Source organism: Clinocottus analis, unplaced genomic scaffold (assembly GCF_023055335.1).
Source record: "Clinocottus analis isolate CAN_PGR_092001 unplaced genomic scaffold, fCliAna1.0.p SCAF_5, whole genome shotgun sequence".
In the NCBI taxonomy this organism is placed as follows: Eukaryota; Metazoa; Chordata; class Actinopteri; order Perciformes; family Cottidae; genus Clinocottus; species Clinocottus analis.
The window spans coordinates 18,694,295-18,764,233 of record NW_027176207.1 but is presented as its reverse complement, the minus strand read 5'-3'; the positions used below and the strand labels follow the sequence as shown (position 1 = coordinate 18,764,233).

Here is a 69,939-nt window from a genome sequence, read left to right as displayed (position 1 = left end):
ATCTCAAACACCCTCAGTGCTTTTCCCTCAGTGACATCGCATTCATCGCGACATTCGCTCGTCTTGTTCCTGGATGGAAAGACCATTAGAATACAGGTGCCGTGTTTACGTTGTTTACAAAATTAGCTGCTTGCCAAGTGCCTCCGCGAGGGAGCATTAAATCACAGCGGCATTCATCACTAATGCGTGGCTGAGCCGGTTGAGATGCCCAGAATCAATCACCGAAATGGGAGCGTGAAGGCATCGAGTGTGCTATTAAATGAGTTGTATCGGCGCGGCTCGCCGCTCACCTCGAGGTGCAATCAGCGCTCGCCGACGGAAAAAAGGGTGAAGAAACTATTTACCGTACAACATTGGTTCAATCGGTAAAGCGGTTTTCAAGCTACGCGTTGAAAGTGATTCATCTCGCTTTTCTTTGCGCCGCTTACAGGGGATGGTGGTAAACGGATGAAGTAATAACACGGCCTTTATTCCTCTAACCCGTCAGAAGAGCAGCGCATTCAAAACATCAACGCCTCACGAGCTCTGGCTGGATTGCAGTCGCTGCTAGGACACCAAACGCACGACATGGATGTAGTTTATTTCATTTTCAAGCAGTTTGTTTTGCACATCGTGGCCACGCGGCTGACGGACACATCTTACTAGTTTACATGGGCGGGGCTTGGAGCTGAGGCATGCCAGTGAAGCCCTTTCTGGAAAGATTGTTATTTACAACTGTAAATCATAAGCGAATATATTGAGTAACAGAAATAAAACTGCTGTATTTGTATATGCATTGAACACGATAAGTAATAGACAAGTGAAATATATGGTTTGGTGCATGCAGATGTGTACAAATGGGCCCCAATGCAACATTTAGGAGTCCTCGCCTGAATGTTCTCTGTACTAAACCCTCACTAACTTTGTTCTGCTTCACTTTATCAAAGTCAACCTTTGCAGAGAGAACGATCACACATTGTGCTGTGATCTGGGTTAAAGTTGGACTTTACAGCTGCGTCATTTTTTATAGATTGCTTTCAAGCGACGTCGTCCTTTCATGTCCTTTCATGTCCTTTCATGTTCTATTGTGCAGTTATTTTATTCCCATGGTTTTGTTTGTATATTTCATATATTTGTTTGTTTTCTACTGTTCATTTTGGCTATTTGTTTGGTTTAGTTGCATTCAATGCCTCTATTCTCCTTTTTATTTATCGCTATTGAAGTTGTGTCTATGCTTTGTTTATCTGTGGAAGCTCTTTGTCAACTTTGTTTTTGAAGGTGCTACATAAAAATAAATAATCATCCTGAAAGTGTTTTTCTAGACGGACCTGAAACATTTTCATTTTTCCCTGTGTGTCATCTTCATTTACTCTTGACCAGTAACATGCAGACTGATATGAACACATCTGAACAAAATCTCACATGTGTACCTTTTATTATAACACCAAAATGATTCAAATAGCCTCAGTGGTTACAGAGATACACACTTTTTAGTTTGGGTCTGCAATTTTCAAGCACAAGTCTAAAAATGGGTTTGTTCCATAAAGGTTAAACAGTGTTTTTGGTCCCAAAGCAATGAGCCTAACATGCATCAACATGCATAAATAATCCTCTAAACTCCACGTGGTTCAATGCCGAGGACCAACGCAGATCCCATTAAAAGAAAACTTTTAAATAGGAAGTTACATTTAACTTCACCACTCTATAGTTTTATGTTCTCTTGTCATAAAGCCAAGTTTTATGCAACACGCTTCACTGCAGCCTGTAATTTACTCTCACTCCTTCCTCTCTGTCCGATGGAGGCAGACGCTGGTGGTGGGAGGTGTCTCTCACATAGGTGAGTGAAGGGTATTGGGAACGCGTGTGTGCGTGTGTGTGTGTGTGTGTGTGTGTGTGTGTGTGTGTGTGGAGGATCAATCACATGCAGTCAAGTAAAACAAAGTGTCCCCCTATTGCGCTGAGGCTGAAGTGATTGAATCTGACATGTTTTATTATCAAGACACAGCACTTTGCTCTGCACTTCGCCGCCAATTAGGGACGCTCACCTTTTCCGTCTTGACCTCTGCAGGACAAATTGTGTCTCTCCGTGCACATTGATGAGATCTGAATCCGACCCGAGCTGACCCCCCCCCCCCCACCCGCTCCGCACATCTGACGCATCAGATTCCTGATACATGTGAGTTGTTAGCTCGCCGCGTTGACCTCGGCCTCTCGTTTCATTGGCTGTCAGCCTCCGGGTCTTCGTTTCTTTAAACTGACAATCTTCCAGCAGCACACTACTGTAAACCAGTGGAAGAAATTAAGTTTTTTTCGGTCATATTCATGCTGTAACTCTGTTACATTGCTCATTCTGGTCACATGACATCTCTTGCTTCTGTCCATCCTGATGGAGGATCCTCCTCTGTTGCTCTCCTGCAGGTTTCTTCCCTTCTTTCCCTCTAAAAGGGTTTTAACATCTTTATTTGGGGAGTTGTTCCTGATCCGATGTGAGGTCCTGGAACAGGGATGACATGTGTACAGATTGTAAAAGCCCCCTGAGGCAAATCTTGTATTTGTGATTTTGGGCTATACAAAATAAACTGAATTGAATTGAAAGACAAAATATCAATACTCATTTATCAGGAAGAAAAACAACACCAGAACTTAGTAATGTGTGACGTAAGTGTCAAAAAGTTGTTCCCTCTATACATTATGGACATTTCTGGGACCCTATTGTGCATTGAATTGATCTTCAGAGAGCAATAACTGCTTGTTTCCATTTTTTAAATCTACCTCTATGCCCCTCAAATTACAGCGTTACCTTGAATACATATTTAGCGCGCTGAAGATGATCACTTTGTTTCCTCAAGTTATTTGTATCCTTGAATGAAAATGGTTCCTCCGGGTGGAGCGAGGCTTCGGGACTCACGGTAAGTGGTGAATTGACAAAAGTAATAATCATAATCATTACCCTCGATGATGGCACTGAAGACGTCGTTAATAAAACAGGACGAATGTAATAATGCAAGCTGTTCTTCAGGGTCAGATTAGGAAACAGGTGCTGCTGGAATCCAAAAAAATATATAAGAAAATAACATTTAAAAAATTGCCGTGTTGAACTGGGGGATGGAGCAGAACCTTGACAACCACTCCTCCCAGGTGCACCTGCCAGGACAAATTACCTGTCTGTGCGAACTTACTTGGCAATAAATGGTTCTGATTATGATTCTGACCTATGTCTGTCTCATAGAGCAAATTTTCTTTTTGAGAGCAAATTTTAGTTTTGAGAGCATTTTTTTTTAGAGCCATTTTTTTAGGGCACTTTTTTTTGAGAGCATTTTTTTTTTTTAAGCTTTTTTTTTTAGGCAATTTCTTTTGAGGGTGTATTTTATTTTCAGAGCTTTTTTTTTTTTTTTTTTTTTTAGAGCAATATTTTTTTTGAGAGCAAAATATTTTTTTAGAGCTTAGTTTAGTTTTGAGATCTTTTCTTTTTTCCCTGTGGACCTACTGGCGGCATCTCACCTGCTTGTGACACACGTGCAATGGAAACTGGAACGTTGCATGTCGCTCACGTGATGAGTAACCTCTCTCTTCCCAGAAGCCTTTTGTCCAACATTTTGTCCAACATACACCCATCTTGATATCTTGATATTGCTCCTCCTCATCACCTGGCCCTCTCCACAGCACACCTGTCACTCATTCCTTCCTCCAGCCCCAGTTTATAATTTCCAGCCACCATCCTACTCCCAGTTGCCCGATTGTGCGTGTATCTCATCAACCGTTGTGTTATGTCCTTTTTTTTTTGCTGATTTGTTTAGATCTGATTTTTAAAATAGTTTCAAACTAAAAGCAGCTTTTTAAAAAAAAAAAATTTCAGCCTTTCGATTCCTTTCTAGTTCATCCCTTTGTCTTTTCGGTTTTTGAAAAGCACTTCCCAAATAAAATGTTTTATTTATCCTGAATATTATTGAAGTACATCGGACAGAAAGTAACTCAACTGTTCACTGAAGCTGTCAACGCTTGTGATGTACTTGTTTTTCTCCTTTTATGAGAACAAAAATCTTTAATAATCTATATTAGATGTAGCCCTACTTAAAGGTTTCCTACCTTAACTTATTATGGATGTCAGATTGGTGCAGTCGCTATCCCTGCATCCCCAATCGTGTTAATCAATAGGCGGCCTTCACACTGCAGGTCCGACTTAACAAGCTCATCAAGTCCAGGTCAAATCCATCCGGCTCCTCAGATGGAGATCGGTTGCAGCGATAATTGTCTTTAGTCGCCAGAAGTCATATCCGCGGTTATTTTTACCCTCCACCAGCGTCTCTACTCCATCGAGGGCTGAATTCATATGCTGCCTACACCTCATTAAGAGAAACTCACAAAGGGGATCTCGTTGTCAAGGAATATCTCTGTATTTCTACCATCCAATCAGCAAAGATGATAAGAATGGGAAGTCAGACTCTGATTTCTATGTATGATAGGAGCAAAGATATGATGTTGTAAATGAGATTTTTAAAACGTATTTCTAACCGGCACCTAATACCAAACACATCCTGCTAGAAAAGTCTTATGCGCAAGAGTTATTAGTGACTTTTAAAGGATAGAAAACCAGAGAGGAGTCCTTCTAAATACAAGTCATCTCATACCTCAGCCAGAGTAATCTGGATTCAGCACAAATATAAAATCCAAATGGCCTTTTTTTTATTGAAATCAGACAAAAGTTTCGTAGTCGGGCTCATGCTTGCATCCAAAAGCCACATCGAGATGTTCATTCAGCTGCACAAAAGAAGCTCAGACATAATGTGGGTAAAAGTTACATAATCACCGAGACCTTGAAGGGTTTTCACCATCGCAGAATGAAGGAGAAACACATGTGCTGGAGCAAAAATAATCCCATTTTCTGACCGTCAAGGAGATGATTAAATGGACAGTGTTGTGAAATGTAGTGTTGTTGCTGTTGGTTGGAGCCTTGCCTTTACTTTAGCCTTCTAAGTAAAATAATATGATATAAACTGATGTTTTCTTTAGGGGGTTGAATTGTAATTGTTTAAATGGCATTACCCAGCAAATCTACTTAAAATGTTCCAAGGTTTAACGCGTTGTTATTCCTTTTTAACAGCAATGGAAAGATTTTCTATTCTGTCTTTGTTTTGCTTTTTATTCAAGCGTCCCGGGGACAAAACACAACGTATTTACAGACACTTTAATGTACAGGATAGAAATCATTTTAGTTTTTGACACCGCTTTTCTGATTCATTGCAAAAAATATTCCGATGGTCAAATAAAAGGTTTTATTTGGTATGTTAATGTGAATCTGCCTTTAACTTGCTGCAGAAAGAAAGCCTTTTCAGCCCAGATTCAATTCATTCACTTTTAGTTTTTCTACTAAAATAAGATGAAAAATGAAGCCTTGAATGGTTGGAATAAATTCCCTTTTTACCGAGCAAAGCAAGTGGGTAAATCTCTGTGTTCTCATTATGAGTGGAATAAAAAAACACAGTTTGCAAACTGCTTGACCCTGTGATTATTGGACAAATGTCCCAGGTGCCTCAGCTCTGTACGCAGTAAATTGATAAAGCGGTTCAGAACTTTATTTGCACTCGCACCCCCATCTGTTTATGTATTAGCTCAGCGCAGATTGGGGCTTAACATGCCGATCACACCAGACGCGACTTTACGCCGGGCGTTTACGAATACCTAGCCGCGAATTGTGTCTCGATGACGAGAGCTTTCAGTTGTACTTTTAGCTGAGCAGGCGTCAGTTTGAGCAGTGGAGTCGTGTTTCCAACTAGAATTGTCAAGTTCTTCGTAGTTAAATACCGCTAACATTAGCGCCTCATCGGAGGTCGCCATTTTCTTTTGAATTCCCCGCCGTTCACACCACACGAAAACAGGAAGGAACAAAGCCCCGCCTCTCGCTCGATCCGATTGGCTGCCTGGGCCCAGCGTGACGTTGATGAGCTGTGCTGTGAGAATATTTTTACTTTTAAGCGCGCGGAAAAAACGCTAGCCGTAGGAAAACAACGGCTTTGCTAGCGACGCGTCTGGTGTGATCGGCCCCGTACTCTGTAAATCTATAAATCTGCAAAAGCACTTTGTCCCTGAACTTCGAAAGAGCGGTACATGAATAAAACAATAGTTATTAATAATGATGCTCCACCCTGTGTCGCTCTATCGTCATCTTTCACATGCGCACCTTGTGCTTCACTTCTCTGAGTGACGCTGTGGCTCTGTGGGCACGTTGCAAAAGAATGGCATCCGTCATAAGACACTTTCAAGACTTCCTGTCTGACGTTCGGGAGCTGAGGCGCTTTAATGTTTAATTAATGACGAAAGGCATCGCTGTAAAAGGCACGGGTCTGAAGCTCCTGGAGAAACACAAAGAGCTAGGAGGGGGGGAGATGTGCAGCCTGGTTGTCATCTTCTACTCTGGAGTCTCTCTGCCTCTATTTTATACCCCCCCGCCCTCCCCACACACACACACACACACACACTCTATGCCATCCATCACTGCTCTTAGCTCCACGTGTTCATCTAGCTTTGTGGATCCCTCCTCTTGATTTGCGTTTTTAAAGATAAAAGCGTAACCATCCCCACCCCTCCCCTCTTCAAATGTCATAAAGCGAGTGAGCTCATGCATATGATTGTGTTTATGAGTGGGTGTGTGTATTTGTGCAAATGTGACTGTGTGCATCCACACATGCGTGTAAATATGAATGCTTAGAGCCGAATGCGCTTCACGGCCCATATGGCGCCGAAGTAAACACAAGCGAGCGGGCCATATGTCTTCCTGCAGGTGCTGCTCGGTGCTCAAGTGTCTGAAATCCCCCAGAGGCCTCCGCTGCGAAGCAACTTCCACAAACCCAGGATGTCTTTTTGTTGTATTTCCAACTATAATATAAGACAAATGTGCGGACGTTAAGACACCAAATCCAGGCTTAAAGCTTCGCAGGTGCAGCAGCCGAGTGCAGGAGGGGCATCCGGCCGCATATCACGTTATTCTAGAAGTGCTTTTTAATGATGTCGTCCTTTTGTGCCCTTTTTATGTGTGTGTCTTTCATTTATTTGTTTGTTTTCTGTTCCATTTGACTGCCTTTATGGTAGTCTCCTTTTTCCTTTACCGGTATTTAAATGCTTTGCTTCTCTGCAGAGCACTTTGTAAACTTTGTTTTTAAAGGGTGCTGTAAAAATAAAGTTATTGTTATCATTATATTATATCAAGGGACTGTATGAATGTGTAACATAATATGTTTAAAATATCACTACCCCAACTAGGGCACGATTAGATTGAACTATAATTACATTTGCGTATTCCATTTAATTATTATCGCCTGTGTGTGTCTGTGTGTGTGTGTGTGTGTGTGTGTGTGTACAACAATCAACTAAAAAAAACATACTCTCATTCAGTTTTAATTGTATAGTAGTGTAGTCGTTAAATATATCTGAGCTATGATGAAAAATAATTTGTGTTGGTGTTCATATATATATATTTAAGTTTAAGTCTGGGAGATACTTTACCTATGTTGGCGTGCTAAATTTAAAGACAACACACACACACACACACACACACACACACACACACTCTGTACTGTACTTGAGTGTGTTAAAAATGTCTGCCATGTGTTTTTTTCCCGTCTAGACACACGGTCTGTCCTCCAGCACAATCGGGTCCAGAGCTGGCTGTTCAGTGTTCAGTTCTCCTCTTGCTGCACCTGTTGCCGGCCGTTGTCCCGGTGAAACACCACCTCCCTCCCTCCGCCCTGTCCTGAGTGGCTTTATCTCTGCTGCAGCACTCCATTGCTGCGGGTCCAACCCCAACGGGGGCGATTGCTCAAGTGTCAAAGCGCGGGACAGGTGTCCAAACGCTGTGACCTCTCCACGGGGTGGAACCGCCAACATCGCTGCTTGGAAGCCCTTTTTCTTCTCAACATCAATCCCCGTTCATTGCTATGCTGATGATGCGCAGCTCTCTATCTTCAATCTGTCCCTCGCTGCCAGACAAACCTACCACCGCCTCGCCGCACATTTCATCCTCTTCCGTGTCGAAAGCGATATGATGAGACGCGAGCGTCAACTCAATCTGAGCGACACAGCATTAGTGTCCAGCTGAGCTTTTCCCTCCTTTTTTTTCTCTTCTTCTCACCAACAAAGTCTGCAAGAAATCTGGACGATGACTCGATCCCACTTCACACGTTGCATCTGTCGCTTTGTCGACGTCAGAAAGATCAGCTTGACTACTGTGATGCCCTTCTACCCTACAATTAGCCAAAGACAACACTTCATTTCACTTTTCACTAATCGTCTCCACGATGATGTCATTAGTGCTTCTCTCTACTTGAACTCCCATATCTCATGTGCTACGACCCACCAGACAACAACGCTCAGTCTTACGGCACTGCAAGGCAATCAAAGCGAATCCCTCTGTCTTAAAAAATCCCCTGAACACCTATCGACATTTTTCTAGGCTCTAACAAAGAGGCCTTCCAGCAGCAAGAAGTCAATCCATTACAATGTTCGGTAATGAATCGATATTCACCAGAAGTGCCACACATATTTGGCTGCTTTGGTGTGGTGATGAGAAGGTTACACACACATGTGATCAACGTAAGGGTCGTGGTGCATTGTAGCTATTTTCCCGATCACACCTTCATAAGAGGAACTACTCGAGGAAGACTTGTCCTGCCTTTTTTTTAAGGCGGTTGACCCTTCAGAGGGCCGTCAAAAAGGGGTTTTGCACGAGCAAATGTTTACCGTGTCCGTGTGCAAAAGAGTATTTATAACATCAAAAGATTCCGTCCTTGTTCGGAGCGTCGCTCTGCTCATCGCTGTCCGAATGCTGTTTAAATTAACACATCGGGTATGGACCACATGCTCCGATCAAAGGGGAACTCACGGCCCTTAAATAGGCCGAATCAGACAATAAGCCGGACCTGCAGTCCTTTCACCGACGGGTTGGTGACAATCTTTTGATGCGCAAGCTTTATCGGGGTCTTAAAGTTTATATATTTTGAAATTGACTCAACTCTATAGGGCACAGAACTTCTGAAAGGACACTTGTAGTAGTTTTGCCATCACAGTGTTAAAGGTAAAGGATCATTACATCCCATCGTAACAGTCAATAGATTCACTTTCATGAAGAAGCATGTCTCCAAAGAACAAAGACAGTTGCTCTCCACAGGCCTGTCATTGGTGGATTACACAAGTGTGTTACTTATGTACGTCTAAAAAGAAATAGGATGTTCTAGGACACATCCTGCCTTCAATGGTATTCAAGAGGTTGTATTTGTCACTGCTTCGTCGCTGTGGCCTTCTTGCCAGGGCCGACGCAGCGGTCTGAACTCGGCATCTGTTTATAAGAACATGTTATTGGATTGCTGAGAGGTTTTAAAGTGCTGTATTATATGAGAGCAGTTTTTAAGGGCTTCATCAAAGAGCGACGGTTTTATAAGAGATGTACCGTACTTTACCACGTAGCTGTTGCCATGTATGAAATCCTTTGCTGTGATGTTCTGATGACCGTCTTTTTGCATGTGTAAAAAGGTGAAAATCCACCTCGGTATTTGTTTTAAAAGCAGTCAAATTTCACTCAGCATGTACTTAGCTTCATTCGGTTTTTTAATGAATATTAAGCTCTAATATTTAAAGAGCCTCGACTGTGAGGACCATAGACCTAAGTGTATTCTTGTATTTCAACATAGATTGTCATAGTTCATGTTATAGTATAGGAAATGGAGAACTCTGTGATACGTTGCGTCTATGACCCTACAAATGAGAAAAACATTGGAAAAACAATAGGATTTTTTATACGATTTTTTAACACACTCACACCAATGTTATGTTAATCAGCAAACCTAATTTGTACAGTTCAAGTCTTCCAAAGCTTAGGAGCTACTGCGTCAAAAACTCAGACCTGAGGATTCGAGTTCTTTGATTTCTTTGTCTTACACAATGTTCAGATACATTTTCTACCATTTAAGTCACAAAAAGCAGCCAGGAAGTTATAATTTTGCATGTTAATTAGAGTGTAATTATTGTTTTTGGAGTGTTTAACTGTAACTCAACCACGGGAGAGTCACCAGATTGGACTGAGATCAATAAGTTACGCAGCTGGGACCTCCGAGGGGAAACGGCAAACTAGAAGGTGTTTTCTGGGACTGAAACGAGGAAGGCTAACGGTTCACACGGTCAAACAATCTGCCGCCGCTTTACGTTATTTGAAGTATCCACGGCTGCTTGTGAACCGGAACATTGAAGGAATGTTCATTTCCACCGGGAAATCTTTTCGGGAATAAAACAAATGCATATTTGGTGCATGTAAACCTAGCCAATGATTTATAGAAGCTATTTTGCTGGGATGGATCACACAAGGTCAGGTGTACCATAACCGAGCGCTGCGCTCAAGCTAGCAGCGAAAAGCAACAAAATACAGCTAATCGGATCCACGGCACAAGAAACGTCCCTCAAACCCAACAGACTAGGTCTTGCCGATGGGCTTTTTCTCTAACTGATCGGACTCTTGCCAGGTTGTGGACATGTGTAAAAAAAATTTTTTTAAAAAGCGCATAAGTGATAAAGAAACAAAAAAACATGACACCTGAACATCGCATCAGCATTCAGAGCACAAGCCTCCCTCAGGCCGCATCCATAAATATGTTATGAGCACGGCCTGCCGTCACTATCCAGTCTGGCGGTAATGGATATTCAGGGTGAAGGGGGCTCTTGTGGGAGCAGCATGTAAAGGATGACTGCGCTGGAGTTAGTAACGCACCATTAACTGACTCCTCAGGATGCTTCGCAGACAGGGCAGAGAAGGAAACCTGGCCAGTCAGGAAATCAATACAAAGCACATCAGTATGTGAGTCCGCGATGGAGGAGGGGAGGAGGATGTTTGCCGTATCAGGATCACTTTAAACACAATAAACACACAGGAATGTGCTCGCGGATGCTTGTGCTTAACAGGTTTGACTGCGCTCTGACACACAGCGCAGAGACGACAGCATCGTCCACGCCGGTCGACAGACACGCGAGAAGCTGCGTGCTTGATGTCTGCATTTCTGCCTGTGCGACGCACACCTTTCTCACGTCTTTTTAATCTGCAATTGAATTTAAAATCTCACGACAAACATTTCTGATTCATAAAACAAGTATATGACACAGTGAGACTGAGACTTAACAAAAGTGTGTGTACACTTTTGTTAAGTTTAGAATTATATTAGTTAATTCAAAGGCTAATATAGAGTCAAAAAGGATGACGCCAACATCATAATGAAGTATAATTTATAGACGTGTTCAAACGGAAAATTGCTTTTATAATTGCAAAGTATTGGAAGAGACGATCCAATGGTGAAAAGCTTAGATTGCCTTTGACTGAAGCAGACTAAAGTTCATGACTCCAACGACAGTTATGGACCACTACCAAAACGAGAAAAAGCTGCAAGTTTTCCGAAATCATCATAAAACGGCAGCGTGTTGGATTTAGTGCCATCTACTGGTGAGATTGTAGATTGAATCCAACTCAATTCCCCTTCGTTCTAGATCTAGGTAATGGAGAAATAGGAAAAGCCGGTGTTTGGTTTGTGCGCTCTGGGCACATGGCGGACTCTGTGAAACAATACACGACAACACAACTCTTAGTTTCAGATGATTATACTCGAATAATTAAATCATAGTTCTGATATTATATTCATTTTCTGCCAATAAATCCTCCTAAATCCTACAGATTTTTAATTTAAGAACACAGCTGTTTGCATGTGTGGTTCTTGCATGAGGCCCAGTGCACACATTTCTTTAAAAAAATACACAATACGGTTGGGGGTTTCTAATCCTCTTCAATTCTCCTCTTTCACCAGACGCACCTCCACAGTTTGAACCGGGGTCAGGCTCATGTTTCCTCAACGTCTATTGAATTCTATATGTTTCTAATCCCTCTCGGTACATGTTTAAATCTGGTTAAACCCTTTTGATACGACGACGTGCTATCCAACCGGAAACATTGCCTCATTGGCAGAGGCCCCCTGACTCGTCTCTCCATTAAAGACGCATGTTCAGACTCCTCTTTTCTTTTTTTTTTACGAATCTCAGCAGTCTGTTAACCTGTGGATCCTCAAGGTAATTTTCTCGATTTGACATAATTTCATAAATGTACCTTGTGAAAAGGCACTTGCATATGTGATACATACCCATGTGTTACATCTAACATTGCAGAACAATCTCAGCTCTCCACATAAGGCGGCGCCATTGTCATGAGGCAAAAGTGTAAAGAGAAAATATGACCTTCATGACTTCCCAAACCTGTAGTGTGAAGACATCAGAGAACGCCGAGCACATGAGTTATGAAGAAAAGTGCTGTTTTGTGATTAGTAGGGGGTGGAGGGTATAGAGGAAATGTGTGTGTGTGCGTGTGTGTGTGTGTATGAGGCTGTCTGCTGCTTACGGGTGGGTGGGTTTGCTTAAGATTTTGTTTACACAAGCTGTTGCTCCCATGCGGCGTTCCTCCTCGTGTGAGAGCTTTTTTTTCCCCCGAAAAACTCCACGTGTTAAAAGTGCCGCCAAATGAGCAATCGCACACTGACGGAGTTTGTCCGCGGCGGGCGTTGCAGCCGCGGGAGTCCAAACCATAAAAAAAAAAAAAAAAAGCCGTTAGCGGCGAATGATGGCGCGCGGTCGTGTCGTACTCACCTCGATCGATTTGAGGTTAGAGGGTTTTTTTCTTCTTCTTTCTCTCTCATTCAGTGGGTCACTGGAAATCCGAGGCACGTGAAAACCTTGAGTAAAAATAATGTCCTAAAGACTAGAGATCCAACACCTGAACGTGAATGGTTTTTTTTGGTTGTTTTCAATCTAGGTATTAGCCACGTGAATGCATTGACACTAACAAAGAGGGGCCTCCCAGGTGTTCAGTACCGTTTGACGTGAAATAAGACGTAACATAGAAAGTCAATGTCACACAAGAGCAGCCGCTCAGGGGAGCTTTAGCGAGAACATCAGAGAAGTGAAACCAAGGCTGTCGACGGCGGAGAAATGAAGCATTTAAAATGGTCGGACGTCTCACGGGGGCGGGGAGGAGAAGACAACTTTTTTTTTTTTTTTTCAAGCTCTCCGAGTAAAACAAGGACACTCCTTTAATCTTAAAACCCGAGCTTCAGATCCTTCTCATCTGCAGCCATCTTCCCTGTATGAGTCATCCCAAATAGACTTGCCATGCTGAAAAGGGCAGGCTGCGCATTTTCAAAGTTTTAGGATTTTCTTCAGATCAAACTTTAATCGAATTTGAAAGGGTTGAATTCTACGTTTCACGGGAGATGAGCTAGTGTTACTTTTTCATTTTGCATGTTTGACTCTGGACTACAGATCACCTACGTATAATTCATATACATAAATATAAATAAATGATTCCACCCCCCCAAAAAAAGATTTATATACATTTATTTATATATTTTTTAGAAAGTCTTGCTACTTTTTTCCATCGCCAGCCTCCACAACAGCTTCACAGCCTCTCAGATGTAGCTGTAACAAGTGTGTGAACTCTCCTGGAGGGATGGACACCAATTATTCCAAAGGATAGTCCCTCATTCGGTGTTTTTCTATGCTGGTGGAGAGTGATGTCGGACATGTTGGTTCAACATGTCTCACGAGTGCTGAGCTGAGCCGGATGGAGAGACGATAAGTGTGGAGATGATATCATGTGGTTAGTACTTAGCGTTAGCGTCTGCAAGCATTGAAGCCTTCGACTCGTTCATTCAGGTTTTCCTTTAGTTTGCCATGTCTTTTTCGCTCACCGGTGTATGCATCTTTTTTATTAGACCGCCTTTTTCCCTGCCTTTTGTTGCACGTGGCCTCGTGCAACAAGCAAAACGCTCATAAAAACCTGAGCAACAACAAGTCAAAGAAATCTGTGCTTGAGTTGCCTGACCCGTACCCTTTCCGTAACCTTGGATTAACTGCCATAACCACGATCCTCACAGCCATGCAAAGATATTACAGAGAGCAATGATCATAAAAGGGCAACTTCTCACTTTCTACTTTAATGTGAGACTTTTACATCCGCATCAGAGGAACGGAGAAGGAATTGTAGCTCTCTTTTATGAATGTTCATGTCCCCATTTTTATAGGACAGAAAAGGGACTGTGGAAATGGAAATGTACTGAAATAAAGTCGTCCTTTTTTAAACAGTTGGTGTCAGATCCTCTGCCGTCTGTGGCGGAGGAAGTCTCTGAGACATCGACAGACAGTCGCTGCATGTCCGGTCTGCGCTGCACATATCCACTTGTGTTTGTTTGCGCCATCAGTTGGATGCATTCAAGTCACGACACTGCTCATCCCATACGCCTGTGAATAACTTACAGAAAGCCATTTCACACTATAGCCGTTTGTTTAATGTTGAACCCAAATTGCCGCAATCAGGAGGCGGACCAACAAAAAAATCCATCACAGTTTTAAAACCTAACGAACTTCACTGCACGATCGGCTTCCCTGAAGCCTCCTTAAGTCCTGGAAGTGTAGATGCAAACAGCGATTGATATTTCTCTGATGCCAACACACACATTCACACCGAGCAAACGTGTTTGCAGTGTGTCATGTGCTTGAAGATTTTGCAGGGACTGTATAATTAACTTGCTAGTTGCCATGACCTAGATATGACAGAATGTTATTGCTATGAAGCTCGTATGGAGCCCATGTTGGCAAGTCCTAAAATAATGCTCCGTAACTTGGGACTCCATCTGACAGCTTGTCTAAGACTGATTTATGCAAATATCACCAGAGCTGAAGATTCCTCCTTTTGAATAGTGGCTTGAATGGTAACTTTGCAGTCATTACAGTAATGTCATCCAGTAACTTCCAGTCTTATTCCACAGAGGACCACATCCCACCTGTCTGTGGGAAAGATGGAGGAAGAAGCCGGTCAATAAATATTTCATGAGTTTCATTACTGCATATTTATAGTGTGTCTGCCACTCAGTAAATCTGTCGGAGTACATGGCGCGAAACAATTGTTTAACCCAACAGCCACAAATTTGAAGCCATGCAGCGCCGGGCGAGGCAGAGTCCTCTAATTTAACCGCCCAACCTGGCGACGCACGGAGTCGTTATACCGTCAGCCAAATGACAACAAGGGGGCACAGCCTTGTTAGTTGATCTACGGCGGTGAAGTTTGTCTTTGAGAGCATCGGGACGCAATATGTGCAACAGAAGAAGAAGAAGAAGAAAAAAAAAACACTGCTAATGAGAGGAATGAACTGAATTCCAATGGGTTTGGGTTTTTATCTGCGTTGCTGCTTTATGCAGCGAGCGTCTCATTGCGCAGCGGGAGAGCGAGAGACAAATGATAGAAGGCAATAGAAGTGTAGATTGAATGTTAGAGGAAAGGGCTTTGGTGAGCATTAAATGGCTGAGCAAATCTGTTTTTAGGCGAGGAAAATGTAATTTAATGTGCCTAAAATCCATTCCGCGCACATTATTAAGCATCACAAACGTCCGAGTCGAAAGACTTATTCGAAATAAAAGGAGTTCCAGACCAAACTAGGTATTGAAAGCATCAGTTTTTGATTTAGATGTCATGATATGAGGCAGATATGGCTCAGTTGGCAGCTCAGGAGTCTTGAGATAATCCTATTCCAGGGTGCATCCATGAATAGGATGGATGGATGGATGGCCAGCCATTAGCTGTAGGGGTACTTGTTAATTGGGGGTGACTGATCGGGGGGGAGAAGTAAATTGTTTAATCCATTCAAAGTAAATGGTTGTAAAGTGTCTTAAAAAATAATAAGTCTTTGACGAAGACCTTCAAGATCTCCAGTTTTTCTATCAAGTGTGTGCCTCTTGTCAATTAATGAAAGTCACAATGTCCAATTAAAGTCCTGTCATAACCAAATGACTTCACAGAAAACGCTTCATCTTGCCGTTTCTTGATGTTTAATGGCATGTTCCACATTTACTTTGTGTGTGGGAAAATGATGTTGCTAGAGCACCAAAATAAACTCTCGGCCTGAAGGCCCGCTAATTACGGCATTGTTGCGATGCAAAGTTTCACCTCCCTCGTGTTCTGTTCTTAGCACAAAGGGGTCATTGTTGGAGAATGCTGTAGGTCGCTCATACACACAGTGTTTTCTAACAAGCGAGCTGCTTGGTGACTTTCTATCATCGACACGCCACCAAAGTCCTGCGGTTAGTTCTCATCCAGTGGCTCTTTGCGGTGAAAGGACGGTGGTTGGATTAGCAAAGCTTGACTTTGACATGCAGAACATTCACTTCCTGGGTCCTACCAAGAGTCAGGTTTTCATGACCGTAATCTGCTCGCAACCTTAACCATAAATGTTTGACCAATATTATTCTGCCCTTGTTTCTATAAGTTAGCTTAGCAGATAGATAACGGCAGATCCATAAAATAAAGGCCCAGGAATCCGCAGTGAAGTTTAAGGTTTTTAGTTTGAATCTTGGTTTTGTAAAACTGTAAAAAAAATTAAAAAAAAAAAAAAACAGAACAAGAAATAAGCTTACAAACGGTATATATACATCGACGTGAGTATTAATCTCAGATTCAACATACGGCCATTATGCCAGAACAGTTCAAACTCCCTACTACGGTAAGAGAGGAGGGATAAACGAAGATGCAATTACATTCTGCATCATTTGGTGTCTCGAATGCAAGACATGAACATGTGGGGCAGAACACATAGCATTTAATCATGTGCTTGATTTTGTGACGGGTCATCAGGACAAGCTGTTTTTTAAAGGCGTCTTGCAATAAGACATGAAGGAAAAAATATTCTGCCAGCTCTAAACAACCTGAAAGCTTTAATTGGAAACAATTTCACCAAAGAAATAACCCCGGTAATACATTCAAATTTATATTCTTGTTTCTATTCAAACAAGCACATATGTAAAGTTAATAGAGACTGCTTATGTCAAATGAAGATGAATATGAAGTAGCGAGGCTAAGCAGGTTGTTGAGCCTGGAGGTTGTAATATAAAAAATGGAAAAAAAAGCAGTGGCCTCTTGATACAGAGAGCTGTTTCAACCTTGGCTGAATGATGAAAAAGAATTACCACATGTACAGTAACTCATTATAAACATTTTAAATTGCAGCCTCGGGCAGAGAATAAGCTTCACATGGATAAAAAAATGACGACTGCCTTTGTTGGTTTGAAGAATGGTAATGAAATTGAAGGGACCTCTCTGGCCCTTTCTGCAGAACCCAGAGCCTTAATGTGAGGCACTTAATCATGGCCTCATTCAGACTCACATAATGCAACAAATTATAACTCGCAACTGGCTCTGTTTGTTCCTTTGGGACTCAAATTGCTCAGTGCAGAGAACACACCTGGACTCCAGAGCGGAGGCAATTTCCTGCTTCGGTTTTGGTACCGAAAGGTTTTGAGTGTGACTTCACACAAACACGTTCAGGTGTGCTCAGAATCTAAATCTATCAATGCGTTGAAAATGTACTTCTTTGAGCCGTAATATTTCAAATTGAGAAAGAAATGACCTGGTTACTTCTTTAGTGGCAGGACATGTGGTGAGAGTCTGTTTTTCCAACTCGCAAAGGGAGAAACAGGATCATCCTCCATCAGGCCACTCCCCAAAATGGTTGTATACACATTACACAGAAGGCTTGTCATTTCTGTTTTTGTTTACACTGTAAGAAACATACTGTGAAATTCACAGTAAATAACTGCCAGCCATTGACAAGTAACTCTAGCAGCTAAATCACAGTAAATAACTATAGATTTTACAGCCATTTTTTTATAGTGTAGAATAAAAAAAAACACTTAAAATTAAACCCAAAAAAATAACAAAGTACGATATGCCGCATGCTGTAAATGTTTTGAAACACTTTGAGGAACTCTGGCTCATGATCAGTAGCTTAGTCATATTTTGTTTTTTTCTCTTCACTTTCTATCGCAGGAAGCATTTTTCTAAACGCTGGAAACTGTGGAGATCTGGTCTTCACATGGGAACATTTAAAAAAAAAAAAAAAGTTATGTTCATCAGTTAGTGAAAAATAGGAGCCACCTGCGAGCTGAATGCTGTTCTGCAGCTGAGGCAGGCGTGATGTTGGTGGCTGATATCCTTCAAAGTGTATTTGTCTCTCTGAATTAATCAATTCACTGTTTTGCAAAACTACTCCCAACGAATGCCGACGACCTGAACCCTTTATAGAGACTGTGCAACACTTACAGATAATTCATTACAATGAATTGCTCATGTGACCGAGTCTGTCAGCTGTATATAATAATAATACGAATAATTACTCAGGTTTTATAGAGTCAATAGCAAATTGCATCAAACTGCCTGACTCGTAAAAGAAAGCATTATCCAATGTTCCTTAACAACTCTCCTTGACCCCATGAGCATCCCTATCAAGAAGGAAGATGACCTTCCAGGGGGAAAGCTTTCAACGTGCACAGCGATGATGACTTTCCCAGCAAAACAATCTCATGCTGCAGTTTGCACCCCCCCGACCTCGAACCCTGGAGACTGATCTACGACTTCCCTCAAAGCTTCATGGACACACACTCAGCCCGCCTGACTTCCTCCCAGTCACAACCTTTCCATGCGACCTCATTTGCCCGATGTCATTGCTCGCCACGTTCCCTCCCCTCGAGATCTTTTCTCCCCGTGCAGTGTGTTATCTGTCCGAGGAGGCGAGGAGCCGTCGGAAGATGTGACCCCAATACCTTCACCCCCCCCGGTCCCCAGCGAGCCCGGCCCGCCGCTGTGATGCCATCGCGGCCATTATTTCCCATTAGTGCTCGACAGCGGGGCCCCTTTTGTAGCAGCGAGACCCTGCGGAGAATCAGGTCGGCCGCCGTGGCCCCCCCATCCCTTTGTGGGCACGTGTGCTGCTGGACCTCACGTGGAGCCGCTCGCGGGTCCACATGTTTGGTGGAGGTTATCTGAAAATAGGGACAAACAAGCTTGTAACCTAGATTTGCTGTGAACAGGTTGCTTTTAATGAATGCCAGCACATGCCGGCTGAATTTATAGCCCAAACAAAAAGTAAGAATGTAAACTTCCCTCGCTGAGCTGATGATGGCACTAGATCAACAGAGTCAGATGGTTTCCTCCGGTTCCAGGAACGTCCACAACCAACCGGTGAGCCCATCTGGGAGATTTCGAAATATTTCGGTGGATAAGATCGTTTGAGAAACTCAATTTCCTCTCATATGTGGGAGGTCAGTCTTGAAGATATGGAACTACGTGGACGCTCACGTCGACAGGGTTTGGGCTCTTCAGGTCAAACAAAGGGGAGATCTTTGGTGCGACAGCACGCAATGATATTTAAGTCAATAGTGTCAACAGATTGTGTTTGACCCTTTTCCCGTTTCAACACGGCTATGTCTACATCTGTTTGGTAAACGTAGCGTGTATCCGTCTACAAGGTTAAAGTTGTGCTTTTAAAGGAAAAAGATTTGGATGGGCAAATCCTGCCAACTAACAGTCTTTACATAGAGGGGGGAAAAGAAACAGGTTTGCAGTATTAGTTTGTCCTTCAGTGTACGAGACAATCCAGCTCAAAGCGAAGAGGGCAACACTGTGTTTGGGATCATGCTGGTGAATCATGAAAGTAAAACACACATACAAACGCACACAGCCGCACAGCAGAGCTAATTACAATCGCTGCTGCATCTGCGCCGAGTCCTCTCGTCTAATGAACAGATATGACGAGCACTTCTGTCATCGTGTCGTTCAATTTATTATCTACTGTTTTTTGCTTCTCTTTTTTTTCCTCTTCCCCTGTCTTGTTCCCTCAGGCTGATTGGAAATCAAATGCAATTAGCGACAGTTTTCTTCTCACCCAATTTTATGAGCAATTTAAATTCAAGAGGCCCAAATTTACTGCATGCACATGCTTCATTCATTTCTAAGTATGCATAATCAGATACACACGCTTGCGTCTACGAAAAGGCTTTTAATGCCTGTAGCAAGCTGGAATATTATTAAGAGCCGGGTCATGAAACAAGGCTATTCTAAAACGTCACATCAGAGATTGAAGGTCAGTCTGGGGTCAGCACGGTTGGAATATCAGCTGAGCATACATAGTACTGACAAACCACAGTTTAAGGCGAACCAATAAATAGACTGCAGAAGAGCCAAAGAAAAATGGCTACCCCAAATATTTAACGTAAAAGTCGGGTTACAAGCCGTTCCTGCCTTCGGTGGGTGTCCCCGCTGTAGCAGGCTAGCGCTGCTGCTAGCTCCCCGTTGCTGCTGCTGCTACTGCCCGAGTCGGGCGTCAAGCCGGGGCTGGTCCCGTTACCTTCGGTGGTTAACGGGGAGCTAGCAGAGAGCTAGCAGGAAACTAGTGGAGAGCTAGCAGCAGCACTAGAGGAGAGCAAGCAGCAGCACTAGCTAGCTACAGCGGTTAGCTAGCGGGGACACCCACCGAAGGAATAGCGGCTTATAACCCAACTTTTACGGTGATTTTATATTTTGCTATTTGGGAAAAAACTTCTCTACTGGCACGTAACACCATGGGAACTAAATATAAGTTTGAATAATCTATTCCTTTTTTGGGGGGCCAAAACCTTTTCAACTGAAAATAATACATTTGTTGTCAAAATGTTAATCACTGCATCTGTTAAATAGTAATTATTCAAGCAAAGAACAAAAACCTCATTGTAAGTTGTGACTCTAAACTTTTGACCGTCAATGTATGTTTGTGTACAAAGAGTATATATGTATTTATTTCCCTACACATGCAGTGTTTGTCCTTTTCAGCCTGAATGTGTTTAGTTTCCCTCGATGATGCTTTGGGTCAGCTAGAAATACCCACATCCTTAAATTCCCCCTTCCCTCTTCTCCTTAAATGTCTGCTTTGGCTCAGCGTGATGAATGATCGCTCGGACCAATCAATTCTATTTAGATAAGCGTGCCTCCAGAGAGGACGCGAAAGGGAAGAACGATGGCTTTCTTGTTGTTGAGTTATGCAACACAGAGGCCCAAGGTTATTGTTATTTGGGATGCTCTCCAATCTGCTATTTTTGTTCAGGTATAGGACAGACTGTAACACATTGATAGCTGTGTTTCTAAGATATTAACCTCTGGGAAACACTGAGTACATCAGCAGCGTGAAGCTTCAGTGCATCATACAATAACTGGATTATGTGTTGCCTGAGCGTTATTGCACATACATTAAAGAAAACGCTTGTTTAATTAGGTTCAAACATGTTCAATGATTTCTGACTAATGTTAACTTGAAATGTATTCGTTTGTATACATTTCTTTTCAGAATAACAACCTTTTTTATTTTGAATTATCAGACTTGTGTATATACATAAATGCTTAGATGTTTACTTTCAGATGCCTCAACGTCTTTCATTTATAATTATTTAAAAAATGTACTTTCACAATCGAAGATTTCTTGATTTAGCAACTTTTGGAGCTAATGCTGCTAGATACTTTCAGTGGAAAAGGTTGGCATCACTGGGCTGGGTTTTTTGGTTGGATGTTTTTTTTTTACATAACCAACTACAGCTTTAAAGTTATATATATATATATATATATATATATATATATATATATATATATATATATATATATATATATATATATATTAAATAATAATTTTCATATTTTTGGTTTATTTCTCTCAGAACAGAGTACTTTGGAAGAACTGTGTTGCGTTTAAAGTTGTAAATAAAGAGGAGAGTGATTCTGCACATTACATAACAGTTATAAATGTTAATATTCTAGCTTTACAGGTTACGTTTGTCTGAAGTTACTGAGAAAATGGTCCACAACGAGTACAACTACACATTTTCAAACTGTACTTTTCAAACTCGGTACTTCAACCGAGCAAGTCCCAGAACCCTGAGCCTAAAGTTCAGCGCTCACCTTCCTCTGTAACAGGATGTCAAGTGTCATCGGCAGCAGTTCAAATCCAGGAGTGGTTGAGTTGTGAAAGCGCCAACGTTATAGCTGATGTAGGAAAAGTGATGTTTTGCCCAACAGCGCCACCCAGTGGCTCATTAGCAATATTTTCTGAAACAGCAGAAACTAATAATGAATAATCTTTCTGAGACCAAGAGAAGCTGTATATCATGTTCCTCAACACTTTTTGGCATCGTATTTGTTTTGTAGGTTCTAAAAAACTTCTAATTGCCACAGACACAAGTACAATGGGATGTTGAGAAAGTGACTCTTTGGTCTTTTACATAAGCTTAAAAAGAAAAAAACACATCAATCAATATTTGTTTTAGATATTTTTATTGGAATGTTAAACATGTCTTTTTAAGCCTTGAGATCTCATTGAGAAACTGAAGCTGTTGTGATGGACACACTGACATTAGACACCTTCCCCTCATGGACGATCTATGTAAACGATGACACGCAGAATAAATTACAACCTTGCACCCAAATGCGTCGCTATTTCCTGCTCCAAGCTCACAAATGTCTTTAGAAATACAGAGAAAAAAACATTGCATCACCTGTATGAAAAGAAAATAAATCTGACTTTTTCAGCCACGCACACATAATATGATGAATTACACCTGCAGCTTTTTTCACACAATCTCAGACATTTTCCATCACAAAAGGACATTGGACCTATGATGTAAATATAAATCATGTTTATATTTGTTCCTCGGCTGCTTTTAAAGGGTGAAAAGAAGTCCTTAATATACATTTTTATCTTCTTTCACTCTGGAGGAAAAGCTAACCTGTAATTATCCGCCATTCTGACGAACAAAATGAAGCGACGTGGTGATATCAATTGCGTCTGAAGTGACATGTTTTGGAGGCATTACTTAAAGCCTCCCACTTCTCCCCGCGAGTGGCAGATGACTGACAGGAATCAGCGACATGAAAGCAGCCGACACAACGGGACGAGGCTGTTTCGCGACAACAATTTTGTTCAGTGGAAGCCGACTTGACAGCAGCAAGTGGTGTCGAGGAAAAATCAGCTCTTATAAAATCGTTTGCTCTGTCAACTGCGCGCCAGTGGAATGGAAAGTTGAAGAGATCCCTCGACCACACAGAAACACGAAAAAGTAATGATTAAATGGAGTGAAGGCAAGAAAAAAGTGAATTCTGAGCTCTGTTGACGGTCAGAATTTGTGTTCCTATATTACAGAAATTGGACGGAAAGCAAAATTGGATGGACGGCGTCACATGGGCATTGGAAGGAGAAGGAGGATGACTATTCAATTATTAATATTTTTGATCGTCACACCTGAAGCCATAATGTCCGAGATCACCCGGGAACAAGTCTAAGACATTCAGAAGCACAGCTGTACATGGCAAGATAGGCGTTTTCTTTTTCTTTTTTTTTTTATTGCTTTCGACAGGTTTTGGTTTCTTTTCTGACTCCAGATAACCAACCTCACATTTTGTATTTATTTTTTTCTCCTTAAGACACCAGAGGGCGTCTCTCTTCTGACGGGCTTCAGAATCAGACAGCCTATACGTTGCTTTCGTAGGACACACTTGTCCGTGAGCCCGGCACGTGGAGTCTCATCCAAGCGTCCGCATCTTCCTCGTTGTCCAGCTTCTCGGACACCGTGTGGATGGAGACTTTGACGTCGACGCCTTCATTGTTCCCTCCGCTCGACGGCGGCAGCGCCAGCAGCGCCTGCCTTCCTTCCTCCCCAGTTCTCTCCACGGAGGGAGGGCCGATAGCTTGTCTGCTCCTGGACGCCGATGGCCCGGCCTGCTCCGTCTCCGCGACCTCCTCAGTGGACGAGCGACAGTTCATGATGAGCGGCGGCAGCGGGACGCTCCGAGCCAGGTCCTCCATGTGCCGGGCGAACTCCATGGTCTTGAACTGCGTGACCTTGGCGAGCTCCAGCGTCTTGGCCGACGTGACGATGGGAATGCGCTTGGCGACCTCGAACGCCTTCTGCAGCTTCTCGGCGCCCTCGGTGCGGAAGAACTCGTTGATGGCCCGCTCGGTCTTCTTGAGGTGGCTGCTGACCATGCAGAGGCGCGCCACGTTCATGATCATGATGACGGTGAAGGTCACCAGGCAGACGACGACGAAGTACAGGCCCAGGCCGCCGTCGGTGTGGGCGACGCGCAGCGTCACGGAGTAGTTCTGGGCCCCGTCGGTCACGCAGGTGTAGCGGCCGCGGTCCCCGAAGGCGACCGTGGTGATGTTCAGGATGCCCTTCTCCTCAACGTTCCACTTCCCACCTGGAGTCAAAACGCACGAGATGACAAAGAGAGAACTGAGAAAGAGAAAATGCAAGTTGAGGATTGGGAAAACAGGAAAAAGTCTGAGGCTGGCCCAAAAAACATAGTAATATCAATTAAATAAGAATTTGAGAAGATAAAAGCAGTTTATGTATCAGATTCTTTTAAGAAATAGATTTGACATAAATAGTTATTTAAATAACATATAAAAGTAATTTTAGACGTGTTTTTAAATTTGAAATTCACCAAATCGAAGCTTCCTGGGTGTTCAGAAGTGTGTTGTTAACGTACGTAGGTTTTTTGGTTGTGTCCTTGTGTTTTAAATACACCCGTTTCAGAAATAGACACATTAATTTGTGTCTGTATCTACAAATATGAATAGTCTTCTCCTACTCGTGTCGTCGCCCAGCAGAAGTCCCTTAGAGTTGTACCACTTGATGTTCTCGTAGCCTCCGGTCACGTTGCACAGCATCAGGATGCTGGATCCCTCCTTCACCACAATGGAGGGGACGCTGGACGCCGCCTCCTCCGACCCATTCAGAGCTCCGTCCGCCGTCCAGCCGCCGAGCAGCAGGACCGAGAGAAGCAGGCGGGACAGGCGGCGTTTCTGGGACGGTGACATGACGAGAGGAGCTGCAGCCTCAGCTCACATTTAGACGGGACGAACCTGCAAAACAGGAAAAGTCAACGCTCGTGGAAACAGGATGAGGGACGCTTCAGGACAGACATGGTTCATGGATTACTTTGAAATTCAAACCACATTTTAATGGTGTTTTGCCAATTGTTATCTTTTTTTACCACTCTTTGATACCTTTGCCTTTTAACACCCGTGTATGTATTGTCCGAGTTGATATTTAATTTGCTGAAATATCGTTGGATTCGATCTTTTGACTTTCCAATGAAGAATAAAACCATCGGTCAGTCAGTTTTGTGCCTCAAAAATGAACCAACAATGACAGCCAACGAATTAGCCACGTAGAAGAACAAGGAATAAGTGTGATCATTTAATTCATTTACAAATTGTGAATAGATTTGGAAATATATAGTGATTCAATAGGACATTTTTAAATGGCATTATTAGAGCTGTAATTGTTAGGCTGTATACAGCTGACCTGCTTTAGTTATATGTGATTGGAACAGTTGAATTAATAAGCAATGCACGCAAAGCTGGTCCGTCAGCATATTGGTGAAGGCCCAACCAGCACGTTTCACTAAAAGGAAGAAGAAAGTCGACAAAACAGCAAATTCAACAACAAACCCCAAACAGACCTTGAGTCGTGGATTCTCACCTGCTCAGACAGCGACAAAACGAACAAAAACCGAGGCCAACACTTTATGTAACTTCACGGTTCGAAGATATTCCGTTTCGACTTTATTTTAGTATGTTATGCAGCCTCAGCTTGTGTGCCTCCGCTCGGCCCGCTCACTTCCTGGTGGGGCAGGAGCGCGTGAGTGGGCGTGGCTTCTTCTCAATTCACCCACACAGGTGCAGGTATTTAATTTCTGTGTGCCTAATCAGCGCTAAATTAAATATCGATAATGTAATACAAATATATGATGATACTGATAACATATGTTTTGACATACAAAGTTTTATATTTATGTATTTGTCTCCAGTTAAATGTATTGAAAATTCAAACAATGTCTATTTATTTCATTGCCCGTGCAGGACACATTTGGATTGATCACAATATACATTTAAATAAGGTTCATCCCTGTGTGAGATGAACAAGATTTAGAATTGTTTTATATTCATTTTTTTACATATATTTTTTGTAATAGTTCAAATGCCATTTTTTCTAGAATAAAGGAATTTATGGATTTCTCAACTTTTTAAACGTAAGTTTTGTTGTTGGTTTTTCCTTTATGTAAAGGAAGTTAAAATTATTTAATTTCTCTGTTCCGGAAATTGATTGGCAACGGGATTAATCAAGCTATATTGTGTGACGCAGAGTGAGTCCAATAGTATAACAAGGTCGTAATTTCAAAATAATATTGTAATGCCGCTCACACTTGAGAAAAGTCAAATAACAGTCAAATCTAAATTAAACAACACTCATTTCAGATATCCCTAACTGTTAAAATAATACATATAAGAATGAGCCTTGGTACATGTTGCAATACAACTTTTTTTTTTTTAACAATATATATATTTTGTAGATCGTCAACGTTCTGAAATAATACTTTTATTTCGAAGGTGTTTACCGGAACCAGTATTTCTCAATTGTGCTATCTATCGGACCAGGTTAGTGAAAACAAAATGTGACGTGGCTAATCTGTGGACAAAAAAGAACCAGACACCCTGAATCAATAAACTCTTTACTGGAAAACTAAAAAGGCCTTTCGGGTGTTTATAAGGTGAAATAAAGAAGATTAAACGGATATTGTTCTTGATTTTTGGAAGGAAACTGGCAGCTTAGCCGTCTCGACTCACGTTAACTGCTAGCGTCAAGACTTTAAGGAGAAGGTGAGTTTGTACACAACGTGTCGCGTCACGTCATGTTGTTTTGTTCCAGACTACATTCAATTGTGTGCTAATACTTTTTAGAGCAGCGTATGTTAATAAAATAACATCTAAACGCTCCTGCTAGCTATGTTGCTATGTTGTCATTGACGTTAGCTTACTTAAACTACAACAAAGTCACATCAACTCGTGCATAGCAATTAATTAAACTAATGTTACTGTGCAATGAGCAAAGTTGAATGTGATTTACAGATCTGAATGTATGATTTATGTGTCGTTATTCTCATTATATCAATTCCTGCTTGCATACACAGTATGTAATACTAGTTTGGATTTCAGAAAACCAAGACTGAACTTTAAACTGACTCTCCAACCAGCATAGATAAACAACAACTGAGTAGTTAACTGCTGTTTCCTGCGTTTTGAAATGCATTCTGGGAAATGTATGATACCACTAGTTTGAAGGAAAGTCAACACCTTGGATGAATGCGATGAATATCAGAGAGTGTTTCGCGCTAACAGTTGAGGAATAGTTTCAAATGTCTTCAGTTTAACTTCAATACAAACCAGCTCTGCATTAATATATATATATATATATATATATATATATATATATATATATATATATGTCTATATATGTCTATATATATATATATATATATATATATATATATATATATATATATATATATATATATATATTATTCCCAGCTCTGTTGGATCTTTATTATTAACATCTTCTGTCACATTTTTACATTTAAGGCATGCTCTAAGACGTTGAGATGTCAGACAGTGAAGCAACAGCCGCGGAGGCTCCAGAGGTGGCACCAGAGATTCAGGATGCCTCTCCTGCAGAGACTGCGCCCGATGTCGGCTCCTCAACGTCCGCCCCTGACAACTCGACTGACGTGGCGCCGACGAGGAAAACCAGGAGGAGGCCGGACGTGAAACCTGCGGCGGAACTTGAGGAGGTGCCAAAAGTAGAGGAGCAGTCGGCAAAGACAGTGGTGAGATAAGCGTTGTTTGTACGAGACAAAATTGCAAATTGTGTTTTGAAAAGGGTAAAAAACTTCTGTGGACAATTTGGATTTCATTGAATACAGCCTGGTATTGCAGCTCAGAGAGTTATGCAACCCAAAGTACAGGAAAAAAAGTATTGGAATTGTACAATTGTAGTACTTTTGTCCCCTTGGGCCCCTTTGATGTTCTTGACATTATTGGACAAACCTTTCTCTCCCCAAAAAACATCTAGTGACTTCCTGGCCATACACAAAATAATGTGCTCCAATGCATCACTATTCAGATGCTTCCAGTGCAATTTTATTCAAGCTGCTGTTTGAACTCACTTTCCCTGAGGTCACAAAAGCCATTTCTTTGCTTTCTATTATCTCACTCATTCATCACAACCTTTACGTTTCTTGCGCTCCCTCTTGTCTTGTCTTTCACCTCCTTCTCCCTCCGTCCTCTTAGACGCCGAGTGAGTCCACTGTGTCTCAAGGTGGTTGGGGATACTGGGGCAGCTGGGGCAAATCCATCCTGTCCACTGCAACAGCGACTGTGGCCACTGTGGGTGAGTATGGACCTCCTAAGTAACCCAGTCACAATGTGCAAGGTGCTAAAACGTTGCCTTTGCCTCGGTTCTGCATCTTCATTTGAAACAAAGTGTTGATCTCAAGCTTTAATAGTTCAGAATGCAGCCTTGGAGTTATGTGATGGTTAAAGATAATATCTGTTAAACCTAAATTTAGCATTTTCAAGGTAAATGTTCTGCTGGTTGATGTTGTCAAATTTACCAATCAATCAAAGAGAAGTCCGAGACATAATTTGAATGTATTTCTCATTCTCTCTTTTCCTTAAAATTTTCTGCCACCTGTTATATAATACACTGTCGCGCCTCACTGCAACAAAACATCCTCTGGACGCCGTATGTGCTTCTCTTTTCTCATCTCGCCGTCCAGGCCAAGGGCTCACTCAGGTGATTGAGAAGGCCGAGACGTCGCTGGGAATCCCGAGTCCGACCGAGGTCTCGGCGCAAGTTGAGGAAGAGCAGAAGGAGTCCGGTAAAGCACAGCCGCACGTTGCGGACGACCGGTCCAATCATCATGGATCGAGTCCGCTGTTACACAAAGAGAGATGTATCATTTTGTCCACATTGCGTTGACCTCGTATAAACGGTGTTCATTGTGTTTGCTTCCCCGTCCTCCAGTGGAATCCAGCGAGACGGACAATGTGGCAGTCGAGGGATCGGCGGCGCTGGGAAGCGCGATGGGAATGCTGTCGTCGCTCACCAGCGTCGTCCAGAGCACGGTAAGCAGGAATATCCTCCGTTTTAATTTCTGAGCCCAGCAAAGAGGAAGTAGGAACCAACTTGTGTGGAGAATTGATACTGAATTTACTTGTTACTCTCCACTGTTGTTTTATTATTGTTTGACGACAGTTCGCTATTGGTTAATCTCTTAAAAGCAGGAGAGTTCATATGAGCGCGACTTTGTGCTGTCATTTGAAAAAAAGCCATGAGGGCAGTTTTGATGATTTGCATCTTCTGGGAACATTTTCTTATGGGTTTGGGTAATTGCCAAAAAAATAAAAAACTGAGGCTGTATTTCCGAAGCTGACATTTTGGAAATACGTTTTTTTTTATTGATTTAATATCGATTTAATAAGTAATGACAAGATGTCGGGGCTTTTAGAATTTCTCACATACATCTTTAGTTCAGAAGGTTCAGCAACTCTTCATCCTCATGGAAAAAATAATGACTTTATATGTATATCAATATTTCTGTGTCTTTATTTGCCCAATTCGATGCAGGAAGTGAGCTTGCAACAGAGCCTTCTCATAGTTATTGTGATGTTGGCTTAGGCTTCGTAATAACTAGTTAATTCAGTCATTAAATAAGCTGTCATTTGCGGTAATTGTTCGCCAAGAGCAAGCGTTCCAAAGCACTTCATCGTTTTCCGTCCGCTCGCAGGGGAAGACGGTGATAACGGGCGGGCTGGACGCTCTGGAGTTCATCGGGAAGAAGACGATGGATGTGATCGCGGAAGGAGATCCCGGCTTTAAAAAGACTAAAGGAATGATGATCAGGAACTCCACTCTCTCTCAGGTGGGTGGACCGGGGGCGGGGGGGAATCTTGACCTTCAGCTCCTGTCAAAGATGATGAGGAGGACGAGGAGGAGACAGAGGAGGCAGAGAAGAGACTAGACGTCATCCTGTCTTAATACGATGCACTTCAGCCGTCTCACACCGGGGTTTTTCACTGCCGGGCTGTCTTTGACAGGGAGCTGACACCCTCTCAACTCTCTGTCTCGCAGGTGTTGAGGGAAGCGAAGGAGCGAGAGGAGCTGCAGACGGCGGAAAAAGAGTCCTGCGATTCAGAGAACAAGCCCGTCGCTCACTATGGGATGCTGTTTGATGAGTTTCAGGGTCTGTCGCACCTCGAGGCGCTGGAGATTCTGTCTCGGGAGAGCGAGTCTAAGGCACGGTGACAGCCACAAAGACACGCTGATGCATTGTTTTCACGTCTCGCGTTTCAATTTGATCTAATAAAACCGTCAAATGTGACTGTGTGTGTGTGTGTTTTTATATTTGTTAGGTGAAGTCGGTGCTGACCACGCTCTCGGGCGACGAGCTGGTTCAGCTCAGGGGGGAGCTGGATCTCATCAAGGACGCTTTCTCCCTGGTGGAGTTTGACGACGAGGAAGTGGACGAAAAAAAAGGTGACGCATCTCTGTGACAGCGTGGACCAGCGCTGCAAGAGGAAGACAGCACCTGGGAGTGCCACAAGTGACTTAAACGCCTGGAAAAAAATATCAAATTTGTACGTTTCTACTTCCAGACGAAGACGGCTCTGAGTTCGAGAGGGAGTTAGTGGAGGCCTTGGAAGGACTCGGCGTCACTGCCACTGCTGACAAGCTCAGCAAGGTACCGACCACACAGTTCTGTGCTTTGTGAGGCTGCAAGTTGTCATGTTGTTGTGGTTGTTGTTGCGGTGCAAACAAATAACCATGTGGCCAAATTCCTCTGTCACGACATCGGCTATTTCATATATCAGTAACAACACATATCATATCAGCAAGTGTTGATTCAATGACCCTCTCTCCTGTGAATTAAATACTATTTAGACCAAAATAATCAGATTTTCTAAGTAATTTGAGTTAGTATGTTCTTGTTATTATCAATTCTGTATCACAGTATCTCTATGTATGATTTATTCACAACATGATGCCATTGAAGGACAATAAGTTATCACATTTAATTATCGCCCTGTCCTGTACACGGCTTTTAAATACAGTCAAATCTGACGGCGCCACTTCGCCATGAGATTGTGCACTTCCTGTTTTGTCTCCTGTGGTCAACTGGTGGTTTTAACATCATGATCCCTGAACCTGCAACAGGCCTGCAAAAGCACCTGCAGCCAGATTACTGACATGAGCAAACCAGGAACAACAACGGAAAAGGAAGAAGAGGAGGAAGAGGAAGAGGAGAGGGAGGAAAAAGCAAAGAAAACTCCTTCTGTGGAGGTATGCCGCCGATACCGTCAGTATTTCACGTGACGACGGAGCGATCCATTTCTGTCAGACGTGCAGGTTGAGCTCATGGCTCATATTGTCTGTTTTGGCAGAAGCACAAACATCTGCCTTCCTTCTTTTAACAGCTACTACGTATAAAGAAAGATAACAAACATACGTTTTCTCTCCATTTCCTTTTCAGTTAATCGATCACATGATGTAATTGTGGAAGTCACACGATTCCCCCGAGGTCTTCAAATCTCCTAATTTGTCCGACAGACAGTCCAAAACCCAAAGATAGTAAACGTATAATAATACGAATTAAAGAAAAGCAGCTAATTCTGACACCTTGACGATGTGGAAGCACATTTATTTTTTGCGTTATGACTTGATGAATTACTTTAGAAAAAGAAATAATCGGTCGTCAAATGACTAATGACTTGTGTGTGTGTGTGTGTGTGTGTGTGTGTGTGTGTGTGTGTGTGTGTGTGTGTGTGTGTGTGTGTGTGTGTGTGTCAGGAGGTTCACGCTGCAGCCATCAGGAGTCTGGCGGAGCTGACGGCTCGGTCCATCGAGCTCTTCCACAAGCTGGCTGAGATGACCCTCTTCTCCGGCGGCTGCCCGGAGGCCGGCGTTCTGTCACAGTAAGGCGCCGTGTTTTTTTTTTTTTCTTTCTTTCTGGCGGGAAGACGCTGCCCTGAGAGTTGCTGAGAATCCAGTTTCATCCGTGCTGAAATCAAACAGCTGTCCGTCTGTCCGTCCTCAGGTTAACTGTCCTCCTGTGTAAAGAGCTCTCGCTGCTTTCCAAGAAGTTCACCTCCTGCCTGACAACAGCCGGGGTGAGTGTGATGACTCCAACCTCACCTGTGTGTATCAAACAGTTGTGGTTTCACGATGAAATATTCCATTGATGCATATAATGTGACAGCAGAACTGAAATATGAATACATCCCTGAAGGTCAAATCACAGAATCTCTTGATGGGCTCTTACTTTGAATGACTATTACCATCAACATCATGTCTCTCCTCACCGTTAAAGATCTGAACGTTCTGTTTTTTTTCTCCAGTCAAACGAGAAGGGCGACGTCCTCAACCCGCTGATAACCGGAGTCTTTTTAGAGGTCTGTGTCACGGCACCACATCACTCTGTTCACACAGTCACACTGTTCCAGTTTCATCTGTATCCATCCCATTGCCTGAACTATGGGATGGATGTTGATTTCACCTCTCGTATCTAGTTCTTCAATCTCTGATCTGTCTATCTGCGTGTGCACAAGATCGGTTATGGATGGATGGATTATAGCAGCATGGTTTGTAGCAGCAGCAAGCAAAGTTTTAGAGTAAACATAAAAAAGTTAAGCATGAAAAAGACTCAATATATACAATAAAAAAGCAGAACATATTCAATTAAGGAAAATTATATAGAAAAGAAAATGCAAAGTGTATTTAAAGTATATCCAGTGAAATAGAATAGACATTAAATTAACTATTTCAACGACACAACTCTGTTTTGTAAATATTTGTAAACCTCATTGGATGCTGCATCAATATAATATAAATGTATGTATTTGATATCATCGTTTATAGTTATTTAGCTATTTATTATGGAGCCGTTAAACCTCATTATCAATGAGAAGTTAAAAGTATTTCCTCAAAGTGAAATGCCTTTGTGACTCTTTTCTCCTTGAAGAACAACAAAATATTTTTTTTTTAAAGTTTGTGACAAGCTTAAATATCATGTTTCATGTTTCTGAAGATGTTTTGCAGTCGGGTTGTCTGTAATCCGTTCAGAATGATACTGAACTGCGTTTTGAATCCTCTTCCCTCGCAGGCGTCCAACAGCGCGTCGTACATCCAGGACGCCTTCCAGCTGCTGATGCCCATCCTGGAGATCTCCCACATCCAGAGGAGAGCTGAGTCCACAGAGCAGTGACCCGCCGCCATGAGGTCACACCGAAGAACTGACAGATCTTTTTGTGTGTGTGTGTGAGAGAGAGAATCGTCTGCATCAGCACTTGTTATGTCTGGTGTCAATCAATTCACACCTGGGATGATGAAAGTGTCTGTTTGTGTGGGTTTTTTTTTGTCAAACAGTGTTAAAGGTTTAATATTTGAGCCCAGTTGATGGACTCATTGCAAGTAGAGTATTGAAGAGGTCCGTATCGACCAGCGAAGGCGAACCAATGCAACTTCTTGTTCTTCCCTTTTATTCCAACGTGTCCACTATTTCCCTCTGACAGCACGAGGTCATAGTCTTGTAATTTTTTGCCTTTAGTTGTCTTAATTGGTTTTTCGAAAAAGATGCATCTCATGCTAAATGGTAAGATATGTTGATGATTTTCATTATTTTTTCTCTTCAATCTTTTATGCATACAGTACATATGTTCCCCAATATAAATCCCCAAATGTACAGAGTATTGTTCTTTTAGCTTTTATCAAGTTTCCTCCAATCGTGAGCAGGCTGGCCGTAGCTGCTTTACAGCACTGTGGGTCTAATGACGCCTGTTTGTCGAGGCCAAGAAGGTTTCATGCTTTCTTTTGCCTCTCACTCTCCAACAATATATCTGCTTTAAATAAGTATTTTCTGTCACCCGGCATCCTCACGTGTTTTTAGAGGCTCTCTGTATTCACATCACTTCCTGGCTGGATGCGCTCTATTCTATTTTGAGAGATGACACTAATTTCTGTTTTATTGCTGAGACAAAACTAAAAATCAAGTCTCAAGTTTTGACCTCATAGAATTAAAAAGCACACAAGAAAATGACTAATAATCAGAATGCAAGAGTCAGGACTTGTTTGGGGCTACAGCTTCTATTTTTGATAAAAACAGATGTGTTTTCTCTCTATCGACAACACAATGTCCAGTTGGAGAGAAATATGCAAACATGCACGGTGTAGATTTCAGACATTTCAAGCTCCCTCTTTATTCTCATGAACTTCATTATCTACGAGACTTCAGGTGTTCATTAATCATCTAAGGAGCGTCTTTCTCTGGCGTCTTTATCTGCGATCGATTCTTTCGCTAATGAGCTTCAGTTCTATGATGATGAACTGAAATATACTTCCCTGTACATCAAGTATTTGTGATGTTTTACAAATAAATTGACTTTCATATCAGCCTCTGATTTGTGTGTGTGTGTGAGAGTGTGAGTGTACAAATTTAGTTTTAGTGTGTATTAGAAATGCATTTTTAAACAGTTAGCGATAGGATGATGGGTGAAACTCATGTGTGTTGATGGTTGCAGGACACACACCTCACTGTACTTTTGAACTCAGTGTGGTTTCCTGGTTTGGACCCAGTAGTTCCGATGAAGAGAGCTCTTCATGCATATAGAAAACAACGCTATTTTAGTGCACGTGTGTGCGTGTACAACGTTCCTGTTTCATGCCGATTGCAAGCCGGATTTTTGATGCCCATTTTGAAGTCAAATGTACTTAAAGTGTCAAAAAGTTAAAGCACTAATATGATTTAACAAAAAATACCCTACAGAGGATTATACTGTTATGTTATAGTATTATTCTAGTGATGCATATATAAATAACATTTTAGTTGGTCAATGTGAAGCCTACTGTTGGATAGTACTCGTTTTTTAAAAATAAAAATCTTAATTTCTTACAATACAAATTTTCAACTATAGTTCTTAAATAAAACGTTAATTGGTCTCTGAAATGTAGTAAAGTTAATGTTTTGTATCTGCCCGTTGCCCCCAATACATCTTCACGTCATTACACCCCCCAGACAGCAGGTGGCGGTGTGCTCGTTGTGCCGTCTAATCTGCCGATCTGCCAATACACGCTATGAAGAAGATGTAGAACAGGAAGAAAACGAAGAAGAACAACAGGAGCGCTATCAACCAGCTAGCTTGTTAGGATACGTCGAGGAAATTCTGAGGTAAACCTGTTTGTTTTTTTGTTTTTTTTAGCACTTTCATACTTTCCACGGCGATACGATGCAGCGTCCACAGTGTGCATAGTTGCTGTGACGTGTCGAGACGTGTAAAAGCAGAGCCGGTTCTTTTATTTTCTGCTCGGTGTTGTTAGCTCTCCCGGTAACGCGAGGATTAGCTTGTACACGTTAGCCGTTCATGCTAACTACGTAGCCAGCGTCGTTAGTTTGCAGCGGTGTTACTTCTGTGCTGTAACTAAAACCTCCTCAGGTGCTAAACCAATATTAATGCCACCCCTTTCCAAAGACTTCAAGATAAAAGGGACGCTTTTTTAATATCCGCGTGTTGTTTTGTTAGGTAGCTCTTGGATAAGTTAACCCGATCTTATAAACAATTAACTGCTTGCTAACTTATATAACGTTAATTCAACTTAATGTCACGGTAGCATGAAGGTCGTGAATTTAAAATAAATAAAATTTACTTAACTATTCGTGAGGAGTTGGTTGCATTAAACAAATGTTGTCATTGTAGTTAATGAAGAAGAGAAATGCCGCTCAAACCCATCACTATTCCGTTAATGGCTGTATATTAAAACACCTCGCAGGATAGCTCGATACAGTGACTGTGTCTTATAATTAGTAACAGTTACCTCTCTAGCTAACAGTTTCAACAAAATGTATACATTATACCTTTTTATTATGGTATGCGTATGTATGCGTTAGCTCTAACTAGTTGGTTTACTGAATTGTAACTACATGCAACTCGGAATACATGCAAACATGGCTTCATTTAACACATACAGCATGTTCATTTGCTGCAGCTTTTATTCTGCAGCTTAAAATACAAACTTAATACTTCAATTGAAACATTTAAATCGTATTTTAAAAGGATGTAACGTGGGGAGTTGCTTCTAGAAATATCAGTTAATTTAGATTATGCTGATTTCTCAGTTTTTTTTCATACCTTGGCTGCTGCAATGTTTTTGTGTATTAATTTTTCCCTTTTCATCCTTTTCCTAGAGGTGTCTGCCTTCATTACACGGCCTCCCCTTGCTTCTCACGGTTGAAGGATCGTTGGGGTTTTAGCTTTTTTTTTGGTTTCTTGACCCGCCAACATGCCGGCCGCACTTACGGATTCCAGTCAGATAATCTGTGAAGTATGGGCGAGCAATGTGGAGGACGAAATGAGGAAGATCCGACAAATCATTCAAAGCTACAATTTCATTGCCATGGTAAGAGACACTGTGTCACCTTCAATAAACTGCCGTATAGATCACTTAGAGTTACACGTTTTGTGATGTGTTTTAGCATGGGGAAAACTGTTTTTAACTCATTTAATTGAGATTTGTGTTTTAAAAGTAATACCATTAAAATAAAAGTACAATATGTCATGAAAATGTCATTACAGAAAGTCATAAAAAATTTGATTTAATCAAATCGTAGTAATAAATGTCATGAATGAATCAATTAAAAAGTTGCATCTCAGAGACAAGTAATTAGATATCTTGAAGTCTTAAATGTTTTAAATGTGCTATTCTGTACATGGTTTTTCTATATAACCTTTTAACACTTTGCGTGGCTGTTGCATGACAAAGGGCATAAACACTTTTTAATTTATGCTGGGAAATGTATCCTGTTAATAGGGGTCAGTATTTTTTAAATAACATCAAAATGCTTTCTTTATACCTCTAAGTTGTGGCATTTCTGTGAACTGGATAAAAAGGACTTCCACTGACGTGTCGGCGTAGGAATATCATAGTGTGGAGCGTTCTGTTCATGTCTTTTTTATATTTCACCAGGACACAGAATTCCCCGGGGTTGTTGTCCGGCCCATCGGCGAGTTTAGAAGCACGGTGGACTACCAGTACCAGCTGCTGAGGTGTAACGTCGACCTCTTGAAGATCATCCAGCTCGGCCTCACGTTTATGAACGAGGACGGAGACTACCCGCTCGGCACGACGACGTGGCAGTTCAACTTCAAGTTCAACCTCACGTACGCGGACCGTCTTCTAGCACTTTCTAATGCGATCGGTCCTGGCTTGTGGTTGAGTTCGATGATGATGACGCTCCCTAAACCGTTTTCTGTTTTCTTTTTTTGTTTGGCTCCTCACAGAGAAGACATGTACTCGCAGGACTCCATAGACCTCCTCCAGAACTCCGGCCTCCAGTTTAAGAAGCACGAAGAGGAGGGAATCGAGACGCTGTACTTCGCTGAGCTCCTCATGACGTCCGGCCTGGTGCTGTGTGAAAACGTCAAGTGGCTCTCATTCCACAGGTCAGTTGTGTGCTCTGACTCGCTGCTCAGAAGATCTAGTTCTAGTTAGAAGAGATGTCATTCTTGTCTCCATTTAAAAAAATAATACCTGCATCCTTGAAGATCCTCATTTTTCTACCACGGATTTTAAAAAAATGTCTCTTAAATACGTCTGTTACTTAAAAAATATATATTATACAAACATCCTCTTCTTTTTTTACTAAAACCTAATCTTCTTCAACAATGAGGATTCTCAAGGAATCCTGTGGGGGGTTTTTTTGGTTTGTTTTTATTTTATTTTTCTTCCCCCCACTTCTTGTTGTTGGCTGCTGAAAACAGATGATTTTTCAATAAGTTAGCAAAAAAAAAATTCTGCTGAGTCTGGCAACATGGAGGTAGTATTTCCATCAAGGTGGGAGCAGGGAAGATTCTCACGGCCCTCGTTGTGTTTATTTGAAAGTGTGTGTGCTTTTTCGGCTAAATAGACACTGCAGTGTCATCATAATAATAATAATAATAATAATAATAATAATAATAGTTTCAACTTACATAGCGCTTTTCATAGTACACAAAGACGCTTTACACAATAGACAATGTTATTCTCAAAGAAAGATATACCTGCGCCAGTATGGCCACATTTATTTCATTTAGTTATGTTCCAGTCTGGACCGGCTGCCGGGTCCACAACTTAGTAAAATCCTGTTTACTGGTTCAGCGCTTGGCTCCATATCTCCACACCGACCTCGACCATCAGTGTGTTGCCGCTTATCCGTCACCTTAATCCCAGTCCTCTGTATTTCTCAGCGGCTATGACTTTGGCTACCTGGTGAAGCTCCTGACCGACGTGCGGCTCCCCGAGGAAGAACACGACTTCTTCCAGATCCTCAACCTCTTCTTCCCGGCGATCTACGACGTCAAATACTTGATGAAAAGCTGCAAGAACCTAAAGGTATAGACTACGGACGGGGCTCATTGGTGTTTTATCCTCCGCCTGTAGGAGACTAAATGTGTCACATCATGTCAAAACAGGCCTTTAGTTGTCTCACGTGTGTGTTTTTGGACTCGTGTGCGTGCAGGGAGGGCTCCAGGAAGTAGCGGACCAGCTGGAGCTGAAGCGGATCGGGCGGCAGCATCAGGCTGGATCCGACTCGCTTCTCACCGGCATGGCTTTCTTCAGGATGAAAGAGGTACGCCACGCAAATATCCAGAGCTGTTTTTTCAATGTAGTGTAGCTGATTTGTAGGATCATCCGCTCCTGTGCATTTTCAGCCAACTTTCTTTCCAGAACATGTTTTACTGCCCCTTGCTTAGTTTACTGTAAACTGTGCTGCTGCCTGGAAGTATTTATTCATTTATTTATGAATGAATATATTTACCGATGCCAGGTGTGATTTGTTACCATGCTATGTCTCCCTCCCGCCCCCTCGACCCCCAATCAGTTTATTTATTAGACCTTCCCCCTGGGCATGACTGGCTTTTCCTGTAAAGCCCAGACGAGAGGTTCACTGCTTCTCATAGAGAATGAAGGGGAGCAAGCTGCTTTGCTCTGCTCGCTGCTTCCTGTGTGTTTTTTTTTTTTTTAAACCAAACTAGTCACAAGTCTCACGCTTTACGTTCCTGGTTTTGAACGCAAACGCATCCCATCAAAGAAATTGTGGCATATTCAAATTGTACAGCAAGTGAAATTAGAAGGGTTTTAATTGATGATTTTTTTTTTTTCCCTTCTCTCTGTTCAGCTTTTCTTCGAAGACAACATCGACGACGCAAAGTACTGTGGGAGACTGTACGGCCTGGGCTCGGGCTCCACCCAACCCCAGAACGGCCTCTCCAGCTCGGGCCAGGAGGAGACGAACAACAAGCACTGACCGGGCCGAGCGCTCCCGATCTTCAAGTGGAATACGCACTTGTTTTAAAAACCCAACCAGCAGATTCACCTCCCTTCCCCCCTCTGATCTCCCTCAACACTCGACCGCTGAACGAGACTAAACAAAATATATATATTTCTTTAAATTTTCCTCCTGAGTGGCTGTAAAATGGACTCACAGTGACATAGGATCCTTCACTGGCTCAGTCGTTTTTTTTAGTCGCTTTTACCGAGTATAAGGTCGTATATCAAGAACTCTTTTTTAAATATTTTTTGTTTTGTTTCCTTTTTTTCCGCAGCATTATAGTGGCCCCTCCCCCTTTCTTTAACAGCATGGGACCAGCCCCCTGTATCATACTGTGATTTCAGACCAAACTTTGCCAAAAAAAACAGTCGGATTCTTCAGTTCAGACTATCCTCCTCCTCATCAGCAGGATTTTCGTCTCTTGTTGCAGGGATTTCATTTTTTTTTTTTTTTTAAGTTAACGTTGGAAAGGGCCTGTAAATTACAATGTATAATTTTGATGAAAATAAAAAAAAGTGTTTTAGCTCTTTTCCACTTTTGAGAAACTTTTAACGGCGGGCGTGGAGGTGTGTGACTGCGCTCGGTTCTGCATGTGTTTCAATGGGCAAGCTACTGTCGTTCTGTACACCCACCCACCGAACCAAACTGTCCACAGTCGGGTTTACAGATGTTGTGGTTACTGTTGTTTTTACATTCTACATTGTTTTAAACAGTTGTATATTAAATTGTTTTGTATTTTGAATGTAATCCTTAAGTATTTCATCTTTTCTTTTCCTTTTTCTTTTACACACCGACACGCAGCTTTAACGCTTCTGTTCGATAAAGGTTTCACTTCCAGATGTTAAACGCTCGTCTGGGAATTTGTGTCGCAGTAGATAAACAAATTAAGAAGATAATTATGTGGAGATTTGCCTAAAAATATGCATGCTGAAAGGTCATTTCTGGCAAAATACAATCTGACGGCAATCAATTTTTGGCTTTTCTGACTCAAACATAAAACAATCTGTTTAAAAAGCATTTTGTTACTTTTTTATTCATTATGAAGAATACAAGCATAATTATGAAGCGCAGCAGGTGCTGCATGTGTTGTGTATTTCCAAGATCTCAAAGTGTTCATATCACTCGCAGCGTTCAGACATTTTTTGCTTATGAAGATAGTCCAGCTGACGGGAACGTGGCGTGAACGTTACTGAAGATGAAGAGGCGTGTATTAATATGCAGATATTTGTCCCAGCAAGTGATTGGTTTCTGAAAGTCTAAATGTATGAAATGGAAATCTGAATGTTTTTGATCAAGTGGTTAAAAAATTGCAACGAGACATTCACGGATTCAGGAAAAAGAAACTTATTTTAGATTTAGCCTTTTAAATTCTACATTAAACGATTGTTCGAGCTGAAGTTTGTCATTTCAACCGTAATAAATAGAAGCTATCTTTACATAGTTATGATATATTAGCGCTGAATGAAGCACAGCAAACATTTTAAATGTCACAGACACACTTGCTTGTAGACTGAACGTCTACGTTGCTCTGAGGATTCAGGACGTGTTTATGATCTACTCGTGTTCAACCTCACAGCAGACCGGTCTTTTAAGATTTGGGGGATTTTATTAAATAGTCGGGATGGAGAATTGGGATTAGAACCCAGCGAGCTGCTGAAATTGTTTTAACATTTTCAATAGAGTATTTTATTGTTATTTGCAGAGTCCACGCTTCCACAATGCACAAACGAAAGAAAGTCATAAAAACAGTCATGTTAAAGTATAGTAGGTTATAGAAATACAAGAAAAAGTAAAAACTGTACGTCACAAGAAAGCCTTGTATTTTATGCTCTTAAAAATAGACAAAAAAAAGGAATATCGTGTCGAGTGTTAAGAATAAAACAGTCCTCAAATAGTAGTCAGAAGGCCTGAGCAGCATTTTCGTAATCAAACATGTATTTATTCAACAAACATCTGTACAGTGGAAGTGCTTCTCTCTCTCCGTCCATCGGCGACGGACTCAGGGGAGGAACCACCGGGAGGCTTTGGAGGCGGAGGCGTGCGTCCCGTGTTGGCGCAGCAGATCTTTGGCCTTCTGTTGGAGCGACGCCGACACGGACGGAGAAAACCTGGCGAGGTGCAGCAGAACCAGGCAGCACTCCACCACGTCCGGGTGAGGAAACATCTGAGAGGAGACGGAACCGGTCACTGGCAGCGCTAGCTTTAACGCGGCAAAACTGAAATGAACTTAAGTCTGGAGGGAGTTTATTCTAAGTGTGAATTAAACTCTTCCTGGGTTATTTAAGTACTACAGTCAGGTTCCTGTCCTCGTAATTTGAGGAACTAAAACGGAGGATGGACTCGTACTCGTCCATAAACATCTGGCAATCAAGACATCAGATGTTAAAAAGGTATTTGATGAGTAAAAAACTATAAATAATTTTGGTGTAAAACACGGTGAAGCTTGCTCTTCCTCCCGTGTAACCTCGTCCTGCATGTGTTGAGTTGGGAGTTGTACCTTTATCGTGTCGGGGAGGCCCACCAGCTGCTTCTGGTGTTCTGACATCTTGGCGGACAGAGAGAGCAGAGTCTCCGGGTCCTCGAGGCTGAGGGGCGGAGAAAAAATACAGATGCTAAATTGAAGCAGGATCGCACCTCAACGAATGAGTCATCATCATCATCAACATCATCATCATCAACCGTAAGCAATAATGGAGGCCTCACTGTTGCTTGTCGGATGGCTCTCCGCAGGCCGAGCTATGCCCGTCCTCCTCCTCCTCCTCTTCCTCCCCGGGCTCGAGCTGCCCCCCCTGGGCCCGGCTGTGCTTCAGCACCATGGCCGCCAGCCGCTCCTGGATCTCGCCCATCGACCTCTGGGCGGCCTGACAGGCGGCGTGGCGCTCGGACAGAAGCGCCGACGCGTCAAAGTCCAGCTCGTCGCGACCCGCCGGGCCGGCGCTCTCGTCGGACGCGTCTCCGTTCACCGCCTCGACGTCGCCGGAGGCCGGGAGGGGGACGCCGCTCTGGATTCGGACGGAGTCGCTCCACCAGTGTTCGTACAGACGGTGGTAATGGACGAATGCCTGCAGACTCTGAGCAGCGGCTTCGGGTTCCTCTTCTGCGAGATGAAGCACAGTGGAGTGTTTCCTGGAACAAACACTGACGTCACCTGAAGAAAAGAGTGAAAAAAACATTATAGATGGAGACGTGGCGGCTTACAGCTCACAAAACATTAATTTATCTATTGATCAATCAAACGACCTTTTAAAATTGAAGAAAGTAGCCATCACAAGTTCATACTATCAAATCGTAATGCGACCAGTCACCACAGGGTGGCGCCACATCCACTAAAAATAGTTTTGTCTTTGAAACTTGAGAACTTAAAATACTCAGTTTACACAGTTGGAAAAAAAATGTATACACACATTTTTTTTTATGTTTGAGATGCTTCTATTATCAACCTGAAATAAATCTCTTTGACGTAAAATAAAAACCATTTGAATGCCGGCATGCAAAATAGTTCTCTGTAAGAATAAAATATGAAAGATTTAGCTACGGGAAGACGTACCGTCTGGAAACAGCCGCCTGCAGAGCTCTGCGGAGGCGCAGAAGTGTCCGGTGTCTCGGGGCCAGGCCACCGCCCGCCACAACTCCTTCACCAGCTGACCGCCATCGCCCAGTAACCAGCTCAGCACGCCGCGGGTCAGGTGGAGGGACGAATACAGCTGAACCTGAGGACACGAGCGTTAGCGACTCCATCCCTGAACTGAAAAACATCCCGTGGGGACCGCCACCCATCCCCCGTACCTGTCTGAGAGGAATGTTGGCGGTGGGCGTGGGACTCTCGGCGGACGCCAGCTCCTGCAGAAGGGCGCCGGCGCCGCGGTGTCCCGCGGAACTTTGGGAAACGCCAAAGCGCTCCTCCCACGTGTCTCTCACTCGGTCCAGGAGGCCGTCGCGACGCTCGGCGGGCGGCGCCCGCGGGGCAGCGGCGGCGCGGGGCCGAGGTGCGGCTCGAGAGGCCGCCGGCGTCGCGGCCAGCAGCTCGGCGACGCAGAAATGGAGCCTGTGGACCTGCGGAAAGGGGGAAAGAAATTCTTCACCCTCTTCCGTTTTTCATGTCTTTTTATGAATCCCAAGCTTCTGGACTCGTCTTGAGTCGCGTGTCGTGATCATGAATAGTGACGTTTCCTGCTCAAAATGGACAATACGGTTCATATATACTTTGTTTTCACTAAACGGTCAAAGAACCATATATGGTCATTTGGTGGATGTTCATTTTCTACCTAAAAATATATATTTCTTTTAATTGTCACAACCATAAAAGGAGTATAATTATGTCCTCCAATAGCGCTCTAGGGTTGACATTTTGAATTTCAAAGTATTTGAATGAGTAACCTATAAAGGGTTAAAGAAATAAAATCATCGGTGTTGCAGGAAACATTTTCTTTCCGCCACTGACCAGCAGGTTCTCCTGCGAGCTCAGGACCTCCTGGGCTCCGATCCAGTCCTGAGCGGCGACCAGGTCCTTCGCGCACCTCAGCGCCAGCGACCGAGCCAGAGCGACCTCTCCCGAGATTCTCGCCAGACCGGCCGCCGCCGTCAGCGAGGGGACGTCGTTCTTCCTGGCGATGACCTTGGCGGCGTCGAAGCTGGCCCCGGCAGCCAGGTGACTGACGGAAGAGATGGACATCGTTTTAAATGGTTCGTATCAAGCGCCCGGCGCGACCAGAGGCAGCGATATCACCGTTCGCACCATTTAGCGGCCGCGGAGAAATGGCCGTCCTTCTCCAGCGTGGCCGCCCAGCAGGTGTACAGCTCCTTCAGGACGGGCTCGTCGGCCGGCAGCCGGGCTTTGACCAGAGCTATGGCCTCCCTGAGAGAAGAACAAAACAACTTTAAAAGTTCATGACTGAAAGAATATTCCAGAAAAAGAAGCAAATAGCCACTTCTTGTCCATTCAACACTCGAAAAGATGAAGGGAGTGAACCTGTAGAGCTTGTGCGAGCGCAGCAGGTCCACGGCCTCGTACAGCTTGTTGAGCGACAGCAGGTGGGACGCTGCCTTCAGGTACTGCTCCTGCAGACACAGCTGCTTGACGTAGGCCTCCGCCGCCCGGCTCCACACCTCGAACCCGGCTGGAGGAGGAGACGCAGACATGGATGAGGAGGCTTATTCGGGTATTGCAGCAATTCTTGTTGCATTTCATCAGCTGTGAACATTATTGCAACGTCACGTCGTTCTTATAAGACTCTCGATTTTATGTTTGATTCCACTTGTAGTCACTGTGGCCGTGTGCCTTGTTCTTGCTTAGTTTTTGAGATAAAATAAGATAAATACCGTAAAAGTCGGGTTACAAGCCGCTTCTTCCTTCTGTGGGATTCTCCGCTGTAGCAAGCTAGCGCTGCTGCTAGCTGCTGTTGCTGCTGCTGCTGCTGCTGCTGCTACTACTGCGCGCCCTGGTCCCGCCACCTTTGGTGTTTGTCGATGAGCTAGCAGTAAGCTAGCAGAGAGCTAGCAGGGGGCGAGCTGCAGCTATAATGTCGAGCTAGCAGCAGCTATAATGTCGAGCTAGCAGCAGCTATAACGGAGAGCTAGCAGCAGCTATAACGGAGAGCTAGCAGCAGCTATAACGGAGAGCTCGCAGCGCTGCTAGCTGGCTATAGCAGGGAGACACACCGAAGGTAGTAGCGGCTTGTAACCTGACTTTTACGGGTGAAAAGATATGCAAGAAAATAGAAATAAGCTGAGATGCCATTCATATCTTTAGCAGGTTTTTTTTTAGTATCACCAGCCTCTTAAATAAACACTGAAGCTCGAGATCAAAGTCTGTACCCATGGGCGCGATGGACAGCAGGTGGTCGCTCAGCTCCCCTTTCTCCGCGGCGAGCTGCAGCGCCCCCTCCAGGTCTCCGGTCCACAGCCGCAGGTACACGACCGAGTCGAAGTGACCCGCCTCCACGTGGCCGTCCTCTGGAGGACGAGAGACACACACAAGCTTTACTGACACATCGAACATCTTTCGCCCCGCTGAAGGCGCCTTTCTCCTACAAGCTCTGACTCGTGTCGATAACACGAATGGACATCACAAAGAAAATGATTTAAGGTTGAATAATAATAAAACCCACACACCTTCTGCCTCAAACATGCGGTACAGAGCCTGTCTGTCAGAGAAGAGGCCCAGATGGATGTGCTCTCCTTGGCCTGGGACGCACCCTGCAGGGGGAGCTGGAAACCACACACACACACACACACACACAGTTAATACTCTCTCAAAACCGTCTTTCTCTATACTGGCATCACCGTGAGAACTGACACACTGGGGTTTTTACCGCTGCTGTGTGTGACGGAGGCCAGCGTGACGCAGTCCTGCAGCAGGTCCTCTTTGGGCCGATGGTCCATGGCGGTGCTGAGGGGCAGCATGGAGCGAGGCTTCTTCTTCTTCAGCAGGTTTACGTCTAGAGACACGCACGCACACACACACACACACAGACAGAGAGACAGACACACACACACACACACACACACAGACACCCTTGCTGTTACATTCAAAAAATTGTGTGTGTGTTTAAAAAAAAAATTAAAATACAGCTGACGTTGTTTTAGAGATTTAAAACACGTACCTGGTTTGTCTTTGCTTTTCACAGCAGAGAAAGATTTTCTTTGCATCTCAAAAGCGGCTGAAACACAAGTTCAACATTACGGTCGCTAAACACTTTAAAAATCCCAACAATGTTATGTTTTCTTTTGTTTTCTGTCTCCAACCTGTAACAAACTACTCTCTAACCTGACGGAGGCGCAGGACTGTTGGTTGAGCCGACCTCATCCTCCTCCTCATCTTCCCCAGACGGCTCCTGCCCCTTCGCCGTCTTCCCCACTCCTGCGACATGCTCGCCGTTCGCCTCTGGCGGCGCCGCTCCTCCGGCCCCCGCCGATTTCTTGTTCTTCTTCTTCTGCTTGGTGCCGGTCTTCATCTTCTCCTTCAGGTCGACCATCTTTTTCCCTGAGGGAGCGGGGATGAGGGGGGTGAGAAGCATGTGAACATTGCACCAACAAGGCAGAATAAAGAGTCAACTCCCTCACCTGAGGGACGTGGTTCTGCGTACGTGGTTCTGCGTACATGGTTACGCTCACCTTTAGGTGGGTTTGTGAACTCTTGTTTGGAGACTTTCCACTCCTGCAGGGTGAAGTCCTTCCCGCCGGTCCAGATCACGTCCGGGTCGACGGGCGACCAGTCCACGCACAGCAGGTAACCCACGTGACCCCGGTAGTTGGAGACGGCCGCCTCCTGCAGCACGTCCCACACCTGCACAGCAAAACGGTCCTGAATTATATTCACGAGCTTAAAGCGGGTAAATCAGAAAGGAGGAACGTCTGCAAAGAAAACATAACAAAAACACTGATTTACAATCCCGTAAAAGTCGGGTTACAAGCTGCTACTACCTTCGGTAGGTGACCCTACTAGCTCCCGGATGTAGCCAGCTAGCGCTGCTGCTAGCTCCCCGCTAGATCTAGTGCTAGCTCTCCGCTAGAGCTGCTGCTAGCTCTCTGCTAGCTCCCTACTAGCTCTCCGACAACCACCAAAGGTAGCGGGGACGCAAGCAGTAGCACCAGCAGCTAGTAGCAGCGCTAGCTTGCTAGCGGGGACACCCACCGATGGTAGGAGCAGCTTGTAACCCGACGTTTACGGCATTTAAAAAAGTAGAAAGCTAATGTAAGGAATCTTTTTTTTAATTTTTTTTAAACAAAACGAAAAAAAGGTCCACGAAACCAATCGACCCAAAACCCTCAAACTGGAGCACATGTGGCGCTGTGGGGTGGACATCTGGAACAGCCGGCCCGGTACTGACCTGGGCCGTGCCATCGTACGAGACGGTGACCAGCCGGGCCTCGTGGTGTGGACTCCAGGCCACGCCGGTGATTTTAGACGTGTGACCGCACAGCCTGCGGTACGGCTCCGTCAACACCGCGGGGCTTTCTGGGGGGTTCTCTGTGCCCAAAAAAAAACACAAATGTCAGCACCTGCCGAGCTTTTGAAACACTACATGCGCGAGATGTGATGTTAGCTACACCTCAGGGTTCACACACACACACACACTATGTGCCTCCTACCAATGACGGCGCGGAGGTCGTGCACGTAGACGGTGGCGTTGCTGGAGCCCGACGCCAGGAGGCAGCGCAGCTCGGCCGGGGCGTCCAGGTCGGGGTGCCACCGCAGCGCGTTGATGATCTTGTGGTGCTGCTGGATGCTGCACAGCAGCCGCAGGCTCGGGGCCTCGAACACCTCAATACACCTGCAGCAGAGAACGCGTGGTCAGAAACGGAAAGAGAGGGGATCGCATGGACTTTATAGAAAGGAAATTTAGAAAAAGGAACAAGGCGGAGACAATAAAAAAGGCCGGAAAAAAATGAAAAAGGCCGAAACCGCTTGACAAACTGTTTTTTTTTAGAGAACTTCGATTGGTTTCCATCTCTTCATCACAAATTCAGCATTTAAATTAAATATTTAACGAAAGGTCTCTCAAGATCTTCAACTTAGACCATCAACGATGATCTTTTTTGCGTTGCATAAATTGTTCTTGGCTGTCATCAGGATGGTTAAGTGGTCATGTGATCATAAACCTACGATGGGACCTAGTTTGGGCTCCCGGCTCCGCACTCACCCGTCCTCGTTGCCGATGGCGAGCACTTTCCCGTCTGGCTTCCAGCTGAGGTCGGTGTGCGGAGACAGCTTGTGCTGTTGGGGGGGAAGCAGAGGTCAAGTTTATAACAGACTCAAACCCAACAGCAGATGACTGCCGCCATCTTGTTTATCCTTCAAATTTCAAACCAGTCAAAGAAAACCTCCTTGTATCCTGGTGAAAACGTGGATCTACTTTGCTGTCGTATGATGTATTTAATGCCGTGTGGTTTCGGTGGCGTGAAACCCACACGTGGAAAAACAGACTGCAGGTCTCGTGACCCAGAGAACGACGTGACGCGCCCCCTCCCCTCTACCTTGATGCTGTTGGTGTCCCGGATCAGCCTGTCGATGTCCGAGGCCTCGGCGCTCAGCTTGTACGGATCGTGCTGCAGGATGACGCCTTCGCCGGAGCAGCTGTACAGACTGTAGGACGGCTTTCCTCCCGCGGCGCCTGAACGTCACACGGGAAAAGAATAGAAAAAACTATGGATGTGAAACTTTTAACACATCAGCCGTGTAGAACTTAGTAAGGCGTGCATCTGGAGCCGGCCGTCAGTCACCCTCACGGTCTGAGCCCATGAGATCACAGCGAGCCGCGGCGTCGGAGGGCCGCGGCGTCGGAGGGCCGCGGCGTTGGAGACCAACCAGCGGCTCCTTTTGTTCGTTTAGGGGCTCCCCGCAGATTGTCGGCGCGGCAACAATCAGGTTTACGGCTTCGAGAGCCGAGCGACCGAGGCGGTAATCAAAATGTCATCTGCCGACAGCTGGCGGAATTAACTTCCCAGGTCTAGATTTCCCCACGAGCGACCGAGGCGCACGGGGGAGGGGAGGCGAGCGGTGAGCGTTTCCTCGGCTCACTCGATTACTGAGTCAATTACACACAAGAAAAAGGGGCGTGTGGAGGCATTTGGGCTTTTTTTTGCTGACTCGTCCCGCCGCCAACGTTTTTTTTGCTGTCGTTTTTTTTTGTTTTGCTGGGTCGGAGCGTTTGGAGAGAAAACAGCAGCAGTTGCCGGGAGTTCATTAGGCGCTTACCAAACGACATCGGGGGGACCGGGGGCCCCCAGGCCAGCGTGTACACCGTCTTCCTGTGATAGGAGCTCGATATCTGAGGAGGCCTGGAAGGAGACGAAGCAGAACCCAGTCAGGAACACACAGCAGAGACAACCGCGGGACCATCAGGCGCTCGGAGGGGAATCACAGGATTATGGGAAAAATGCACAGCAAAAAAAAAAAAAAAAAAAAAGCAATACTTTTGACTTCTTGGCTTTCAGTTAAAAATCATTCACATAATTGTTTCATCAAAAAACGCCCCCTTCGGGTTTTTACAGGAGACAAATAAAAGATACGTCTATTTTCTGTTTTTTTTTCTACAAAAATGCATTCAGCGCATGCTCGGTTCCTTCTCCATGAAACACGTGCGAAGCAGATTTCTGAATATGTTGAACAACGCATTCTTCTCATCCGTGTTTGCATCCTGCCGGGCTTCTTCGCTGCTTCTGTCTGCGCTTTGCAATGCGCCTTTGCTTATTGACGCAATAAACTGTGGAAAATATATATATTTTTTGGTCTTATAATTGAGTACGGAGACGTGTCATTTGTCTAAGCGGCCCTTAACTCCTCGGCAGAAACTAAACTTTAAGCCATTTAAGTTCTAGTTCAGGAACAGCTGAGGCACTCTTTTGCCAGCCGGTTAAAAAAACTTTAACGTATGAAACGAAAGTTACGAAGATAACTCGGGTTCTATGAATCCTGGACAATGGTGTTCCACACTGGAACTGGACGGTGTGTGTGTGTGTATGTGTGTGTGTGTGTGTGTACAGACTGGTGTGAGCAAAGTGTTGAAGACTTGAATATCTCAGAGACGACAAATGAGAATCTCAACATAATGAAACTCACCTGTTTGAAAAGACTTCGTAGATCCCGACTTTACCATCGTCTGTTCCAAAAGACAAGGACCCCTCTTTCTTTGGGTGCCACGCCAGCTGCAGTGAATAAAAAAAGGTTTCTTGACACACTTCATCTCATGTGTAGTTCAAGTGCAAAGAGAAGAAGCCAAAACCCTCGTACCGCCGTGACTTTGGACTTGATCCCCTGCCAGAAGGACCGGGTGTCGTACTGGTTCTGGGTGGTCAGCGTGTTCCACACCCGGATCATGTTGTCGCCGACGCCCAGCGCCAGGCACCCCGTCCCCACGGGGGAGAAGCTCAGCGCGTAGACGAAGCCGCCCAGCGTGGGCAGCGTCCAGCAGCAGTCCAGAGAGGCCAGGTCCCAGCATTTAATCTGGGGACACGAGGGTTTAGGGCCCGGGGCTCTCGGAAAATGCTCCAATCCTGCTTTAACCTTTTGGAAACCGTGTGCGAAAATCTTCCCGCACCAATTTTAAGTCCCCGCATGCCCCATTTAGACAATCATTTGGCATAAAATACTTCATTTTTCCATGTTTTAACCTAACGACACAGTTTTTTGACTGAAACTCCTTCCCAACAGGCCGATGCTTTGTTTTATTGTGATTTTTATTGCAGATTCTGATTCTTTAGGTACTAAGCTTTCCAAAAAGGTGTCTTATTGATGCTCCAGGAGGCATTTTTGGGGAATGTGGCTCATATCATGCTAGATGTTTATAGATACGATCAAAATATCTTTCAAAACAGATTTGTTTTTTTGCAGATATACATTTTTTTCCCAAGACTTTGATGAACAAATACATACAATAAACACAAGCATTGGAATTAATTTGGGGCTCCTATGATGACTCAGACCCAGGGAAAACGAGGTCTGGAGACAAAATGGTTTCCACAGTTTTCAACGGGTTAAACTCAATATTAAATAGTGCGTTTCAAAGAAGTCTCAATATTTCATTGTTGTTTGGTTCAGCACAACGATTCAGGCTTTTTTTGAGGCCTGAACTATTTCCGATAAACATGGCGCCCGTCGGCGATAATAAGTAAAGCTCGGTTGGGCGCCGCAGACCGACCTCTCGGTCCATGGAGGTGCTGATGAGCAGCTCTCGGCCGTCCTGCAGGCGGAGTGAACTCATGTTGAAGGTGATCCTGCTGTGGTTCTGTCCCTCTGAGGACGTCCCAAACAGAGTCCACCTCCCCTTCCCCGAACGGGTCAAGTCCCACATCACCAACTCACCGCTGGGATCGCACAAACACACACAAGAACACACACACAAGATGAGCACGTTTACAGCAAGCTCAAGCTCAATTGCAGATAGTTAGTTTGCAGATAGAATAGAAGGTAACTACACATGTACACGTCTGTGCACAGCAAATGAAGAACCCAATAATACAAAAATGATGAATCTTTTGCAGTTTATTATTTGTCATTTTAGCCAGAAAGATATATCCTGATGACAGAAGACTATAAATAAGGATTAAATAAACCTACAAAAAAGGTTTTCAAGTGAAACTTATGGGGAAATGGTCAGCAAAGTCATTAATTAAGTGTTTATGAATGTCATGTCATGTTTCATCAGGCTCTTTCTGATGTCTCCATTGATAAGAGGTGTGTTTGTGTGTGTGTGTGTGTGTGTGTGTGTGTGTGTGTGTGTGTGTGTGTGTGTGTGTGTGTGTACCCGAAGCAGCTGGACACAAGTTGTGATGGCCGTCCTTTCGGCCAGTGGACGTGGAGCCAGAGTCTCTCTTTGACACTGGGGTCGACTGCAGAGCCTCGTTTCTTCAGATACGGCAGCTTCATGGTCATCACACCTGCAGGAGATGAGGATCATCGATTTAAATTATTATTTTTTTTATCATAAAATGTACCGTAAACCTTAACTTTGCTTTTGCTGTGCAATGAAATTTCTTTGTTTCACTGAATATTTAAATAATATTTTTTGTATTTATTATAAACGAACAATAAATCTCTGTGTTTCAGGTTTCTTAATGAACCACAGCCATCCTGTGAAAGCGTTTTCACAAACGGTCATCAGCTCAGAAGAATCTCCTACTTTTTCCCTTCGCTGTGCTCCAGATCCTCAACGTCTGGTCTTTGCTTCCAGACGCCAGATAGCAGCTCTTCTCGTCTCCTGCAGACTCTCCACTGGTCGCTGTGGGATGAGAGAAAAAATGCACAATGTACAAATTTCTGCATCACATGTTTCTCCTGTCAAACTTGTATTATTGTAGAAATAACATGCATTAAAAAAAACCCTGCAAAACAATTGTGCACCAGACTAATGTCGGCGTGGTGTTTTGTTGTATTCGTCACAGTGGCTGCACACCGCTACCTTCCATGTCCTCCAGTCGGGTGCAAACGGCGTCCTCGCCGACCACCGGCGACCACGCCAGGGAGTGGATCTCGTCGTCGTGTCCACGCAGACGATGCGTCACCTCGCCTTTCCTGCTCACGTCGATCAGCACGATCATCCCGTCCTTGTACCTGAAACAGGAAGGAGACAGACGTCTTCACCACCGAGACATTTATTCGACTTCGCCGCTGCAGACAAACGATTTGATTCAACTTTACAGTGATGAGATGCACTCAGAGGCCATTTTCATAAGAAATGTTATGAATTCTATTAATTTAGCATTAGTTTTGATTATCTTTATTATCATTATTATTATTAGTAGTAGTAGTAGTAGTAGAAGTAATAGTAATAGTAGTAGTAGTAGTGTCATTATTATACTAAGTCTAAAGGTTTCATAGTTATGAAGTACTAAAGAACACTTCTAGGTGTCGTAACCACATCAAGCCCCTCTGAAAGCCTTAACTTTTGGTTCAGATTATAATTTCTAGACTCCGTTCACAGAACACAGATTGAAAGCGCAGCGTGGCAGCGTCTCACCCCACAGCCACAGAGCTCCAGCTGTGAGGGGAGCAGGCGATGCAGAAGATGGTCCTGGGCTCCGGGAAGAAGCTGGCGGTGTCCCCCGTGTGGTGCCAGTGACAGACCACGATGCCCTTCTCGTCCCCCGACACCACCAGGTTCTTGTCCACTGGGGACCAGTGCACCGCTGCCACAGAGTTCTGTGTGTGGGGAAACAACAACAACTGGGGTGACATCCTGTCGACACGATGTGAGTTTTACTAATCAGGCTTCAGAAAGTTTCAGACTGCTGTTATCAAGGGTTTTCTACCTTAATGGGAAATCAAAACGGAAGGAAACAGACTTTGTGAGTGCTGCAATTTCAATGCTTATAACGAAGAATGAACAAACACATTATTGTTCTCCACAAGACCTGATTAGTCATTTAGTCTGAAAGCATCGTTATCACTATAATAAACTAAAAGGAGAAAGAAAAACACCCTAAATAGAAAGCCCTCTTTTGCCTCTCTGAATCAATTTAAATTAAAACCAATTGTTTCACTCGTCGTTCACATGAGGCCAACAATTCTCTCGTTTATGAGGAGGAATTCAGACTGAATCTGTTCCCAAAGATGGAAGCACAACCAGCCTGCGTCCATCTGTGGCTTTTATTTGTCAGATCAAGCCAAACCGCGGAGAAATGATAGCCTCGAGGCATAATTTGAAGCAAATAATGGAAACTTAGTAAGCAATGCCCTTCCTTAACCTTGACAACTGCTATAAAAAAACAAAATGCCCTCGAGAGAGAACAGAATTCCTGCAGGATGAGCAGCTTGGAAGCAAACTGTAGAAATCTGTGCCGTTCGTCTCCCTCCGCATCCTGTCGAGCTCAGATGGTTAGCTTTCTCCCAGCAAACCCACTCTCGCCATAACAGCATGCAAAAAACATTTCAAACCAGACATGCTCCTCTATTTGCTTCTCAAAATCTGGAGAGAAAGACTGAGCTGACAAAGCAGCAAGCCTCCTGGTTGCCGCTGCTGCAGGGCTGACGGTAGCCTGCAGAGGGCGCCAGCGCGGCACAGTGTTGACACTCACCTGGTGGGCGACCTGCTCCCGTATTAAAACCTTGCTGTCCGAGTCCCAGAAGCGAATGGTCCCGTCGTTGGAGGAGCTGACGCAGATGTGACTCTGCCCCACATGCTGACAGAAAGAAAAGCCCGTGACCAAGTCTTTATGGCCGACAAGCTCTCCTGCAGGGGAAACCACAGGTAGAATATGGAGAGATTAGGAAAGAGGCCGCAATATACCCAAAAAACTGAGGGAAAAGTAATCTGATTGATTTGTTTTTTGAGATTAGAATCAAATCATGTTTCAATGAAAAAACATTTGACACAGGAAATACAAGTATGAGGTCCACTGTGGGTCTGGAAAAGCTGTTCTTCTGGATTGTGACTTTAAATTTAAACCCTGCATTAAAAATTGGAGGTGTGTCTGGGGTGTTCGTGTGTGTGTGTGTCTGTAATTGAGCATCTATGGGTTAGTCTGTGCTATTGAGTTGTAGTGTAGGAATTATAGGATAAAGTGGTTTTTGATTTGTTTCATGCTGAAGGTTTAAGATGGACTTTACTGCTTTGATTTTAGGCAATTCTTTATTTATCTTTTTTTAAATTTTTTAATCTGCCTTGCAGGTCCCCAGACTTTTTTTTCTGAGGGCAATAATACATCGACTCCCCTTTATGTGATGACATTATGCATTTAAAACAAATAGTGAAAAATGCCCATCCCATTTTTCCAGTGCCCAACATGACGTCTTGAAATTGCTCATTTTGAAAGTCATCTTTTGATATTCAAGGTCTGTCTGTGAGTGACTGACTTATTGATCAACTAATTACGTCAGCACCAGACTGTGCAGATTACCAATCCAGCCAGATGATCAGACGTCTGTTTCCCTTCCAGTACTTGACCCCAGGAGCTGAAATCCACACACCTGAGGTGACCTGATCACCTGCACGTTCACTTTTCAGCCCTGTAGAGGCTCGAGGAGGAGCACCTGAGTGACCGTGTCTCTCTGTGTGTGTGTGGTGCCCCGCGGACTCACCTGTAACCCTGCAGGAGGATGCAGATACATCAATCAAGAAGATGATGTTTTTGGCTCCGACGCCCAACAAACCACTGCCGTTGACGTCACTGCAGCGGGAGCAGTACCAGTTGGGGGAGGCGGGGAGCGACCTTTCGTGCATGATTCCTCTGGTCGCTTAAAAGTTTACGAATTCTCTCACAAAGTCTGATAAAAAGCTAAACCAAACTTCTCACATGTTAGCTGCACTGTCGTCGCCACTACATTAACGGCCGTACGGCCAGCGTGGTGTCGTAAATTCTGCAAGTGCCGAGTACGGAATCCGAGTTAGGTCAAAATACATCGAGTTTGCGGTTTTAAACATAGTCTATTGTTGAAAAAACGATTACAGCATTTTTATGCCATTAAAAAATAAGCTTAACTTAACGTGATAATATTCAGCCAAATTGTAGCCACTTTATATTCGGAAAAGACGACAAATCGCTAAACGAATGTCGCTGTAAACATTTCTACCGTCAAGCAGACACTGTGGTGTCGTAAAAAAGCAAGATGGCGACTCCAATGACAGGACGTGGTAAGAGAAATGCAGTTTATTTTTTCCACAAATGTATGACATGTTATGACATGTATTGCGTCTGCTGACGTTATTTTAACGGGTTGGTAATTGTTTCCAGGGATGGCTTTTCTTAGGAATTTATCCGGGGTGTTGCATTCGAGGTAAGTGCATTGATATCGTAAATTGGAGCATCATAGCTAACGTTAACGTCTGTCTCTGCAGAAGGAGACATTTTAACCATGTAATGCCATCTTGTTTCTATCATAGTACACTTGCACACGACGTATATTATATAATGAACTTGTATAAGTCGTCTACACACTCTTCACAATGGTTCTACATTAACAAAACAAATGCGTTGGGCCATTTTCACCTTCAAGCTTTCTTCAAACGACCAGCATCAGTGTAATTAGTGTTTGTGATATTACGTTTAGTTAACAAGTCTTAGCTCACAGTGCCAGTAGCATTACTCATGGACACACGTCATTTAAACACTTTACAGTATCCTGACATGGTAGAAAAAACAACGTGTTATGTTGGTTAGAGACCTGTAATAATCTTCAGGGCAGATCTGACATAGAAAGTGAGCACGTCGAGATCGGTCACATATGCAATTCAATGCTTTTTATTGTATTTCTTCCTTTCCCTGAACGTCTCTCCAGGTTGGCGGTTCTCGGTCCTCAGCATCTCTCGTCTCTCCACACCAGCACCTCGCTGGACTCGAAGGTCTGGGAGAGGAGAAACCTGAAGATGTATCCGCCTCAGCAACCACATGAGGAACGCAGGCCAGCTGTAAGTCATTTTTGTCGGCTTATAATATAAAGTGTAGAGTCAGAGGGGTCACCTGCAGGAAACTGAGTGGATGAAAGGACTTGTAAATATGTATTTGAGTAAGAAAAGCAATTTTATATCCCTCAAACTGTGCACGAGATGTCTCTTGTCTCTACAAATATCTGAATATGTTTCGGGGTGGGGTTTTCTTCTTCAGGAGGTCCACCACAGCAGGAGGCAGATCAAGTACAGCAAAGACAAGATGTGGTACCTGGCCAAAATGGTAAGAATTGTCTCATCAGTATCGTATCATGTAGATTATATCTCACCCATCACCTCGGTCAAATGATTTAAAGCGGATGCCTGTTGATGAAAGTCAGCCCAGAGAAATGTGGAGTTTAAACTTGTACTTGTAACAGCTGTGTAGTTCGTTTATAGCCGGACATTTGCTTTTTACTGAAAAAAGTGGCGTCAGAAAAGTGGCGTTCACTTGTGACAATTATCTTGGTAAACAAAACATGGAAGAATCAAAAACGTTTGTTTGCCACAGAGCTTCATTTCGGCACTAATCCTAAAATCCAATGAATCCCATCGGCTTGTCGAGGAAGCCAGTGTCTTCCTGCAGCTCTCTGTGTGGCCCTCGGGTCTAGAGTGGTCAGGGTCGACTTAAAACATGGTGCTCAAAAAAAGAAGAAGTGTCTTCCTCGGCTGTGGCATTGCCGTACGGTCCTAATGACTGTGGACCCAGCGGTGAAGTTACTGCGTGGCCTCACTGTCGGTCCCCTTCACAGATCCGAGGGATGAGCATCGACGATGCCATTGCACAGCTGCAGTTCAACGACAAGAAAGGAGCAAAGATCATGAAGGAGGTTAGTGGCGGCTTGTTCACATTTTTCATTATTGTGCATTTACTGTAACGTTGACACTCTGGATGAATGTATTTCTCTTGTGTTTTGTTTCTTCAGGTTCTTGAGGAAGCTCAAGAGATGGCGGTCAAAAATCACAACGTAGAGTACAAATCCAACCTGTATGTAGGTAAGTGTCTACAGCGCTGACGGGATACACAACTACAGTGTAAACTACTGCACATTATTCACTCAACAGAACCACCGTGTGCTAAAAACAAGAGAACTCAGGTCAGACTCGGGATACACTGACACCGTATGTCTGGTCGTATCGGTGACAATCGGGGCCGATCTACTTAATTAAATTATGCTGTATCCATTAGATTGGAATTTTAATTATTGTTTAGGCTTCGACCAATTTGTTGAGGCATCAATTTAAAAAAAAAAAAAGTTTTTCCAAGTTGATGGGTGTATGTTTTTAGTATTTTCAAAATAAACATGTCAGAAAGTGTACATCTTTATATTTATCTGTTACATTTTTGTTTTACAAAGTGAGTGCAGCACGGTGTAAGTCGAGCCTGATGTTGCGCATAATTACAAATAAAAGTGATCCTCGTCACAAAGTGGGACAAACTACTAATTAGTGAAACGTCGGATCGGTATCGAGTAATCTCAGATATCTGTATTGGTGTCGAGACTGAACAAGAGGGATCAGTGCATCGACCTTCAGTTGGGAGGAGGAGCAATGATTTTTTTATTTTCTTTAAAGCATAGATTACTTTTGAGTTCAGATGGTGTGCATTGTGGGTAATTGATGTGGAGTTGAGGACGTTATCACAGATAAGCCTAAACTCAGCAAAAAGTTATACCAGCTTTTATTCAAAGGCACCTCTACGAATGAAATGAGTATTCTGTACCGTATCTCTTTCTCCCGCTGTGTTTATCTCATCCCCTCTTTAATAACACACCAACCCGCCCCGCCCCTTCCTGTATCTCCTCCCTCCGTCCCCTCCTCCTCCAGCGGAGTCCTACTCCGGTAAAGGGAAGTACCTGAAGCGGATCCGATACCACGGCAGGGGGATGTTCGGCATCATGGACAAAGTCAACTGTCACTACTTTGTGAAGCTGGTGGAGGGCTCGCCGCCCAAAACCGTGGAGAAGACCAGCTTCGACCAGGCCAAGGAGTACGTCCAGTCCCTCAAGAACCGAACAATCATCCACAGCCTGTAGACGCGCCCATCGCAGAATATTTAACGTGTACCTTTTACTGTGTGAGTGTGTCGGTTTCATTTGACTTCTGTAAATAAACAAGTGAAAAAACGGGTTATGTTATCTTCATTGTCTTGTGTATTATTTTTTAAAACAACATTGACTGTAGCCAGTGATGCGGCTTTAAATACGGCAACGACCGCTTCAGACGGACCAATTTAAGACAACTTTTAAGCACAGTTTGCGACGTGAAAGGAAGGAAGAGCTTCTTAATTCCAGAATTTCACTTGTTGAGGCTAACACCTGTGATCAAAAGTGTAGTTTGCCACTAGCTTCCTCTTCCCGCTGCAAGCCACCGACACGCCAAACGCACTGGTGTGGAAAAAAACACCTCAAACAATCAGTAAATGTCGTTTTGTGCCACTTCATAGTCACTTCCAGCAGCTTGGTTTGAACTCCATGGTTGAGGTCGTTGCTAATGAGCAGTTGAGCAACCGTACCTAATAAAGTGGCTGGCGAGCGTGCGGGTAATTAGGATTCGTTTGACATGCTTACTGGGAGAAATATGTTAATTCATTCTATTAATATCTACACGTAACCGAACATGTGCTGTAAGTCTTTTTTTTTTTCCTTCCACATTTCCATGAACGATAGTTTATTTCAAAGGGTTTGCTAACAACACGTGTGAGGAGTTTCATGCCTGGGAGGGAGTCGGGGTGAGATGGTTTTCAGTGTGTGTGTGTGTGTGTGTGTGTGTGTGTGTGTCGTCGCTTCCTCGTGGTGACGGGTCTGCTCGTTGTGTTCGGGGGGGACAGCGGTGACTATAACTCGTCCCGGCCCGGAGAACAAACCCGTCAGCTTCACTGTTCGTCCTCCCGACGCTTTACAACCACTCGGGTGCGAGCCTGCAGACGTCCTGAGAACAACAGGGAAACGATAGGATGGAAGTGACTTCAGTCTGGAGAGAAGAGGAAGGAAAAAGTTTGATTTAATGCCTAACAACCGGTTTCTTTAAATAAAAAAAGACAATTATGTTAATGTTCCCATAATCTTTTAATGTAGGTCGGAGAACTCGCATGTAAATTGCTTATTTGTTTAATTTGTTCCTTTTTTTTTCTCCAACGTGTTTTTGGCTTTCTTATCTCACGCTCCTGCAGGACGTGATTATGTTTACCTGCTGTCCTTCATGTCCTCGTCTATTTATTGTTCGCCTTCTCCTTTGAATCCCGCGTCATTATTGGTTGTTATTCTGCTAATAAATTGAATTTGGCAGCAAAGAAAAACATCCTCAGAAGAACAAACTGGGGAGGAAAATGCACTCTTCTGGGGGTTGTGTGTTTTCGAAAAGGTCACAGTTTCTCAGCGTTGTGGAGGCCCGGAGCTTCGGTCTCTGCTGTTTCCTAATTGGCCTTTGGTTTCCCCGTTTGGTGACGTGAGTGGTTCAGCTCCAGTCGGGCCCGTCGCCGCGTCTGAGCGGCTCTGAGCGGCTTTGAGTGGATTTTTTTCCTCGAATAAAAATGCCATCTGCTGGCCCCAATTTCAGCAGACAAGTGCCCTCAATCTCAGGTTTGGAGGGCCGGCTCGGTCCCTCAGCACAAAGCAGCGTGGACTTCAGAAAAAGAGCAAAAGGTTTCCATCTTCCTTCTGTTTTCTTTTCCCTTTACTCGCTCAGTACCTGAGCGTCTGTCTTTACTCTGAATCTCTTCCGCCTCTCCGAGCGCAAACATGCAGGAAACCATTAAAGGAATATGAATTATTTACAATTTAAGATGTATCTGTGCATTAACTGTACTATGCTACATAGTGACAGTTTGTAACTTTTTTTTTTGGTGTTGGTGTGACTCAAGATTTTTTATCTTGTAGGAAATGTGCCGCAACTTAAAAAAGATTGAAAAACACGGATTTCAACACCTTTCTAGGAAAGTCCCGGCACAGAGTTTATAGACTCTTCCACAAAACTATCCACAGGTAAAAGGTTAGCGCACCGTGACACACACACAGAGACGGAGAAGGATGATGTCATGGATCCATGAAGACGCATTCAGGAGCATTTTAAAGTGTTCGTACCACACAAAACAACAGAACACTGCTTTCTCTTTTAGTTTTCACAAACAGCTTTCCTTCTCTCCAACTGTAATCATGCAAAGACACACACACACACACACACACACATAACAATAGTTGGCGCAACAAAATGAGTTGGCGTTGCACATTGTGCGCCCGGCGGCTGTGGATGCACAGATACACACTTGAATATTGAAGTGAAAAAAAAAAAAAAAGTTTGGCAAAGTTTCGGCCAATAAACCCGAGAGTTTTGTCGTCCATCTGGGCTTTTCTGTGAATATCGCACCGTGTGTGTGTGTGTGTGTGTGTGTGTGTGTGTGTGTGTGTGTGTGTCTGCGTGCACGAGGGGGGATGAGCAACGAGCGGCTGTGTACTTCATCACTCAGCTTTGGTCTCATCACTGACGTTTTTTCATGAAACCGCCTCAGTGGATTGATTGCGTAACTCTTGTAAGTTTGAATAAAGACGATTTAAAGATTTTCACACTTCACAGAAAGTAATAGAAACACATTGGCGTGATGGAGAGTGTAGAATGTGTTTAGTGAAGGAGTAACAACTCGCCACCACACTGGTTCAGGGGACAGGTGTCCCAGAACAGGTTTATATAAGACAGCGGCGTTGGAAGTAGGTCAAACATCTGGACACTTGGACACTCACACGATGTTTTACTTGTCCTGAACGCAGCAGCGTGACATCCAGAGCATCACCTCTGTCTGCACATTTGGTACAGAGGCCATCAAAATGCTCCCAGAGTCCTTTAATGCACCTTTGAATAGTTGCAGAGGAACACATGCAGGTTGAGTACGTGGTTGTGAGTATTATTTATTGTTCTTGAGCACAAACTGACAGAAGTACATTTTTCAATATTTCACTCTTGGGTTTTTTTCAGTGACCAAATACAATTTACTACAATTTTTTTTAGCGCTTTCAACCACACCACATGGTCTTCATCAGCAGATTTGAGTCTGCTCAGTTGTCTCTGTGTCTCCTTTGTTTCCCGCGTGTCGCACCACAGCTGACCAACACACACACACACACACACAACACACACACACACACATATTGCAAGAGGCAAAATGAACACGCCGTTTCTGGAAATGCAAATATCTTTTGTCAAGAGTCACGAAGTCGTGGTGAATCGTTTATTTCCCTCCTTGTGGATTTCAGAAGAAGTCAAATCCATAACTGATCATAAAAAACTGAAACGAAACCCCTATCCGCAGAGGTTACGCCCGACTGTCCCTCCGCAGGTGGAGTCCAGGAAGTGAATTATGAACCGCCTCATTGCCAGCAACGAGCTCGTGGAGCAACGGAGTTGCAGACTTGTGAATTAACTGGAGGGAAAGATGCAAAATGTCTGGAGCTGTATTCTTCATGACGGGTGGAAATGCCCATTGAAAATATTCTGTACACACAAGCGTGTACGCTATACAACGCTGGGCTGCCAGACACACACACACACACACACACACACACACACACACACACACACACACAGACAGACAGAATGGGATGTCAGGATGCTCCTTTTCATTTGTTTTTAATGTCAATTGTCGGTCAATGTGCCGGGGCGGCCCAGCGGAGGCTCGGACTGAGAAACAAATAGAAATCAGTCGCCAGTTGTGTGTGGGGAGTGCCTCAGGGTTGTTATTCATTTCCTTTTAACGTTTCCATTTTCTCTCTCTCTCTCTCTCTCTCTCCCTCTCTCTCTCTCTCTCTCTCTCCCTCTCCCTCTGCGGTGTGCAGAGAGAACAACAGCCGCCAAAACGATGTTAGCTCCCAAATGAAATCTGAGGCGCAGACGCCACAGAGCGAGCCGCCCGCTGGACGCTTTGCCCTTGAGAAACAAATTTAGACACAAAACACTTTGTTAGCTCCCTGGACGGCCTCCAATAAAGCAACGCTCACCTCTTTTCCCCTGGGATGAAGAAAGAAAGAAAGAATGGAAGGAAGGAAGAAAAAGAAGCTGGCAGTCTTTCTCTCTGACAGCGACGCATCCGTTTTGGAAAAGAAACAAAAGAGGAAGAAACAAAATCCCTCTGGTTTGACCTTGACTTCATGTCCTCTACCGCAGCATAATCTACTGCTCCGCTGTCCATCTCCACGTTAATCTGTCCGTTTTATGCCTTTCGTCGGCAGGTTTGCCGTTGGCAATGAGGTTTCCATTCCTCTTATGCATGACCATTATTCATAAATCTGCCGTCGTGGAGTAGAGCGCAACGCAATGAATCACACAACATCGGGATGATCGCGCACACTTTTGGACAGTCTCTCCTCGAAAAGGCCTTCACGGTGTTGTGAAACCACACTTTAGTGGTTCATTTTTTACCTCTTTACGTACGATTCCACTCCAACTTATTCACGTTTTTCCCTTTTTACAAAGTGCACTGGCAACGAGGAAGAGCCTGAGTCGATGATAACACAAATATATATGGAAATGATGTTTAAATCCGACTAAATAGATAGGTAAGAACACTACTAAGCGTGTTTACAACAGGCTGATCTCCAGAGGGAGCCATGCCTCTTTTGGAGGGATGGGGGATAAAAAAAACAGCACTGAATGGAAATGCCTTCACGGTGTCGTCCAACGTGACGCAAAGCAAAGCATTTCTCTCTCCAGCGACGTCGTCCAGCTCCTCCTGGGACATCGTGCATCTGGGTTTTCTGTCAGATAAGACACAGAGACGGCCTTTGGGACTCCGGCTGGCCGAATACAATCTCTTCAGTGTGTTCTGGGAGGTCTTCCCCAGAGCATCCTCCTCGCTGGTACTGACACCTCGAGGTAAGTCAGTGGTCCTCAAACTGTTTCTGTCACGGCCCACTTTGGAGGAAGCAAAATGTTCCAACTTTCTGAAACTCCTCCGTCCGCACTTTTTGAATTAATAGATTAAAGGAAATTGAAATTCCTTTCAAAAAACAGATCGCTCCATCTGACAAAAACTAACAACATGTGCAATCACTTTGTTAAAACAATGCAAATAAAGTCATATGTGTGCAAAAAATGACTCATATTTGGCAAAAAGATGACCAAGGAAGCTGGTTCTATTCCTGTTTTCTCCCCATAGTTTCATGTTGAAGTGTCCTTGAGCAAGACACTGAAGCCCCAGAGCTTCACAGCAGCACAAAGCTTCTTAATTACTAAGGATGATGGGTAAAAGGCAGAGAATAATTCCCCCACTGTGGGATTAATACAGGATTCTTAAAAAAAAACAATCTTGTAATACCTCCGTGCCCCACTAGAGGGTCGCGCCCCAGAGTTTTGAGAACTACTGAGGTAAGTGAACTAATGTTCTTCTTCTTCTTCTTCTTCTTCTTCTTCTTCTTCTTCTTCTTCTTCTTCTTCTTCTTCTTCTCAACATATTAAGGCTGTTTCCTTGAAACCAGAGCTGGAAAAGGCCTTGTGCTGAGCATAAGATGTGTCTTTTTTAAAGCCCTTCCATCCTTCCTGCTCTGCTTTGCATCGATGCTTTGTTCCAAAACACAAATTAATGGGTGCTATTTTGCAGCTCCCGTGGGTGCTGAGCTGCACCTACTGACTTTCCCTGCAGAGAGGCAGCGGAAAAGGAAAAGTGTGCCATTGGCTGTGGAGGTGCAACAAACCTCAAACCGAAGCTCGGGGGGGAGAGACACCGCCGACAGCAGATACATGAACGTTAAAAAGGAAGAAGCTTTTATCGATCGCAGTCGGCAAACTAGTTTGATCCGGCAAGTTAAGAGGATTACGGGGTTGATGCCAGGTGGCAGGAGTCTTTCTGTGAACATGATGATTGTGGAGAGATGGAGGTGGCTGGAAAATACAATCCCTTCTGATTCACTACTCATGATATTCAGATTGAAAAAACATTCATATGACGAGTGATCGTTCCTATGAAAGCCCATGAATCAAAATTATGAGATTGTAAGTGCACAAGTGTCTTCACGTGCACTTACTATCTCATAATAATGGCTTTATTATCTTATAATTAGATTTTACCTCATAATTATGACATTTTATCTCATAATTTGACTTGTTACGTCATATTTATGACTTTATCTCATAATTATGATTTTTTTTTCATCTCATAATGACTTTTCATCTCATAATTATGACTTTCTATCTCATAAATATGACTTTCTATCTCATCATTTTGACTTTTTATCTCATAATAATGACTTTTAAGCTCATCATTTCGACTATATTAGCTCATAATTTTGACTTTTTATCTCATGATGAATTTTACTTTTTTTCTCATAAAAAATAATTGGTCAATAATTACTTTTTTATCTCATAGTCATGATTTTTTTTTTTTAATCTTATAATAATTAATTTATTATCTCATAATTATGACTATTATTTTTTGGGTGTCATAAATGGGCTCCCACAGTTTTCATGTTCGTCAGTGTTTTCTAGTTCTCCATGACGCACCGCGCGGTAACTGCATGTGCACTCACGAGCGTCTCCACTGGGTGTCGCTGTTGCGCCGCCTCTGGAGGCGCCTCCGCTCCGCTGCGCTCCACCTGAGGCTTTTCCTCCCGGCAGAAGCGACGCACGTTCCGCAGGAAAGGGCGCTTCCCCTTCACATGTCTGCAGACTCATGCACAGGATCACATCCCACGCGAGAAGAAAAAAAAAAAAACAGAGGCACCAGAAACCAATCTGGCACAAACCAGCCGGGTTATGTGCGCCGCATGTCTTTCAATTCATCAAGATGAATTTCAATATTTCAATCCGTCACGCACGCTGCAGCGCTCGGCTCGGAGACGTGCAGAGCGCGCGGAGGGGTGGTGGCGGAAAAAAAAAAGTTATATTAAAGACTGTTACAGTAAAATTGACTTCCTGTAATTTTGATCCTGTGCGTGTGCATTCTCATACGTCATTACAGCTGTACAACAGTTATTTAAATGTCCGCGGCACACAGCCCTGAATGACAAGCATCACCACATTTGCATTCATGCACTCCACAAATCCATCTGAATCACAGTAAAAGTGCAACACAACAACACACACGTTGTTGTGCAATGTCACAGTACACATTGAAGGGCAGAAGGTGTCTAACACATTCACTATTTACTCACTGCAGAGAATTATTGGACTACATAATGTGGCAGATGGAAACATGGTGTGCTACTTATCATTTATTGACCTTGTTTTTCATGCTTGTGCATGATGCATGATGTGAGCATTAGTTTTACTCAGTTACATGTTTACACTACAGATTGGGATTATTTGAGATAGTAGTAATGATAACGCTCATAATATTGTACAGTTGCTTTCTTAAGAGAAGGAAAAGTCCACTTTTTGTCGACAAGGCAATGCTCATGAAAATAAAACAAATGTTGTACATCCAACCAGTTATTCAGCTTTCAGCCATCAGCATGTTGAGGGTTCACGTCCAGTGCACTCATCATATTTGTTCAGGTTCATTTATGATTTATATTGTTGGTCGGTTGTAGAGAACAGACAATGTGGCAGCAGGAAGGAGCGGGATGACACAAAACCAAGGAACCCATGTTGTGATTACATCATATGAGTGTTAGGTAGGTCACCAGGATTGATTGGACAGTACATTTTAAGAATAGCGCTTTTGGGAAACTCATTCTGAAATGTGAAACTTAAATTGAGGTGATACACGAAGATGATGTGAATTAGAGTCGTGAGGGATCCTTTCTTCATATTATCATCACCGCGCGTTGCCGCCGCCTTCACAAAGGCCCGAAACTCCACTTTCATCGAAAGTCAATGGACAGAAGTGGAATGTGAATAACAAGTAAGTGTAAATGTGTCACTGAAATCCACTCTAATAAAATAAGATAAGATAAAATAATCATTTATTAGTCCTTCAGTGGGGAAATGACAGGATTACAGCAGCATTGCTCACAAGTAAATATTAATAATAAGATGAAAAGAATCAAGTAATATAATTAAACAGTAGAACTGTAATAAAACAGATTCAAAATTAGCAATAAAAAGAATATTAATATCCAGATGATAGAAAAATATATGGATGGAATAAAAAAATATACAGATGGAATAAAAGATTTGTATAAAAGTACTTAAACATACTTAAACATAGTGAATATTGCACCAGTATAAAAGTACTTAAACATACTTAAACACAGTGGATATAGCACTTATATAAAAGTACTTAAACATACTTAAACTTAGTAGATATTGCACCAGTATAAAAGTACTTAAACATACTTAAATGTAGTGGATACTTCTCCAGTGTAAAAGTACTTAAACATACTTAAATGTCGTGGATATTTCACCAGTATAAAAGTACTTAAACATACTTAAATGTAGTGGATATTTCACCAGTATAAAAGTACTTAAACATACTTAAATGTAGTAGATATCGCACCAGTATAAAAGTACTTAAACATACTTAAATGTAGTAGATATCGCACCAGTATAAAAGTACTTAAACATACTTAAATGTAGTAGATATCGCACCAGTATAAAAGTACTTAAACATACTTAAATGTAGTAGATATCGCACTAGGACATAAATTAAAGTGTTCATAGTGCTCAAAGTATAACTGACAAGCAGTTATTAAAAAAAGCAAGTACAATCTGCAAAGCAAAAGTAATAAAACACCATGTTCAAATCAGTTTTGAATATGAAATATAAAAGGCCGATGAGTTACGGCTGTGTGGTCATGTTAAAACGATACGACGCCCTCCAGGCCAATCAGAGTTGAATATTCATAGCGGTCGTAAATCAGTCCGGACTCTTAAAATGTGATCCATGCAGTCGGCCCCGTGAGCTACTTCTGTCCCGACTTTCGCTGCGTCCTCTCACCTTCTCCGCCTGCTGAACGAGGGCCGAAGTGAAGTGAGAAGCGCGCGTGTTCGTTTCCTCGCCGTGGCCGCGGGGAAAGTCGCCCGACGCCACGATGCGAGGCTCTCTGCTCATAAAACGGCCCATAAACACAGAAACAATCAAGAGAGGACCAGTCGTGTGTGTGTGTGTGTGTGTGTGTGTGTGTTCAGAGAATATACTGAAGCCCAGGTGGAACGTAATTGGCCACCTCCACGCCCGAAATTCACGAAAAAGCTAACCGTTAACTCCGGAGCTAAACCTTCTTTATTAACAAGGAACATTGCACCTCTATCCAGTTAATGAAATATTGATTTGGAAATTGTATCGTAAGACGACGGGAGGCTTTTAAAGTGCTTAGTGCCTTTGTTCAGAGCCAACTTCATCAATTATTATTTTTTGAAAACGCTCCTAAAGCAGAGAGCTTTTTTTTCTTCTTCTCTCCCCGGAGCGTGACGTGAACAGCGTCCATGATTAGCGTCATATTTCCGTACCGAGGGAACCGGCTGCATGTTTTTTTAATGGAAGATGTTGGCATCAAACCGGGTTTCGTAATGACGATGACAGTGGGACACAGCTGATTTAATGATGTGTTTGTTCCTATTCCAGTCAAGCTGTTAAAAAAAAAAGTGTAACACAAAAAAAAAGGGGAGGAGAAATTAGTCACATTTCCAAACGTAGTTCACAATCAGCGACTCAGTGTAATGGGATTGTGTGTCTCTGGTGTCTGAGGCGGGCCAAGTTTAGGGAGCCTCATGACTCAAAAAATGACAACAATTTGAATGTGTCTGCACTGTAGTAGCCATCTGTACAGTAGAGATAAGAAACTAATCCAAACCAAACACAAACCGCTCGCCCCCTGAATTTGGTTATTTTGGTATCTGTGTTGAACAGCAGACTTTGGAGGAAACTCGTGGCACAAACTGTGAGATAAAACTAACCATCACTGAAGTGGATTTAAAGCCAAAATCTTTCCAACAATAAAAAAACAAAAAAAACAACACATACTGGTTCATCACTGCCCCCCCGCTCTTAAGCTCATGAGCGTCTAATATAGACACACGTTGGTCCACATTGGAGTTGATTGAAAGCGCATGGCGTCGGTTTCAGGCGCCACAGCGGCACTTAACAACCGCTGGTGTTTGAGGAGTTGGGTTGACACTACCTATACGACTAAATACCTCAAGAAGTACTTGGAAAACGCATGTTTCTTGTGCTAATAAACCTTTTGAATTGAACAAAACGCTGCTCTGCTTAACTGTGATATTTAATATGAACAACTTATCATGTAGCCTGGTAATAAGGTCACACAATGACAAATTAGATATGCTGAAACAAGCCCAATCTCACTAAGTGGGGATTTTTTTTTTCCCGGCCCTTTTTTCTCTAGCACACTTTTACCAATATCTTTTGGTAAAAGTGTCGCCGCATTTGGTAATTCATGTGACCAAAGCAGGTACGGTGAGCGACCGGGCGGCTTTCCAACCACCGGCGGTGCTTTTGGGCTCGTGTGTGGATTAGCAGGAGGTCATCATGGTTTATTACACACTGTCCATCAGAGCCGGCTCCATCCTGCCGAGCCTTAACACCCGTCCAGACTAATCAGCGCACCTCTCGCACTTCACTCGGCTTGACCGCTGCTTCACTCGATTAAAATGCACAGCGCCACCCACACTCCAGTACACTTAGTCCGGCCTTTGTTTTCACTTCATGCCCCAGCAGCCACCAATTATTTACCATTTCCATGCGAGCGCCAATCAAAAATGAGTCCAGGCAGAGCAATTCATTTCTTCGCGGCGACAAACGACACGCTAACGGCAGAATCCAAAACCGCTATCTTGGCATTGGAAACATGTTGACAATCTGACGGCGTCACACTAGTTTTCAGTGGCAAATGTGTGTTTTTAAAACATGTTTCATGATATAATACACATGAGCATCTACTCCTTTACAGGCGATTAACATTGAACACACTCATCTTTAAAACAAGGTAACAAGATTGATTTTATAAGGATTCAAGAAATACTGCTAGCATGAGGCTTCAGTCGTGCGCCTGTGGCTAAGGCTCATGGGGATGTGTTGTACTAATGGCTAGTTTAAACAGCTTCTGCCGTGTTTACATGATGTGATTATCCTCCTAATAAGGGCTAAAATAAATTATTTTAGTTTGTTTTTTTAAAACGTAGAAGCATTAGCCTGTATTGTTAAGGGAGTACACCAGGTTGGATGTGTCCGAGACCTACTTTCAAGTCATACGATAATAAATCATGTTTAATTAAAATTTCCCTCCGTTTTGTTCCTCGTTTTGGTATAAAAAGGTCAACTTGCAGAGACTCCAAACTGCTTTTCTAGCAGCCGTGTCTCTCTGAAACACCCAGAACGAAAAGTAAACCATTCTGGGCGGCGAGGGAATTGGCGAGACAGCCGCAAATTCTCTAATTCAAACAACTTTCTCCGACACCGCGAGCTGTGCTTGTGTGTGTGTGTGTGTGTGTGTGTGTGTGTGTGTGTGTGTGTGTGTGTGTGTGTGTGTGTGTGTGTGTGTGTGTGCGTCCTCACCTACACCTACAGGACCACCACCGATCTACCGGATGTACACGAGGGCCCGACGCAGGACCAGATGTTGTTGTTGTGTTGAGTCGCTCACATTTCCATTAATCATTATCCGCAACACCGCTCCTCCTCTCCTCTTAAACAATCGAACATATGGGCCGCCTTGTCTGCCACTGTGCCCACAACAAATGCAGCGCCCGGCCCCGCGGTTCATCAAGGTCCCCCATGATGGATCAGCTCGAGCCGCTGATCTCCCTCTAATTTAATGATAACTATCACCTGTTCTCCGAGCGCGGCGCCGCACTCTAGATTGCGTGTGAGTAATTGGCCTGTGCCTTTTGCTTGATTAATTTGATTGCTACATTTTTCACTGTCCCCTCTCTGGTGATTGCTCTGGCACTACAGGTGCTGGGTTTCATTAATTACGTCCCTAATTGGTTTGGAAAATGTTGCAGGCAAGTTTGTTTTGGGGGAAGGTTTTCGGTTTGCTGGGAGCGGCAAAAACATCTCAGCATGTTTCTACCACTTAGAAAGATAAATGAACCTCA

General features: G+C 43.6%; 5 protein-coding genes across 6 annotated transcripts; 3 read left to right on the top strand and 2 right to left on the bottom strand.

Moving 5' to 3' along the window:
• Positions 1–22,154: 22,154 nt before the first annotated feature.
• Positions 22,155–25,507, bottom strand: LOC137802723 (microfibrillar-associated protein 3-like). The gene is made up of 3 exons (XM_068600799.1): positions 25,384–25,507; positions 24,488–24,761; positions 22,155–24,094 (listed from the first exon to the last, which is right to left on the bottom strand). Exons 2-3 carry the CDS (start codon positions 24,714–24,716, stop codon positions 23,364–23,366), a joined length of 960 nt encoding a protein of 319 aa, XP_068456900.1. The 5' UTR covers positions 24,717–24,761; positions 25,384–25,507; the 3' UTR covers positions 22,155–23,363.
• Positions 25,508–26,334: 827 nt separating this feature from the next.
• On the top strand, positions 26,335–34,185 carry fam114a2 (family with sequence similarity 114 member A2). Its single transcript, XM_068601377.1, has 14 exons — positions 26,335–26,561; positions 27,321–27,565; positions 28,029–28,128; positions 28,517–28,618; positions 28,765–28,865; positions 29,528–29,662; positions 29,872–30,036; positions 30,153–30,276; positions 30,396–30,481; positions 30,955–31,080; positions 31,588–31,712; positions 31,835–31,907; positions 32,136–32,189; positions 32,900–34,185. Exons 2-14 carry the CDS (start codon positions 27,341–27,343, stop codon positions 32,999–33,001), a joined length of 1,518 nt encoding a protein of 505 aa, XP_068457478.1. The 5' UTR covers positions 26,335–26,561; positions 27,321–27,340; the 3' UTR covers positions 33,002–34,185.
• A 705-nt stretch (positions 34,186–34,890) lies between these two features.
• cnot8 (CCR4-NOT transcription complex, subunit 8) lies at positions 34,891–40,067 on the top strand. Of its 2 annotated transcripts, XM_068600526.1 has the most exons (7): positions 34,891–34,960; positions 35,975–36,186; positions 36,754–36,947; positions 37,068–37,229; positions 38,013–38,157; positions 38,285–38,395; positions 38,945–40,067. In XM_068600526.1, the coding sequence occupies exons 2-7, from the start codon at positions 36,070–36,072 to the stop codon at positions 39,071–39,073; spliced, it is 858 nt and encodes a 285-aa protein (XP_068456627.1). In that variant the 5' UTR covers positions 34,891–34,960; positions 35,975–36,069; the 3' UTR covers positions 39,074–40,067. The 2 variants fall into 2 exon arrangements, with proteins under 2 accessions (XP_068456627.1, XP_068456626.1); XM_068600525.1 differs by having other exon boundaries at positions 36,754–37,229.
• Positions 40,068–40,550: 483 nt separating this feature from the next.
• gemin5 (gem (nuclear organelle) associated protein 5) lies at positions 40,551–54,846 on the bottom strand. The gene is made up of 28 exons (XM_068600330.1): positions 54,615–54,846; positions 53,612–53,766; positions 52,555–52,736; positions 51,997–52,148; positions 51,718–51,816; positions 51,343–51,475; positions 50,737–50,902; positions 49,830–50,042; positions 49,659–49,744; positions 48,795–48,877; positions 48,074–48,210; positions 47,740–47,813; positions 47,189–47,370; positions 46,927–47,066; positions 46,211–46,382; positions 45,864–46,079; positions 45,700–45,756; positions 45,409–45,534; positions 45,209–45,304; positions 44,912–45,049; positions 44,067–44,214; positions 43,833–43,952; positions 43,539–43,749; positions 42,884–43,150; positions 42,645–42,807; positions 41,801–42,245; positions 41,595–41,682; positions 40,551–41,261 (listed from the first exon to the last, which is right to left on the bottom strand). Exons 1-28 carry the CDS (start codon positions 54,754–54,756, stop codon positions 41,097–41,099), a joined length of 4,356 nt encoding a protein of 1,451 aa, XP_068456431.1. The 5' UTR covers positions 54,757–54,846; the 3' UTR covers positions 40,551–41,096.
• Positions 54,847–55,114: 268 nt separating this feature from the next.
• mrpl22 (mitochondrial ribosomal protein L22) lies at positions 55,115–58,086 on the top strand. Its single transcript, XM_068600908.1, has 7 exons — positions 55,115–55,167; positions 55,268–55,310; positions 55,812–55,941; positions 56,138–56,203; positions 56,712–56,789; positions 56,886–56,955; positions 57,787–58,086. Exons 1-7 carry the CDS (start codon positions 55,143–55,145, stop codon positions 57,993–57,995), a joined length of 621 nt encoding a protein of 206 aa, XP_068457009.1. The 5' UTR covers positions 55,115–55,142; the 3' UTR covers positions 57,996–58,086.
• Positions 58,087–69,939: the final 11,853 nt, after the last annotated feature.

Coding starts and splice junctions, on each gene's coding strand:
- gemin5 (XM_068600330.1), bottom strand. CDS start 54,756: ATGCACGAAAGGTCGCTCCCCGCCTCCCCCAACTGGTACTGCTCCCGC. Junction 47,067..47,188: donor CGACCTCCGCGCCGTCATTG/GTAGGAGGCACA, acceptor TTTTGGGCACAG/AGAACCCCCCAGAAAGCCCC. Junction 46,383..46,926: donor CGTACGATGGCACGGCCCAG/GTCAGTACCGGG, acceptor TTTGCTGTGCAG/GTGTGGGACGTGCTGCAGGA.
- LOC137802723 (XM_068600799.1), bottom strand. CDS start 24,716: ATGTCACCGTCCCAGAAACGCCGCCTGTCCCGCCTGCTTCTCTCGGTC. Junction 24,095..24,487: donor TCTGCTGGGCGACGACACGA/GTAGGAGAAGAC, acceptor TTTTGACTCCAG/GTGGGAAGTGGAACGTTGAG.
- cnot8 (XM_068600525.1), top strand. CDS start 36,070: ATGCCGGCCGCACTTACGGATTCCAGTCAGATAATCTGTGAAGTATGG. Junction 38,158..38,284: donor AAAGCTGCAAGAACCTAAAG/GTATAGACTACG, acceptor GTGTGCGTGCAG/GGAGGGCTCCAGGAAGTAGC. Junction 38,396..38,944: donor CTTTCTTCAGGATGAAAGAG/GTACGCCACGCA, acceptor CTCTCTGTTCAG/CTTTTCTTCGAAGACAACAT.
- mrpl22 (XM_068600908.1), top strand. CDS start 55,143: ATGGCGACTCCAATGACAGGACGTG. Junction 55,942..56,137: donor ATGAGGAACGCAGGCCAGCT/GTAAGTCATTTT, acceptor TTTCTTCTTCAG/GAGGTCCACCACAGCAGGAG. Junction 56,790..56,885: donor GAGCAAAGATCATGAAGGAG/GTTAGTGGCGGC, acceptor TTGTTTCTTCAG/GTTCTTGAGGAAGCTCAAGA.
- fam114a2 (XM_068601377.1), top strand. CDS start 27,341: ATGTCAGACAGTGAAGCAACAGCCGCGGAGGCTCCAGAGGTGGCACCA. Junction 30,482..30,954: donor CTGCTGACAAGCTCAGCAAG/GTACCGACCACA, acceptor AACCTGCAACAG/GCCTGCAAAAGCACCTGCAG. Junction 31,908..32,135: donor CCTGCCTGACAACAGCCGGG/GTGAGTGTGATG, acceptor TTTTTTCTCCAG/TCAAACGAGAAGGGCGACGT.